This window comes from Glycine soja, chromosome 18 (genome assembly GCF_004193775.1).
Source record: "Glycine soja cultivar W05 chromosome 18, ASM419377v2, whole genome shotgun sequence".
Lineage (NCBI taxonomy): Eukaryota > Viridiplantae > Streptophyta > Magnoliopsida > Fabales > Fabaceae > Glycine > Glycine soja.
In genome coordinates, this window is record NC_041019.1 from 9,750,425 (window position 1) to 9,822,513 (window position 72,089).

Here is a 72,089-nt window from a genome sequence, read left to right on the forward strand (position 1 = left end):
ATGGCAGAACCAAGAGAGAACGAAGAGGCCGAGGAGGTTGCCGAGGTGAAGGGACTCTGTGGTGGGGTCGAAGCCACAGTAGGCCTTGAGGGGTGGTGGTTTCAAGAATGCGCTGTGGAGCGCGTCGCCGGTGATGGACTCGACCAAACCGCGCTCTTCGATGTTCGGTACGAAAGGGCTTGTGGCGGCATTGCTGGAAGCTGCGGTTGTGTTCGGGGCGGACCAACGAGGAGGCTGAAGTTGTTGGGGGGGGGGGGTTGTAAATTATCCACTGGTAGTGGGGGGTTCAGGTAGTCATCAATATCTATATAATAAAAGAGAAGGAAATTGAAAATACTGAAATACCCATGGCTGAGAGGTTGACAGCTGTCCAAAATTTTGGTTTTTTGGTCAAAATACCCATAGCTGAGAGCTTGACACCTATCCATTTTTTTGTTTTTTTTATCATTTTATAGCCCTCCAGCTTTGCTTTGGTTTTGTGCCACTTGTTGCTTTGTTTTATGCCACCTGCCTGCTGTGTTGCCTTTTTTCTGCCACGTTGAGATGTTTCCTCTCTCTTCATCTCTTTTCTTCTTTACACAAAGTCTGAGCATTTTCTGTTTTTGCTTCTCTTCTCATCTTCATTCTATTTGTTTTAGCCCAATTGCATTTCTCTCTCTATTTCTCCCGTAGAGTTGGTTGTCTCTTCCCTCCTTTCTTTCTCTTCCTTCCTTCCTTTCTTTCTTCTTCTATTTTCTTCTTTTCTCTTCCGATTCGAACACAACCAGCCGCAAGAAAGTCATTTTCTTTGTGTTGTGCATGTTGCATTTTCTGTTTTTAATATGATTCTCTTCTCATCTTCATTCTATTCTTTGGTCTGATTTTTTGTGGTTTGATTTTTGGGACAGACTACAGTAACAACGGTGGTGCTGAAGGTCAGGACGATGTTGAATAATAAAGGTGTCATTTTGAACTATTTTTCCCCTTTTTTGGGGTTGTTATTTGTCTCTATTTATTTTTTGTTACTGATTTTTCAACTGTGTTTTTTGTTCCTTTTTATTTTTCCGGGCTATCGACGAAGAAGCATTCAGCAGGCAAGTTGTTTCTACTTGGAAGGTTTTAATTTTGTTTGTTGTTATGCATGTTTTTTTTCTTAATAATAGTTATTTTTTCTTACTGATTGTATAACTCTGTTTTTGGTTTTTTTTTTATTTTCTCGGGCTATCGACGAAAAAGCATCATGCAGACAAGTTTTTTTCCTTTTGTTGTTATACATGTTTGTTTTGGTACTATTTGTCTCTATTTGCAATGTTTTAATTTTGTTTGTTGTTATGCATGTTTCCTTCTTAATAATAGTTACCGATTTTTCAACTGTGTTTTTGATTCTTTTTATTTTCCCGGGCTATCAACGAAGAAGCATTCAGCAGGCAAGTTGTTTCTATTTGGAAGGTTTTAATTTTGTTTGTTGTTATGCATGTTTTTTTCTTAATAATAGTTATTTTTTCTTACTGATTTTATAACTCTGTTTTTGGTTTCTTTTTATTTTCCAGGGCTATCAACAAAAAAGCATCATCCAGACAAGTTTTTTTCCCTTTTGTTGTTATGCATGTTTGTTTTGGTACTATTTGTCTCTATTTGCAATGTTTTAATTTTGTTTGTTGTTATGCATGTTTCCTTCTTAATAATAGTTATTTTTTCTTACTGATTTTTACAACTCTGTTTTTTGTTCCTTTTTATTTTCCCGGGCTATCGCGAAGAAGCATCCACCAGGCAACTTTTTTCCCTTTTGCTGTTATGCATGTTTGTTTCATTACTATTTGTTTCTATTTGCAAGGTTTTAATTTTGTTTGTTGTTATGCATGTTTTTATCTTAATAATAGTTATTTTTTCTTACTGATTTTTCAACTTTGTTTTCGCTCCCTTTCTCCAAATTTCTTAGATTTGGTTCTATCTAATTACCTTGAACCCATTGATTGCAGAAAAATATTCATAGGGGGTTTAGCGAGAGAAACGACTATTGGTGAGTGTTTTCTATTTGTATTGTGTTGGTTTGTTTTCTTTCTGGGTTTACCAATGAGCATTCGTGTAATCAACTATTTTTTTAAATAATTTTGTGTGGCGCAATTCATCAAGCACTTAGAAATCGTGGAGAAGACAGTTCAGGTTACTGTGCATTATTGTTTCAAAATGTTAAATTTTTCCAAAAAAATTTTCTCGGAGGCTTTTATTTTCAATTGTTAAAAATTAAGCCCATTGCAGTGTGTCCACATGTTGATAGGTTTGGCATTTGGAGAGGAGGGAACCACATGTATATTGGTTTAAGGTGGAGTTTCTTCTGCAGTGGCAATACATGAAGGGAATTTCCTGGCTTTGGAAACTTCCATTACCTAGAAATCGAAAATGCAAGAGTATTTTAAGATTTACCGCATCAAACTTTAGGTATCAATGACATTGGTTACCACTCTCTTCTAATATATTGTCTTTAAAACACAGGACAAAGAAAATGTTTCCAGGCCTTGAAGGTTTTCCCAATCATACTGAAAATGCTACTGATGTACAGGATAGGATGGATAGGCTATCAAAATTACTTGACGGCATAAGTTTTGTGCACAATGAAGCAGTTTTTATAGGATATTTATTAATAACCATAATAATTGATGATCCAATTTCATTGGAAACAAGATTGAATGTTGTTGTGAATCATTATTCGTTGTTTCAGGTTCCTATATCTATAAACTATAGACTGCTTGATGATCAAAGAGAGGGAGTGAGGTTTTGACATGGTTTTCTCAACAACGATCATGGAGGCATACTTGGAGATGACATGTGAGTTGCAAATTGTATCCGCCTTCTCTTTTTGGTCCTTCTTGGCTTGCGACATCTTTCAATCTTCTGCAATTTATATTTATTTTGGGTACTCCCCTAAAGCGTGCAGCAAGGGGCATGCATTTTAAGTTACATTCCTTTCCTTTAAATGCCATATCAAGCTACTCATAAATTGTTTTGCCATGTGCATTTTTGTTTTTTTGCCTTTGTTGATGCACTATTTGATTTTGTCTCTTTTCAGCATTTAATAATTAGGCTCTTTTTGTTCTCTTAGTCAAAAGTTGAGAAACAAAGTGAACAATTAGTTAACAAAGGAAAATAGGAATGCGATGCCTCATACATATGCATATCAGATTTTCTGCAACTTCAAAGGACATGACTTTTTTTGGGGTAAACAAGTTTGTGCATTCCATTGGTTCTCTTCTAAGGTTGAAAAGCCACAATTCATTCGTTTTCTTATGAGAATTTTCCTATTTATTGTAGAAAGAATAACCTAACATTGAGTCATGCCTAATTTAAGAGGAAAAAGTATATAATCTTATATTTAAGATTTTATATTAGAAAACCTTTTTTCTTTTGGTCCTTGAGATTCAACATTTTTACCCCTAAAGTTTCAATTTTTTGCGACAAGCAAAAAAAAAACTGCAAATAAATTCATGGGTACTTGAGATTCAACATTTTTACCCTTAAATCTCATTTTTTTTAAAGCAAGAGTAGTGTTGTTTTCATGTATGCGTTCTTACATGCATGTTAGTTTTTCATTTTGTTTGTGTTGGACGAGGTTTGACTTCTCTTCTGGTGCTGTTTTCATGCATCCTTTCTTACATGCATGTTAGCTTATCGTTTTTCTCTGTTCATGGTACTTTTACTGTTCTGTTTTTTAATGGTAGCTTTGTTGTTGTATTTTCTTTTATCTTTGTTCAGTGGGGCAAAAAAAATGAAGTTTAGGACAAACACCTGTCTTCTTTGTACTCTTTCTTAATTTTTGTTATTTTTTTGTTTTGATTAATTATTAATTATTATTATTATTATTATTACTATTATTATTATTATTATTATTATTATTTGTCTTTCTTCTCTGCGATTCCGCTTCTTTGCTATGGCTTTCTTCTGCATCATTTTTGTGTAACCCAACAATATTATTTTTATTGAATTAATGAGAAGATGTGGGGGTTCAATGTAATTTTGTTACGTGAAAAGTGTTGTTTACATGTTTTGTTGCTGAGAACGGTTTAATTGTAGAGAGGGAGCAACCATACCTCGAGAAGGTTTAGAAGGGTGCAAGCGAAACACAGAGCAATGAACAATATCAATGATTATGCAGAATCCCTCTTTCAGGTTCATGATGCCTTTTCTCTATTATTATTATTATTATTATTATTATTATTATTATTATTATTATTATTTGTCTTTCTTCTGTGTGATTTCGCTTCTTTACTGTGGCTTTCTTCTGCATCATTTTTGTCTCGAACGTTTGTGGTGGAACACATTTTTTAGTAACAAGATTACTGATATTGGTTGTGATATGTGTAATGTTCTTGAAAAAATGATCATTTTTGTCTTTAGGGCTCGAGTTTTATGGATAAGTTTTGTGAATATGAATAACTTTTTACTATTTTGTGTGTTGCTATTAACTTTGAGAATGTATATTAATTTTGAATGATTAGTATATTTACATGGTACAAGGATAAACTACTTGCTTCAATTTATTTATTATTTAGGGCCTTTTTCTTTTTTGAGAATGCTTCTATGTTTTTTCCACTTATACATTGTTTATTTTTTTGAGTTTCCCTCTATGTTTCTATGATTCCATTGTGATGAGTGGGGAATTGTTGCAGATGTGCTTAGAAAATGGTGCGGGGCCAGAAAGAGATGAGCTTGATTTTGAGTTTTTGGGGAACAAAACAGGAGAGCCTTATTTGATTCAGACTAATGTATACAAGAATGGAACTCGTGGGCGTAAGATGAGGCACATGCTTTGGTTTGACCCCGCAGAGGACTACCACACCTATTCCATTCAGCAAGAATTAGAATGAGATCATGTTAAAGAGGCATTTGCTTAGTTGATTCTAACTAATTAACTGCTATATAATTTTAATTTTTGGAGTTATTTGCTGCTAGCTAGGGGACTTATTAGGGAATAATTGAACATGAACATGTCATTTGAACCTTATGATCAGAATTGAAATATCTTGATTATTTTCTCAATAGAAGCATGATCTGAAATGTGATTGTTATTTTAACTTTATGGTTGAAACACATTTTGCTAGTATCTTATACTACACCTTTGAATAGTTATTCAATAGCCCAAAAGGAATTACAAATCTGTTATGGCAATGAAATTAACACTAAAATTTGATTATACTACAAATTATATATAATCCTATAGCGCTGATAAAAAAACTATATAATCTTATAGCAGAATTATTTACTTTGCGGGGTTACTTCTCTTTATTTCTATCTTTAAACATGAGTAACCAACCAGTTGATTGGAAATGGATAGAAATGCAACTATTTTCAATCAGGAGAGATGTAATCTGGATTCTATTATAGTTGCTATTAAATCCAGAGCTTGGAATTGGACATCAACTTTCGGGAAATGACTAGAAATTTCTTTGTATTTGTGGCGCTTGGATCCTACACATTACATCAAGTTTCTGTCATAAGATTATTCATAACTATACCTGAGGATACTCCACCCAAGGGGCCCAAACAAATTTACATATACACACAATATCATAAGGAATAAAATCAGTAATTGCTTATGGTAATTGTTAACAGACTAAACATAACAAAAATAGACTTGATAGATAAGTAATTCCTATTACATTAAAAGAATTGTACATGTCTTCTTTATTTTATTTATATAATCAAATACACAATATCATTAGAATCCAAAAATATACGTATAAGAAAATATCATTATTTCTATTTTTGTTAACTTTATAATAAAAAATTAGGTGTGGGACCTATGCTTTGCACGATTTTTACAAAATTTAAAGTGAGAAAAGAAAAACAAAAGGAAAAAGTGAAAAAAAAAACGTGTTGTTGCGGGACAATTTATATATATATATATATATATATATATATATATATATATATATATATATATTTGTCATTCTCTGAAAATTATTATTATTATTATTATTATTATTATTATTATTATTATGTGTTGTTGATTTAACTTTAGCAAGTGTGTTTATTTTTTATCTTATTAATTTTTCAACTTATTATATATCCTTTTTGATGTTTTATTTTTTAAATCACCTTTTTTCTTTTTCAGTTAATTAATAATATTTCTATTTTTATCTTGCTGATTGCTTCCTGCATTTTTATTTACATAATATATTTCTGATTTTCTGTGTATTTTAATTATTTCTCTTTATATCTATGGGTGAAAACAAATTATACTCTGAATTTCTTATTTATTGTACTTAAAAATATTCTACCAACTTTAATGCTGAGATTCACACTGGAGACAAATCACGTCGGTAGTGCAATGAAAATTAGAAATTTTCCTTACTTTCTCTTTTTCTATTTAATTAATTAATTAATTTATTTTGTTATTATTATTATTATTATTATTATTATTATTATTATTATGTGTTGCTGATTTAACTTTAGCAAGTGTGTTTATTTTTTATCTTATTAACTTTTCAACTTATTATATATCCTTTTTGATATTTTATTTTTTAAATCACCTTTTCCTTTTTTCATTTAATTAATAATGTTTCTATTTTTATCTTACTGATTGCTTCCTGCATTTTTATTTACATAATATATTTCTGATTTTCTGTGTATTTTAATTATTTCTCTTAATATTTATCGATGAAAACAAATTATACTCTGAATTTCTTATGTATTGTAATTGAAAATACTCTACCAACTTTAATGTTGAGATTCACACGGGAGACAAATCACGTCGGTAGTGCAATGAAAATTAGAAATTTTCCTTACTTTCTCTTTTTCTATTTAATTAATTAATTTATTTATTTTGTTATTATTATTATTATTATTATTATTATTATTATTATGTGTTGTTGATTTAACTTTAGCAAGTGTGTTTATTTTTTATCTTATTAACTTTTCAACTTATTATATATCCTTTTTGATGTTTTATTTTTTAAATCACCTTTTTCTTTTTCAGTTAATTAATAATGTTTCTATTTTTATCTTGTTGATTGCTTCCTGCATTTTTATTTACATAATATATTTTTGATTTTCTGTGTATTTTAATTATTTCTCTTTATATCTATGAGTGAAAACAAATTATACTCTGAATTTCTTATTTATTGTACTTAAAAATACTCTACCAACTTTAATGTTGAGATTCACACGGGAGACAAATCACGTCGGTAGTGCAATGAAAATTAGAAATTTTCCTTACTTTTTCTTTTTGTATTCAATTAATTATTTTATTTATTTTGTTATTATTATTATTATTATTATTATTATTATTATTATTATGTGTTATTGATTTAACTTTAGCAAGTGTGTTTTCAACTTATTATATATCCTTTTTGATGTTTTATTTTTTAAATCAGACATATACAATAGTGAGTAATTATATAAAAAATTATCTATTTGACACTTTAAAAATTAATAATGAGTAATTTTAAATTTGTGGCACTTTAAAAATTATTTATTTTTGATATGAGATATATTTTCATTCCAGCATTTTAATATATTTGTATTTAGAATTGTTTATTTGTATGTGTATAGTTTCTTTTCTAAATAACACTGATATTCGAGCACTATGAATTTATATATGAAATCCTCTTTTGACATGTGTCTTCCCATTGTGAATTTATATATGAATTTATGAATTTTTGGTGCTCACAATTATGCATTTTCTAATCATGTTCATTAGGATATTTATTGGTTACAAGTTATGCATTTTCTCATCATGTTTATTGGGACATTTATTAGTTCCAGCATTTTAATTATATTTTCTTTATTTCCTCTGAACAATCTTCCTTTTATCAACATTATAAATATATACCTATCTAATCTTCAATTATACTACTCTGATTGCAATTTTACTAACCAAGCGACTCGTGCGTACGCACCGGTTGCAGACTAGTTTATAATAATGTTGCACATTTTGTTTTTCTAGTGAATTTAAAGATATTTCATAAATAATTCAGTTCGATTTCAGTCACAACAATGATTTTGAGTTCAGAACAAAGAAATATTTTAGTTTAGTAGTCTTAAATGAGTCTAATTTAAATTTTAGAATATCATATACCAAACTAAAAAAATAGTTTGGTTTATTTGATTTCCGTGTTGAACTAAATCACAAACAAAGCTTGGTTTGCATGAAGTCTAAGCTTCAAATTCTGTTGTCAATAGAACAAACAATGTTGTTTGCTCACCTTTGGAATATTAAATTTAGCTAATCAAATGTTGATAGTTAAATTTAAATTTTTTACTTTAATTGATTCTTGTAATTTTTAATTCCCAAAAAATTTAAATTTGATTTTAAAATAAATATAGATTATTTTTAAGTTATCACAAATTACATTATCAAACATTATTTAATAGACACGTTACTGCTTAATTGACGACAAAGATCTAAAATAAAAATTTTAAAATATCAATAAAATGAAAAATTTATTAAGGATCAAATATAAAAGTGAAATATATATGGGTGATAAAAAATATATTTAGTTAAAAAAAAGCTTAAAATAATTTGCAGGGTCTTGAACAATTTAAAAAATAATAATTAAGTTCTTAAATAATATTTTTAATTAGCTTATTAAATCTGTATTTATTTTTTAATTAGGTATATGTCGTTTGACAATAAAGACCAAATTAAAAAATAAATAGAAATTTAAGGATTTAATTGAAAAAAATATAAAAACTAAACTAAGAATTATCAAATATTTAAGAGTTGTAAATTAATTTAACTTTAAAAAACTTATATTACAATTTAAACTGTTTAAATAGATTTTTTCATAATTATTTTTAAATTTATGATTTTTTTTAATTTCAGTAAATCAAAATTAATCGCTAATTTTAAAACTATTGATATAATATAATATTTTTATTATATTTTTGTATTTTATAAAATCTATCTATGTTCTTAGCATGCAGAACTGATGAGTTGAATAATCAAAGGCAAAAAGAAGAAGCAAAACCAAAGGCAGTAGTGTGTTCACCGTGGAACTGTTCTTCTCTCTCATAACATGCCCTCTGCCCAGGATCCATTTTACGTTGTCAAGGCCGAGATTCAAGATTCTGTAACTTTCTTTTTCTTATTTTTTGCTCTCTCAATTTACCTGGGGTTCACTCTCAGCCTAATTCGGATAAGAACTTCCATTTTTCCTTGAATAATTTGTGCTGTATATTCGAGTGATTGAATGTTATTATTTTTATTTTTTGATTTAATGGTCTTATAGTTGTTTTGATTTCATTTTCTTCTATCTTAGGTTATTAATCTGATTAGGCTTTTTCCTACGTAAATTTGGGAGTTTTGAAGGAAACCCAATTGCGATCTGTGGCTTTGTAGTGTATACACTGCACGATTTCTTGTGGGCGTATATGTGATTGGAGCTGAGAGCACTGAAAAAAAAATTACTATGTGTGGATTTGGGATTTTGATTAAAATTTAAAGTCGGATCTGTAACTGAAACAGGATATTATGCTAAACAGAAATGTGAATTGATGAATTGTTATGGTGTTAGGATTTGTGTTTTGATGGGATCAGTATTCAGTTGTTTTTTTAAAGTGGGAATGTGTTTATTTGATTGTCTGATTATTTGTTAATTTCTTGAAGATTGATAAGCTGCAATCTACTTTTCACCAATGGGAAAGCAAGTCCGGTGCTGCGGAACAAGGACATCTTACAAAGGAGGTTCTTGCTGGATGCGAAAGCATAGAGTGGCAGGTAGATCTATTGCATGCATATAAAGAATCAATGGCAGAATGGATGTTTTTTTTTTTATTATTGCATGAGCTTTTTCATTCTTCGAACATTTTCTTGCCATAAGTTGCATGAATTCAGAATTATTAGACTTTAGACATGCTTTTAGGTGGCTTTTGGTGCACCAATATCTTGTTAATGAATATGCATGTCCTTGGAAATGTTTCTAGATTTAATCTAATTATCATTTTTTGAATACTATAATCTTATAAGGTTAATATATTTGACTGTTAATGAATATTAAGTTTGTAAAAGTTTATTGTAATTAATTAATAAATTAATTTCATTTAAGTCTTCTTTTCCTTGGCCTTTATAAACAATAAATGCGGGAGAGAGAACAGATTGTATTGAGGTGGAGAGCATAATCCATGCCGGAGAGAACAAATTGTGTTCCAGAAACTTATTTTCAGAATGTATAAAAATATTAACTTCCAAAATTTAAATTCTGGAACTATGATTTTTTTTACTTAGTTCCAGAATTTAAATTCCGGTAGTCATTTTTTTAGTGTTCTGGAATTTAAATTCTAGAACAATGAAACTAAACCTGCCAATAAAGGGAATTATTGGGAAAAAATACAAAAAGATTAAGGGTATGAATAGAAAAAAAAGGGGTGCAAAAAGAAATCCCCTTAAATAGAGTTGGATGGGAAGATTTTGATTTTCACACATTTATGCTTGGTAAGGAGTGGAAAATGGATAAAAAGTCACGTTCAGCATTTTTTATGCTATACAAAAGTCCCATAATTGTGAGAGTGGAGCAAAAATTTTTTCAACTATTTTTTTTTTTTGTAGTACTAAGCTGGTTTAAAGGGATTTTTAATCCAAATTTTACCTGCTTTGTTTCAGCTCAGCAAAAATACTCTTAGTGACTTAGTCTATTATTCCTCATTAAAAAAACTGTTTTAAGTAAAAAAAACATGTTGTTTATGGTCTTTTCTTCTGCAACCTAACCTATATACAATTGCTGAAGTCTGATTTTTTGATAGAAAGGTGGATGAATTGGATAAGGCAATTGCTATAGCATCTAGAGATCCTTCTTGGTATGGGATAGATGAAGCTGAGGTCGAAAGCCGAAGGAGATGGACAAGTAACACTCGTTCTCAGGTATCCAAAAGTTTTAAGTAGGGAAGACAGTGATTTTTTTGAATCCAAACATACAGCTGCTGTTATTATCATTTCCTTATTAACATCATGTGTAAAAGATTCCTTTGTTGCATTATTAGGTTGGCACAATGAAGAAAGCAGTGGAATCTGGCAAGGGCTCAAGTACCACAAGCCATGCTAGTGTTAATGGGATGCGCCGAGAACTAATGAGGCTACCAAATTCTCATCAAACTGATAGCTCTAACCAGTATGCTGCCCGAGATAATGATGATTTCATACTATCAGAATCAGATAGACAAACACTTCTTATAAAGTACTTTCCCTCCTCTCTCTCTCTCTCTCATGCTTTTAGAGCTGGATTTTGCATGTCTTTTGTTCCACTATGGCAGAACACTATGTTTTTTAATTGACTTTCGCATATCTTTGTGAGATTATGCTCTAATCATAGCCATTTTTCTTCAATATTTGGTGGAAAAGAATATCTTGTTTGTTTGGTTGAGACCTCTTAAGTGGATTGAGTTATATTTGTCAGTCCTCCCACATGCTTTCTAAGACATGAGTGAATTGCTTTCTATTTGCATGAAACTTGTACAGAAGTATTTCTTTTTTTGGGCTACCCCTATGGAATAAACTGTGATGTTAAATTTAAGTGATTATTCTGTGTCTGTGTGATTGCATGCAAATTTTCTACTCTCATCAGTCATCATTGTGATTTTTCTTTTGTGAAGAAATTTTCTAATTATCATTTTTTATAACTAGAGTGATGTTTGGATCTACTCTTGGTATTTACTTAGACTAATTCATTACTGAAATGGTTGGTTTCTTTTTTCTTTCTTGTGGAACAAAAAAGAAAACAGAAACAAAGGAATAAAGGTTGATTTCTTTTTTCTTTCTTAACAAAGGCAAAATCATGAAATGCTCAAGAAATTAGAAAACCTTATTCCCATGGTTATCCTTTCAGGAAATACAATCTGCCTCTGGTTGCTATTTTTGTTTGATTTAATATTATATCTATTGTGGTGATAGGAGACAGGATGAGGAATTGGATGAGCTTAGTGAAAGTGTACGAAGAATCGGAGGTGTTGGACTTACAATACATGATGAACTCACTGCACAGGTAATGGTTTGAGAGGTTTTACCTCCATGATTCTTGCTATTTTGCTTCAAAACGTTGATGACTGGGTAGCACTTTGGTTTTTTATGTGTTTCCTTCAATTTTCTTGAATAACAGTATTTTTCATTTTCTGTTTTTTTATTTGCCTCTAACTCGATCAATTTTATTTGTCTGAAATTTGTGATTCTTACATTGTCAAAATCTTGATGCTTCAGGAAAAGATTCTAGATGAACTTGGTTCCGAGATGGACAGTACAACAAATCGTCTTGATTTTGTCCAAGTAAGTTTCTGCATCTATTTTTCATTTCTCCTTCAAATCTTCTAGTTTGATTTTATCTTTAGAAAATTTTATTATTTGAAAGACAAAAAATTTACCTCTAGGATTGCTGTTATTGATTAATAATATTTAAAGGAAAAAATAGTGTAATGATTGTGATACTAAATCTTGAAGAGGTTAAATGTTGCTCTTATGTTATGCTTGCAGAAAAAAGTGGCGATGGTTATGAAAAAGGCTAGTGCAAAGGGTCAGATCATGATGATATTGGGTTTGTTGGCCCTGTTCATCTTCCTCTTTATCTTAGTATTCTTCACCTAGTCATTGAGATGGGACCAGTCTCTGTGCTGTTTGTACATGAAAAGAGATCTAATATTTTTTTGTTCAGATTCAAGAGTAATAATAGACATGCATTTAACTATTCAGTTAAATGGAAGCCTTTTTGTGTTAATGTTTCTGGATGGTGGTAGAAAGTTCTGATTGTGATGAAAATGGGAAGCAATGTATTTCAGATTTATAGTAGGATTTTGATTCTTGACACGTTGGATTACGTGAATGATGCTAGTGATATTCGTTGCTTGAACCATTTTCTGCTGCATGTATTGTCTATTTATTGTTTGTCATTGCACATTCACTTGATGGGGGACACAAGATAGTCTTGCAGTGGAATTAATTAAATAGATTTTAAAAGAGTAAAATATCAATTTGATTTCTGAAATCAGCATCATTTATCAAGTTGGTCCTGACATTACAAAAAGTAAATTTAGTCCTTAATATTATCTATTTGTCAATCGATATTTAATTTGGTTCTTAGTGTTCGTGTGTGTCAAATATCTATAACGAAGTTTTTTGGTGTGGTATGTTAAGTGCTAATGCGGTACTTACATAGTACTAATCTACATACCAAAATGTGGTGCTTTTGTTGGCAAAAACATAAATGCTTAATGACATGGTTTAACTTTGATAGTCGCCTACTGTAAATAGGGGTCGTTGACGATGTCATTTATCAAATGAACTTCATTTTCACCATTAGAAAATTCTTTTAAAATTCATCAATGCCTATTTGTTGCAGATTAAATGTTGCTATAGACAAGTACACATGATCTTTGAATTTGATAAAGATGGTGCCGCATGTGGCAAAGATATGAATTCTTGAACACTAAAATTAAGTTGTTTACATTTTTGTGTGGTGCTTCATATTGTGGCTCCGTAGTGGAGGAGGAAAGAAATAGAAAATAAATTGTGTGGATTATATACCTTCTACATTCAACTTTAATTTTAAGAAATTTTTTCTATTTTCATTCTTTCAATCAAAGATACAGCATGAACTTATATCTAGTATACATCTTGGGTAGCAAGAATCCACTCATACAAAATTTAATGTAGTGGCGACAATTTACAATGATGATCAAAGTAGGTTATCCAATATACTATTAAGAAGAGTAAATTATATAGTTTTTTATTATGTGAAAAGGGAGAGAAAGAGACCAAGAATCATATTGGAAATAGTCGATGGTGATGTAATGTTAAATAATATATTTAAAAATTTAGTTTTTAATCAAATTGAATGGTGTGGCATAATCCATGTAATTAACCTACTCGGGAGATAAAATAAATGTTCTTGTAAAAATTATGAAAATGACTTAAGAAAATGTGTTTGATTTTGTTTTTTTATGGTAAAAAATATAATTTGGGTCTTTAATTTTCTAGTGGGATATGAGGTATTTCCATAAGTTTCGATCATTTTAGTCAGCTATAAAATTAATTTTCAATTCGAAGTTTAGCTTAATCTCATATTCACACTTAAAAACTTCTCGCATCTTTTTATAAAATGTATTCTATGGGAATTAAATTTAGATCCTTTTACACAAATTCAGCATGTACTGTTAATTGGGCTGCACCTATTAGGTTTGTTTGGTTTTGCTTTAAAAATGCATCTTATTCTAAGAAATTCCATCAAATATAAGTATTAAGGACAAATCTCATGATCTATTTAAAATGTTAACGTTCTTTTAGTTTCATATCTAAATTGAACTTCAACATTATTTTTTAAAACTTGTCATTAACTAAACAATTTTATATCATGATTTAAATTATTCATCATAAATCCTAAACATAATTATGCATTTAAAGATATTTATTTATTGTGAATTTTAATCACAACAAAACTTATATATTAAAAAATTATTTATTATAAATTTCAATTATATAAAATAAATTACAACAGTTAAATTAAAAATTTATATCAAAAGTTACTAAATAAAATTCCAACATTAATTAAAACACTTTAAAGTTTAAAGTATCCCATTCAAATTTATATTAACCATCATTGAGTGTGGATCCAACGGTTGTGATTATCTTGCTTTTCAAATTTGTATGATTGGATTGGATGGTTTGAGAAATTGAGATGTTCAACTTCCACTTGAACTTGCCGCTTCTTCAAGTTGAAGGCAACAAACACACACACACACAACAACAGTCACCGAAACGACACCGTTTTGACCGATGGTGAAGGGGTTGCACGGGCAGAACCTCCCTGCCGACGTGGCGCAGGTGGTTGATCAGCTGGAGCGCCACTGCTTCGCTCCCGATGGATCTCTCATCTCCAGGCCTCTCTTCAACGATCTCCAGCTTGTCTCTTTCTCTCTCTCACACACACCATTTTGATTCCAATGTGTTTGTGAAATTTTCCACCACAATTTTCAAATGGGTCCTCCGTTTTGTTTTAAAAATTTGAACTTTCTCTGACCCATCTTGGCAAATTCCCAAAAAATTGAATAAAAACGAGTTGGGTGTTGATTTCGTGTGTTGGTTTGCAGGCCAGAGAGGAAATGTGCAGGGAAAGACTGCGTTACCTGGAAGCCATGGTAAAGGCTTATATCTATACAATAATAAGTGTTTGTAGAAATATAATTTTTTTTTATGTCGTGTGCTATTTGGATTGAGAATTGTGATCTGGGAGTGAGTGCTTAGTTTTTGGTATTGCTGGAATGTGTTGGTTTAAGTTTTTTTTTTTTTTTCTGGACAAATGTTAATTGTTAGTTTGTTAGTTTATGTTAGCAGGAGGGATCGAACTCAGCATCTTTCCCTCCTTCCCCTCCTTTTTAACCATCCAACCAACCTTATGTGTCCTATGTGTAGGTTAAGTTAGTGTAATTGTTTGCTTATAACAACAACAATGACAAAAAAAAATACTATGTCCTACTAGGTGAGGTTTGTTACATGGATCATATGCTGTCATTTGGCTCAGTTAAAGACCAAAACTTCAGAAATATTGTTTACTATTTTTTTTTTTTTATCTGTGAGAATCAAAGACAGTGTCTGGGGATTTACAATAACTCACTCGCCCTGTTTAACCAACTGAGTTAAACCCCCTTGACATATTGTTTACTACTATAAGATTCCTCTTAACAACTTCCTCTGCTGTCTTTCTTGGTCTCCCTCTTCCACTTTTCATAGGATTAAAAATCATGTGATCTATTCTCCTTACTGGTGTTTTGAGTGACTTTCTTTGTACTTAGTGATTTGTATTTCTCATATTGGGGTATGGTTGCAGGCTATATATTCTGAGGCTATTGCAATGGTGGAAGAGTATCAGCAAGCCATTTCTGTGTCCAACCTCGGTGGAATCAGAGATACTGGCAATCTTTATCCACAGCTTGGGTTGAGGACCTCTCCTCAGGTTTTGAATTATTATTACTGGAAAGTGGAAAGTTAGTTTGATTAATGAACAGATATGACTGAAAATTCTGTTGATTTTGGTCTTAGAAAATTTGAGTCTGCACATTATGTGCTCATATGCTTTTTTCTTTGGCACATTGGTCTACGCTGATTTATACAAAACTTACATGTATACATAATGTCAGGTTTATCAGACTTTAGAGCATCAAATGGTTGTTGCTGAAGCAGCTCAACGATTGAGGCTACCTCTTATCTCCAAAGACGGGGAAGTTCATGATGAAGACATTGAAAAGCTAAGTGTAGTGTCTCGAAGCTCCCTTGACAGTACTGTTAGTGGGGCTAATTCTTCTAACTATAACACTCCGAACAGCTCTGTTAGTGGGGCTAATTCTGCTCTTGCTGCTTCAGATCCAGTGGAACTCGGAGTTGGTGGTGTTCCCAATCGTTTTTTGGGAATTACTCCTTCTTATTTGTGGCAAACTCAGCATCAAAAAGCACCATTATCCGTGGTATACTATGTGTAACAACATATGAAAGTCGGCTTCTAAGAATGCTTTTTCTGTGGTGGATTTTTGTTATGTGATTAACTGTTATGTTTTTTAATTATTGACACATTAACAATATCTTTAGGATATGACTGAATATCGCTTGGCTGTTTCACGGGAGGTAGAGGCTCGCTTGAAAATGAAATGTGAAAAATTATCAGAAGCCTTTGTATTGGATGACAATGGTAAGTGTGAACTGCTTATTACTTATATAATATGGCATTGTGATGGAGAATTGTTGATTTTCTTTGGTTACCATTTCGATGTTATGCGCTAGCTGATTTCTCATTTCCTTGTTTCTTGTTTCAGATTCTTCATCATCTGGAAGTCATAGTTCAAGTTCTCGGTTTCCAGAAAGGTTTATGTTCATTTGGGTAGCCTAATTCTTTTAAGTTTTTGGCAATATATTCACTTGTAAGTTATAACATAATAATCCTCGAGATTGTGTTTGTGTTGAAGTATGCAACCTAGACTTCTACATGAGAGGTTAAGGCCAAAAAGGCTAATACCCAGTTTCAATTTTTTGTCTCTACTCTCAGGAGATGAGGCATGTGAATTTTTGTACATATAGTAAACTACTAAAATTTAATGACCCTCAAAATCACGTCTATATTTTTTGTGAAAGTTCTTGGATGAGTCAGATCTGTATTTGTACAATTTTAGATCAATGTAATGATGAAAATGACAAATGTTACTGATATGACTAATAGGCTAAAAGTTTGCTTTTATTTTTGGTGATCTGAGTAACATGGGTCAAGGTTTATTTGATTTCTGGTTTCTTTAGATCCACAAGATGGAGGAAATTTTTACTTTCAAAAGTAATATCTTTTTATTTTGAATTCTAGGTGAGGTCCTATCTTATATTTTGCATTGCTTGTATCCTATGTTAAAAAAAAAATTGCACTTGGAAATATATCTGTAGACTAAAGTTACTTACTTTTCATACTGTTACTTTACCAGGGTGAAATTGCTGATTGAGGAGATTGAAAGGGAAGAAACAGCACTGCGGGATGACCTTTATTCTGCAGATAGAAAGTTTGCTGAATATTACAATGTATTTGACAAGCATTTAGTACAATAACCATCTTTCTTATGGACACAGACATTTTCTGAAACTCCCACACTGATAGTGTGTTTGGATAACACAATTGATTTCAGCCCTACAAAATCATGATATCATGAAAAAGTAGAAGCAACTATTTGTTGCTTCACCACTAATTGATTTTTTCTCACCGTGAAGCTATTCCAATTTCCAAACGCTGAATCTGTGTGTTGTGTGTGTGTGTGTGTGTGTGTGTGTGTCTGTGAGAGAGAGAGAGTTTGCATGTGTGATGTATCATGCATTACAAGTTGTATTTCTGTTTTGGTAACATGTTCACATGGTGGCATGTAGATACTGAATGTCGTGATGTTTAAATAGGTCTTGGAGCAGATACTTGCAGTGCTTATTAAACTTGTCAAAGATTTGAAGTTGGAGCATCAACATAAATATGTCAGTATTTATTATTTAATAATTTCCACTATGTTGATAGCTAAGGACATACCTTCACTTAGCCCATGTATTTGTAGGATGAGACGCAGAAGACTTGGCTCTGTAAAAGGTGTGAGACCATGAGTGCGAAATTGAGGTTTGTTTCTTATCTGCTATATACTTTCATTGTACTTCACTATAAATACACTGTAGAGGTTTTGAAATTTGAAATAATAAGAGATGAGATGATAAATTGAATAACTGAGAATAGAAAATCTCAAATGAACTTTGCTTTTCTTTTTTAATAGGTTGTGTTTTAAATTTCAAAATAGATGTTTTCTTGTACACATGTTGGATACAAAACATTGCTTCTACCTATGGGTTAAGATAATAGATAAAATTAAATTAAATTTTGTATTATATAACATCTAGACAATGTAAGACTGGCTTGAGCATAGTTTTGTTGTTGTGACACATTTTTAGCACCCAACCCCTACCTAGTTAGGAAGGTTTACAGCAGGAGACCTGAGGATTGGCCCTAGAAATCATGTAGGCAGCCACTGTTAGTTAGCCTTGTCAGCGGAGGGTAGGCCTTGTGATTTGATAGAGTAGTTAATTAGTTACGTTGTTATAAATAAAGGCGGAGGAGGTGGGGTGAGGCAATTAGTTGGTTAATGAGTGGTAGGGAGAGACCAGTTTCTAGAATCCCTGAGAGAGTGAGAGACAGTCTACATTCTACAATAGAATCATTGATCCAAATGGACCTTCGTTATATTTTATTGAGGACAAAGGGGGAAGTGCCAAAAGAATTGGGTGGTGTTGAGCCTAAACAGAGGGGGTTGAATCTGAAACTCAGGGCATAATTCTTGAAACTAATTTGTCCTAAATTAAGAAGGCAGGATTTATATTCTAAGTTTCTAACCCTAAGTTTCTTTTATTGTCAACTGTTTTCATTTATGATTTGCAACATTTTTGTACCTCCACTTGAAGCAGAGGGAAGCATGATTTGTTGTCCAAAACGGTAGTCAGATACTCAGATTATAAGTCTAGATATTAGCTGGTTTAACTCATACATAGTTACATGGCATTTATTTTCTGCTATATTCGCCACAACTTGTTAATTTTTCCAGGTTCTATTATAATTGTGATATTTTCCATTGCATGCCAGTGTTCTAGAACACGTTCTCTTGCTAGAAACTTACACTAAGGACTCTATACCTGCCCTTCATAAGATAAGGTATGAATGACAAAACCTTTGTAAGTCTGTAAGCACTTTCTTCTTTAGTGTTAATAAACCATTTTTCTGTTTTTAATTTTAGGAAATATCTTGTTGAGGCAACAGAAGAAGCTTCTATTGCATATAACAAAGCGGTACGTTCCTGTGTCCTCATGCATGTTTTAGTACTTAAGAAATTTAGTGGTCTTTGACTTTAGTTCTATGTTGTTTTTCTCCATGGTTTGAGTTCTTCACCAGAAAAAAAATGTTAATGTTATGAAACAAGAGGTAACTTTGTGAAATTAGCTGTTGGAAAACCACCTTAGTTGTGGTCACCCCAAGGTAAAGGGGTGTGCTAAAGTCCCACATTGTGGTGGGTAGCCGTGGGCAAAAGAGGAACATGTTGAAGTCTTACATTGACTAAAGATAGTACTGAGATAGAGTATATAAGTAGAGAACAATCCTCACCTTACAAGTCAGTTTTGTAGGATTGAGTTAGGCCAAAATCACTTTCTAACCCGGTATCAGAGCCTATCCTAGACCAATTGATTGGCCTCCTATGTTTGTCACGCTACAAGCGGATAGCCTTGAGCGTGAGGGGAAGTGTTGGAGCTGTGGGCAAAAGGGGGACATGTTGAAGTCCCACATTGACTAAAGATAGTGTCGAGATAGAGTATATAAGTAGGGACCAATCCTCACCTTACAAGTCGATTTTATAGGGTTGAGTTAAGCTCAAACCCACTTTCTTACATTAGCTCAGATTCGGAATATGCCATCCCTTTTGAGAGCATTGTGTCATTTCTTATGCATTGAAGATAATGGATTGATGCATAGTCATTTTCTTTTCTAGTGTTCCCCCACCTCAATAGATATGGATGATCATAGAACTTTTAATGAACTCATAATAGCACATTTCTTCAAATTCAAATCTTAAATATCTTATTGTTTTTTATTGACATATTCTCCAAGTCCCTACATTATTGTTACTGTTTTGATTGAATAATAAATATTTATCCAAATATACTCTTGATGGTTGTACTTGTGTAGTACTTGTGGAGAAATTTATCCAAATAGAGCTTAAATTTATGATTGTTCTCATTATGATGTCCTTTCCTCCATTACTTCAATCATTCATCATGTTTGTGTTAGTTATATTTTGACCCTTGTGCCAGGTTACCCGCTTGCGTGAGTACCAGGGTGTTGATCCTCACTTTGACAACATTGCAAGGCAGTACCATGACATTGTGCAGGTGACACCAGTTTTGCAAAAATATATTTACCTCTTTCGTACCAAATATTTTTATATAAAGATATCAACATCCGTTCTCAAATATTTCTATTCTGTTTGCCCTGAAACTTTCTTCATTTGGGATGACAAAAATGATGAAGGAATTTGAGGATATAAAAAATATACCAGTTTAATAAATGTGAAACTCTTTGAACTTCAAGGAAAAGGCACATATTTATCATTTCAATTTCCGACGTGTGTTTATCTTTTTCAAGTTTTATATGTTGATATTGTGCAGAAATTGGAGAACATGCAGTGGACAATCCACCAAGTTGAAATGGATTTGAAACGTTTGCCAGATAAACCCAACACATAGAAGTTTTATGCTTTGTCTCCTTATCTTGGTTTGAATTCTTTTTGTAAATGGTATTAAAGGCATCACCCTTCTCTTAACCTAACATTCATCATGTCCCTAATGACTGATAAAGACATGTAACCTTCAATCTGTGATCTTTTTTAAATATTTTGGACTACTTTGCATTACCATACCTGATAGAGGAGAAAAAGGAAACTTCAAAGTCAGCTATTTCTGCTAGTTTAAGATCTCAAATAGTATTGGGGTCTTTATTCTTTTGTATTCAATCAAAGTATTTTTGTATGCGTAGGTTCTAATACTCAGTTTCTGAATGACGCAAATACGGTGGATGAATGTACAAGTAAACATGCACTAAGAGAATCACTTTATTTTCTTTGTGTGTGAGAGAGAGAAAACTGTAGAATGAAATATCTGTCGCTTCCTTATTCATCATCAGTTTAGAGCTGTTGAAGTTTGTTCGTAGTTGTTGCATGTTTGTTTGTTGTAGTTATAGTTTGTGTTTGTCACCTTTGTCCTTCATTATTGTGTAAAGTGGTTTAGGTGAAAGCTGATTTAAGATGAGAAAGTGAGAGGAGTTTAAAAAGAGAGGTGGAGGAAACTGTGAGAATATAATAGAAGATGAAGACAAATTGAAGGAAACAAAATGAATTATTGAATTTTGAAGATGGAAACTGCGCTTGATGCTTCAAATTTTAAAATTAATTATTTAATAAATTACATGAGAAGCTTTTTGATTATTACCTTTGGCGATGTGTCATCGAAGATGCATGATGTGTGGTGGGATGCTTACTTCATGATTGAGGAGTTTTAGAAAGTTAGATTGACTAACTTCAGTAAATGGTCAAAAGATATTTTTTTTTATATTTATATTAATAATTTTGAGAGAAAGAGCAAAATATTAATTAACCATTTTTTAAAAAGTATTTTTAATTTCTATTAATTATATAATATTTATCTTATTCAATTAATTTAATTTGTGACTTAATACTATCTTACAAAGACATTCTGCCCAACTTATCAAAAAGAAATGTCTATATGAGAACAAAATGAATTAGAATGTGTCCCACGCTAGTGGTCCTCCCCCTTTATATAGAAAAAAGGGTTTTAAAATTGATCGGCGATTAAACTCTGAAGACAATGATTCAAGATTAAGTAGTTTAATTGTAATTGAAATAGTAATAATTTAATAAAATAATTAACTTTTAATGTAATATATTAAGAAATATTAAATAAAATATATAATATTTATAAATTTATAATATTAAGACAACCTTTTTAATAATTCATACCCGAAGTATTACTTAATCAATTAATAATGCAATTTTTATGAGTTTACTTGTGATATATTCTTATTATAAAATTTGTTTATATTGCATGTCCCTACTACTTTTTCAAATTAATCCTGCAGACACGTATAATTAGCAGAATATGTAAGCAATTCATATATAACATCTTTTTAGTTTATCAAGGATTTTTTTTTTTCACTTATCAAGGATTCTAATAATTGATATGTTTCTACAAATAATTGAAATTCAATTTCTTGGTCTGTATTCTCAATGTTTGGAAAATTAAAAAGTCATTCTGGTAGGCCCTGATCAATGAACCTACAAAACCCTTCAAATTATATTTGATTCAATCCAGGTAGTGCAGACATTACTTCATCTCCATCCCCAAGTATTTTCAATTTTCTTGTAAATTTTATTGAAAAGTATTTCACTGATTTATTGTCATTCTTCATCAAATCACATGAATCAATTTAGCAATACTAAAATTTTGTTCTTTAATACTGAATTACATGAAATTTTAACTAATCCGATGTATGAAATACCTATTATAAAAAGAGGAATAAATAAAATAGAATTTTATATTCAATTTCAAAGGAATGAATTTGTAACAAAATAAACAGATAGAATCTGAATTCTTATCTAAAAATGAAAATGAATTGAAAATTTTGATTTGAATTTCAAGATATTTTTTTATTTCCTGATTGAGATATCCTCTCTTTCATCCCCAAAAGAATAATGATTGAATCAAAAAAATTTTGAAACGTGAAGTACAATAAAGTACAATTCTATCAATTTTTTATTTTTAAAGGGCTATCTAGATTATTATTCGAAATTATGCATAATTTATGGTTGACTTGATTGAAATAATAAAGTAAAGTACTTAGACTCTATTTAAAAAAAAAACAATTGGTAATATATCTAGTGTCACCACTTCTATTATATATGTATATTTTACAGAAAACATCAAACAAGAAATCCAAAAAAGAAAGAAGTTATAACAAATATATATAATATTGTAATATTTGTTCTGTAAATCCAAATAATATTAAATAATTTTTACATTATATTTGGATTGGATGATTTAAGAAGAGAAATGAGAGAGTGAAATGAGAAAGAATGCATGACTAAATAATAAAGGAAAACAACTAATTCAAAGACATATCTTTGGAGAAGCTGATGGGGTTATAGATAGATTAGCTAAGTTAGTTAGCTTAGAAATTGTTGGTAGTGATAGAAATTTCAAACACATTTCCTATTCTCTTTTTTTTTTTGTTAGCATATTGTAGAATTGGATACTCGTATATTTTAATTGATGTATTACTTTTCCTATAAAGAAAACATTAATATAATTTTGTTAAAAAACAATGTACTATTCCATAACTTTTAATTGAATATTTTAACGATTTAATTATATTAACGCTATGTTTGCTACAAGTGAAAATAGAAGATGAAAGTGAGGGGTGTAACGCAAAGAAATAAGTAGGAAGTCAGACTGTCATACATTCAATATGAGTGAAATGAGCGAATCAGTTCTCGAAAAAAGGAGGGCCCACACATTTTAATTGCACTCTAAATATAACATGAAATACAATGAAAGCCAACATGAATCTTGTGATTTCATCTGTTTTTAAAATTACCCTTTTATCTCCTGACATGAAATTGATTGATGTATCCTAACCAATGCCAATGAAAACCTGTTTTGCAGCCACCTTAGAAAATCAAAAATCAATTATGCTGCATGTATATTTAATTACGCTAAGTATAATCAAATATTCTTTCTTCCATATAATTGAATATGCTACTCAAAGCATGATTGAATACCTTTTTTTTCTCCTCTATAACACAACACCTATGGCATCTTGCAAGGACATACTCAATTATGCATGCATTTTCACATAACTGATTATATACATTCCTTTATTTAGAATCGAAGACTAGCATATAATCGTAAAAGTAAAAAAAATAAAAAATTCTAAAAAGAATAAATACATAAATAAAATTGAAATTATAAAAGTACTTAAGTTTTATTTTTTATTTTATTATTTACTAAATCACCGTAATTCAAACTTTTTATTTATTTTCATGTTTTTTTATTTCTATCCAACAAATGCATTTTTCACTCTTATTATTCATTTTCATTGCTTTTTCATTCACATCAACCGAACACACAGGCACGGACTCCAAACACGTCTTATAGACGTAGAATTTTGCCCTAACCAGCCCGTTCAACAAACTATAGATGATGTCATTTTTCACGCTCTGGATTCTTCCGTATCTTTATCTTGCATTCCCCTTCACTCCGTGGGCCCCACTTTCCGCCCTGGAAATATTATTACCTGTTTGGATGCACTTTCCCTTATAATTCACCGAATCACCCACTCACACTTTCAAGTTGGCTCCACCATGCTCCGCGTTCAATGTACGCACACTTGCAGGTGTCTTATTCTTATCCGGAATAAGAACAGGATCCTCTTATCTTCTCAGTCAAAAGCACCTCCTGATTTTCCGCACGTCACCGCAAACCACTTAATCGCCTTCCACGTGTGCTCGCCAAGCCATCTCGGCCGTTCAAAAACTTGTGGCCCTCACACACTTGCACCGCCTCTCCCCACGCACTACTATATATATGAGTAAATCCTCTTTCACGTTCTTCAAACATATCATTCTTTGTTTGCTTCTCAAGTCTCTCGAAGCCTCTTTCTCTCTCTTCTAGGTTCGTTTCTCTCTCCTCCTCGTTCTTGTTTCTTCGGTGATTTTATGTGTGTGTTTGTGTATAACGGTGGTCGTGTGTTTTGAGTAGCTTGAAACACGTTTGACGAACGATGTTTTACTACGTTGTTGTGTCTTGTTTATTTTAAATCATAGTCTTGTAAGTTCGTAGATCGTGAATTTGCTTATGATTTATTTCTTAGATATAAAAAATTATGGGGTTTTGTTGGGGATTTTATCATGATAAAATAAAAGCTTTCTCTTTTCTTGAATGAAATTGGCTTTTTTTGTAACTTTTGTTCTGTTTTGTTATGATTTTTTGTTTAGCACCTTCCTATTGATTCCTGATTCCGGGAGTTTGATGATTGGCCTTCATTAGGTATTATAATTTGTGGATTTGATTATAAATATGATGAACTTAGATACCGTTTATATTCTTAGGTGCTTTTTTGGTACTGTTTTTTCAATCATAATTGGTGTTCACACACTGGTAATCTAGATAATTAGGGTTGCAAAATTAATTTTGATACCGAGTTGAAACTCTAATTCTGATCAGAGAACAATACTTGAAGAATTGTTTCTTAGTTTTGTTCATGTGTTTCAAGTTTGATGCATGATTCATTGGTTCCCCAATATGGTGGATGACTATAGCCAATTTATGAACTCTTGATTTCTTCTTGTATTGTAAAATTGACATGGAATTTTGGTGGTTTGTTCCTTTGCAGAAGCTATCTGTGTTTGGTGTTACTAAGTCTCCAACAAGCAAAGTACATGGTTGATTTGGAAATCCAGGTCCCCACCCCATTCGACCCGTTTGCCGAGGCGAGAGAATCGGATGCCCCCGGAGCAAAGGAGTATGTGCATATTCGAATTCAGCAGAGGAATGGGAAGAAGAGTCTGACCACAGTGCAAGGGCTGAAGAAGGAGTTCAGCTACGAGAAGATCCTCAAGGACCTCAAGAAGGAGTTCTGCTGCAACGGAACCGTGGTGCAGGACAAGGAGCTTGGCAAGATCATCCAACTCCAAGGCGACCAGCGTAAGAACGTCTCCCACTTCCTCGTTCAGGCTGGCCTTGTCAGGAAGGACCAGATCAAGATTCATGGTTTTTGACCAATTGGTCTTGTTTTTGTTAGTAGTAATTTCAAGTTGTTCTTGAGTTTGTGAGTTTTGAAAGTTTGGATTGTTTTTCTGTTTGATGAGTGGTGTTGGAATAAGTTTGGTTTGGTTTGGTTTGGTTTGGTTTTCCAATTTTTAATGATTGGATTTCATGGATGTTGTTAGTGAACTTGAATTGTTCCAAAGCAAGTTACAGTTAATAAATGATAATTCGGTTTTCAGAAGATGGTGGATTCTACAGTGTCTACAATGTTTTTTACTTTAGCTGATTTTGCTGCATAAGTTTCAAATTCAATTTCTCAATGGTTGGCATTGTGAGAGGCTAGAGTAGATAACCAATCAACCATCAAAACGGTAACTACAATAGAAAACAACTCACCGATCTTTTTTATGTTGTATCTGGGGTGAGTCCTGAAGTTTTGATTTTTCTGTTTGATGAATGGTGTTTGGAATTCGGTTTGGTTTGATGTTCCAATTTTTAATGATTGGGTTTCATAGATGTTGAATACTGTATTAGATATTCTTGTATATATTTTTATTTTTGTATGCACATACTTTTTATATAACAATTCACATTCTCATATGCATACCTTGAAAATACTTTGGAATTAAGATAAGGGGAATTTTAAATACTTCAAAAAAATGATAACTGGATTAGAGATGTGTTCGTTTTGGTTCTAAAGTTAACTTGAGGTAGAAGTTTATACTTTCTTTTTTGTATATATAGTAATTGTCTCTTGGCGTGAAAGTATAACAAAACCTTTTGAGTTATTTTTAAACCCACTGGTCATACTACAAAATTAGTTCGGTTATCTCGGCTAGTAGTTGACTAAAATATTTTATCACCTTCAAAATAAGTATTTTTTTTAACATTATACAATAGTAAACCGTCATGTATGCTAATATGATAGACTTTTATAATAATTATCCTACAAATTATATTAATAGATTTTGATTGGTTGATCATAATAACGACAATACGTACAAATTAAACTCATAAATTATTCCTTATTGGGTCCGCAAGTTGTTAACAATTTGTAGCAAATAAATATACTTTCGTGAGATTATCTAGTACAAATTCTTCCTGGCTCTTTTTATTTTAACTACGTCCTAATTAGGACTTCTGATTTATTTAGAAGGTATTTTTATAAATTTTGGAATTTTTGATTTTTTTAAGGTATTTCTATAAATTTTGGTTACTATGAGATTATTTTTTAGTTTGATAATTTTTAATTTGAAATTCAAGTCATATTTAAAACTTATAATTTCTTTTCAAGAATATATTGTAGGATCAATCTCGTGCAGCTTGACGCCAACCAAGTTAACGAGTAATCACATAGTCCTTACATGACTCATGTCTGATGAAATAGCACGTATTGCAATTTGCAACCCCCATTAGTGTTAGAGAAGAAAATGTTCTCTGTATTTCATCATATTTTTTCCAACTAACTCGATGAAGATCAATTAAATTTGTCAGTTTGGTTGTAGGTTAGGATATACTTCTACTAAAAAAAAGTAATTATTATTTTTGTTTACATAGTCAAAGAAAAATCGAACACTCTTGTTCAATTAGGCAATAGTGTGTCAAATTTTTCAGTTTGGGGCTCTTTTACAAAGTATTTCCCAATCTAGGACTGTTTTTAAACTTATTCCCTAAGGTGTTGTTTTTCACGTAGATGTCATGCATGGCGCTACCATCACTAGCGCCTTCGAAGGGACGTGGCACGTGGTGCTGGTGTCGCCATTCCCATCAACACCTCCCCTTTTGTTGACGTGGCTTTGGAAGCGCCAACAACAATGGCGAGTTGGGCATGGGCAGTTAAACGCAAAGCCCTAGGTTGCAGTGTTGGACAGGGGCAGCGTTGCAGAGTGATCAGGGACGTGCCATTGGTGGTTGCGATTTACAAGAGGGAGGCGCCATTCGTTTCTACGGCTTACGTAGGTGTAGTTTCCACGAGAATACATGAAAACGCCACCCGCATTGGAGTTTTAGGGTGTTTAAATACCCCATCTCCTTCTTCATTTTTTTAGCGCTTTCCCTTTCAACTTGATTTTTGCTTTCGTTTTCGTGGCTTTGGAAATTTCTGTGGTATGAAGTATTTATTTTTTTAAAAATTAAATTAGCTTTTATGTTTGATAGGCTTGTTAATGTGTGTTTAAATGTCAAAAATAAAAGAAAAATTGTGTAAGAATGTTTATTTGAAGAAAATATTTTCAGTCAAAATAAAATATTTTAAATATGAAATTTGTATTATTTTTTTTAATTAAATTAGGTTGGTGTTGATGATTTATTAGTATGTTAAAAATTGATGAACGTTTGAACAAAAAAAATTTGTAGATCATATTTATTTGAAGTAAGTATTTTGAGTACGATTTTTTTTTTAATATGAAGTTGTAGTATTTTTTTAATTAGATTAGGTTGGTTTGTTGGTGTGTTAAAAATTTATAAACGTTGAACTTGAAAGTGTTATTTGATGCTTTGTTTTTTCTCGTACTACAAATATTTTACTATATTTGTAGTAATTTTGTAATTACCTTTTTCCATTTTAAAGTTATTAATGTTAAGATTAATTATTTATACTACTAACTTCATTCATGAATTATTTTATTTTGTGTTAAAAATGACTATCTTGAAATTGTTCATTTTTTTAAGTGTGTCCCATGAAATTAATTTGAAGTTAATTAAATTTTTTTAAAAGAGAAATTGAATGTGAAGTTCCAATAAAGGGACCTTTTGTGATTACATTTTATTAGTTTGGATTTAAAGTTTAATAAAATCGTTCGTGTTATTTAAGTGTGTTGATGTGAAATTTATTAAGTTAATAATTTTGATTACATCTTGATTAGTTTAAAATTACTACATTGAAATCGTTAATTTTTTTAAAGTGTCTTAATGTGAAATTGATTTGAAGTTAATTTTTTTTAAAATAAAGTTTTATTTTGAAGTTCCAGTAATGACTTTTTGTGATACCCATTTTATAATTTATTTGACGTGTTAAAATATTGTTTTTGTAGGTACACGGTGAATTTGGTTATAACATATTACGATCTTCTTACCTCATGTTGTTTCATGAGATCCAATTTGTGACGAAAAACTCTAAGATCATCATTGCCAATATGTTGATTTCCACGTCGCAGCCACCTACAAAAATAATGAAATCATCATTGTCAACACGTTCCATCATTAATTATTTTCAATTCAAATCTAATTTTTTAAACGACAAACCTGTGTCCGAGTGATTTATTTTCTATTACGGGAGGCGTCCTCTTTGGAGCCAAAGTCGTGCATCGTTCCTATGCCCACATTTGGATTAAGATGCACATACCTCCGATTGATTTAACTTTGTAATTGATGGCGCTGCACATCTCTCTATATAAATACGCAAGCACAACAGGTCCCACGCATACGTGCTGCACTGTTCAAAGTCACGTAAAAATTATAGGTACCTTAAGGAAACTCTGCTACTGCTTTTGTTAACAAAGAGGACACCTCTTATGAATCGAATGACCATGCACGGGTAAACCTTTGTAATTGTTCAACGTTACCGTCATCAATATTTATGTGAGAAAAATGGTGAGCCAGCCAACTTAATTTTACCACACTGCCTTCAAGTTCGCCTTCCTGTGGTCTGACTCCTAATAATTCTTCACATATATCGGCCCAATCAAGATTTGTTGAACCAATTAATGGTGTCCCGTCAGTACGAAGACCTAATAAAACTGACACATCTTGAAGAGTAATGGTAGCCTCTCCGCATCTCAAGTGAAACGTGTGTGTTTCCGGCCTCCATCTTTCAATGAACACACTAATTAAGACCGCATTTATCTTTAGGTATCTCATCTTCATTATCCAATAAAACCCAGATTTTCAAAGCAGAGGAACAATTTTCTCTGGTATTTGTTCTTCACCTTGATACGTCGGGAGTGCTCGTCTGATGTGTAATTTTCAGTCTGGTTCCCCATTCTAAACATGTTTTGAAACATGCTTGGGTTGCATCCACAAAACGTCACCATCAATTGGACCAGACCTAGTTTGTATACTTGATGAGCATGACGATGAAGATGTCATTGATCCTGCAAAATAAAATATAATACAATAAAATGAATAATAAAATTTAAACCTACTCTCCAAATTAAATCACATCCAAACACAACTTTACATAAATAACAAATTATTTTTTTAATTTTAATAACAAAATATATTATACAAATAACCTAATTCATATATATTCTACAAATAAATTAAATTACATACAAATATAAATTTAAATATATAACATAATTTTTATATTTGTAACAAAATTAAAACAATATATATATATATATACACACAAAATTAATAACTTAAAATACTTACGAGTAAAATAATTTAGCATACAAAATTAATTATTTAAATTACGTTAAACTATTCTAATTTAAACATACTATATGAAACTAATAATAACTAAAACTAACGTAATATAAATAATTTAATTGTTACCTAATTTAAAATTTATAATTTACAATGCCTAAAACTATTCCTAATTTATCATATCAAATATTTAAACTAAATGTAATGTATCATATAAAAGATTTAAACTAAACCTAATCTAAAATTAATAAGTTACGGAACCTAAAACTATTTTTAATCTACTATATAAATTTTTTTAACTAAACATAATCTACCATATAAAAATTTAAACTATTCCTAATTTATCATATCAAATATTTAAAGTAAATGTAATGTACCATATAAAAAATTTAAACTAAACCTAATCTAAAATTAATAAGTTCGAAACCTAAAACTATTTTTAATCTTCTATATAATTTTTTTTAACTAAACATAATCTACCATTTAAAAATTTAAATTATTCATAATTTATCATATCAAATATTTAAACTAAATGTAATGTACCATATAAAAAATTTAAACTAAACCTAATCTAAAATTAATAAGTTACGGAACCTAAAACTATTTTTAATCTACTATATAAATTTTTTTAACTAAACCTAATCTACCATATAAAAATTTAAACTATTCCTAATCTACCATATAACATTAATAACTTACATTATCTAAAACTATTCCTAATCTACCATATAAAAAATTTAAACTAAATCTAATCTACTATATAAAATTAAGAACTCAAACTAATAATATTAACAAATCAACTAAATCTAATATATCCTATAGTACAAATAATAACATACTAACTAAAATTATAACATATACATATAACACAAATAATATTAATATTTCAAATTACTACTTAAAATTTATAACTACCACCTAAACATACATAAGATATAACATATAAAACAAAATCTAACCTAAACATACGTAACATATAACACCTAATCTAAACACACCTAAAATTTATTATCAATTAAAAAATACTTACCAAGAAATCCAAGTAACAACAATGAACCAAGGAAGCACTACGAACCAAACGAACCAAGCTTTCTGAATAAGAAGATGAGAGTGGAAGTATGAGGGGTGAGGAGTGACGGAGCATGGAGAGGAGAAGCAAATTTAAAGCAAATTTTTTTAAAGCAAATCGTTGGAGGGAATGGCACCTCCTTCATGCAACTCGCAATACCCAATGGCGCGTCCCTCACCCCTGACCTACTGCCCCTGCGTCGCTGCAACCCTGACCTGCTGCTCTCTGCAACGCTGCAACCCTAGGGCCTCGCATTTGACTGAGCCATGACCAACTCGCCATTAGTGCTGGCGTTTCCAACGCCACGTAGACAAAAGGCACAACGCTAGTGGGAATGGCGACACCAGCGCCACGTGGCACGTCCCTAGCGAAAGCGTCACTGGTGGTGGCGCCATACATGGAGGTTACGTCGAAAAGGAGCACCCCTCAGGAATATCTTTAGAAACAACCCCATTTGGGGAATAAGTTTTTAAAAGAACCCCAGTTTGGGGAATTTGCCCAATAGTGTAGTACCTGTTGATGTGAATAGAAGTTAATAGAAGTTAAGAAGTTAGTGGTAGTTTCTTGTAAATAGGAGTTATGTGAAGTAGTTATATGGAGTAGTTATGTGGAGTCATTTTAAATATATTGTAACTGCAGTAGTCTATATATTGTAACTTTGTAACTGCAGTAGTTGTATTTTTGAAGATTAAGAAAAAGAGCATTCTCTCTAAAACTTATATGTCATTGTTCTTTTTAACAATTGGTAACAGAGCTCCATTGTAGGGGCCTGATATTGAGTGCATGTGAGAAAAACAGTGAGTGTGTGAGGAAAACAGTGAGTGTGAGTCAAGAAAGAAACTACAATTTTTCTTTCTTTCGAGTAGAACAAGTTGAGAAGAATGGCAGAAGGTGGGAGTAGCAGTTTCGTGCAGCCTGCAATTCCAAGGTTTAATGGTCATTATGATCATTGGGCAATGTTGATGGATAATTTTCTCCGCTTCAAAGAATATTGGGATCTCATTGAGAATGAGATATTGATGGTGGCAGATGGAATAGAGCCTACAGAGGCACAATGCAAATTGATCGAGGAGCAGAAGTTGAAGGACTTAAAGGTAAAGAATTACCTTTTCCAGGCAATAGATCGTGAAGTCCTTGAAACAATCCTCAAGAGGGACACGGCAAAAAATATATGGGATTCAATGAAGCAAAAATTCCAAGGTTCAACCAGGGTCAAAAGGGCTCAACTGCAAGCTTTATGCAAAGATTTTGAGATTCTTCAAATGAAGGAAGGAGAAACAGTGAATGCATATTTTTCTCGTACTTTAACCATAGCCAACAAAATGAAGGCTCATGGTGAAAGTATGAGTGAAACAGTCATTACTGCAAAGATTTTGAGATCAATGATCTCAAAATTTGATTATGTGGTATGCTCAATTGAAGAATCCAACAACTTAGACGTGATGACTATTGATGAGTTGCAAAGTAGTCTTCTTGTTCATGAGCAGAGGATGAGAAGTCATGGAGAAGAAGAGCAGGTTCTGAAGATCTCCCATGAAGACAAAGCAAGTAGAGGTAGAGGTAGAGGTAATGGTTCATTCAGAGGAGGTCGAGGAAGGGGAAGACAATCATTCAATAAAGCTATTATTGAATGTTTCAAATGTCACAAGTTAGGACACTATCAATATGAATGTCCTGATTGGGAGAAAAATGCCAATTATGTTGAATTAGAGAAGGAAAAAGATGAAGAATTGTTATTAATGTCTTATGTTGAATTGGAGCAAGACAAAATGGAAGAAATGTGGTTCCTTGACTCCGGTTGCAGCAATCATATGACTGGAAACAAGGAGTGGTTCTCAGAACTGGATGAAAGCTTTAGCCAAACTGTAAAACTTGGCAATAATACCAGAATGGCTGTTGTGGGAAAAGGTATCATTCGTATGCAAGTGAATGGATTTACTCAGGCAATTTCTGGTGTCTATTATGTTCCTGAACTTAAGAATAATCTATTGAGCATAGGGCAACTTCAAGAAAAAGGCTTAACTATTTTGATTCAACATGGGAAGTGTAGGGTATATCATTCTGAGAAAGGATTAATTATGCAGTCAGATATGAGTGGAAATAGAATGTTTTCTGTGTTGGCTACCATGATACCAAAAGCTTCCTCGTGTTTCCAAATTGTATCAGAAAATGAATCTCATCTTTGGCATTGCCGCTTTGGTCACTTAGGCTATAACGGATTGAGGACACTTTTTGATAAGAAGATGGTAATTGGGTTGCCTTCAGTCAAGATTCCAAAGAAGATATGCATAGAATGTTTAACTGGAAAGCAACACAGAAACTCTATGCCTAAGAAGAGTTTATGGAGAGCATCAAACAAGTTACAACTTGTGCATGCAGACATATGCGGGCCTATTAAACCAGAATCAAATAGCAACAAGAGGTACATCCTAAGTTTTATTGATGATTTCACTCGTAAAACTTGGATTTATTTCTTACATGAAAAATCAGAAGCTTTTTCCATGTTTAGAAATTTTAAAGCTCATGTTGAAAAGGAGATTGGTGCATATATTGCTTCTTTGAGAACAGATAGAGGTGGTGAATTTACCTCAAATGAGTTTGTAGAATTTTGCAAAAATCAAGGCATTAGTAGACAATTGACTGCAGCCTATACTCCTCAACAAAACGGAGTTGCAGAGAGGAAAAATAGAACGATAATGAACATGGTGCGTTCTATGTTAGCGGAGAAGCAGGTTCCTAAAATGTTTTGGCCTGAAGTTGTAAAATGGAGTGTGCATATCCTCAATAGATGTCCTACTGTGGCTGTGCAGAACAAAACTCCAGAAGAGGCATGGAGCAATGTGAAGCCAATGGTTGATTATTTTCGAGTTTTTGGGTGTGTAGCTCATGCACATGTCCCAGACCAGAAGAGAAGCAAATTAGATGAAAAAAGCAAGAAGTGTGTTTTCTTGGGAGTAAGTGATGAATCAAAGGCATACAAATTATATGATCCAGTTTCCAAGAAAATCATCATTAGTAAGGATGTGATTTTTCAAGAAGATGAATGCTGGAATTGGGGCAAAAGCAATGAAGAATGAAGATCAGATGTTGTAAAGTGGAACGATGATGGTGATGAGAATAACATGGAAGAAGGAATAGAAAACAATGAAGAAGAAGGTAACATTGAAGGAGAAGGCAGTGATGTTGATACAAGAAACTCAAGTGAAACTGGTGTTTCTTCTAGTGAATCAACTGAAAATGATTCACCAATTTTGAATGAAGGGAGGGTAAGAGGACCACCATCTTGGGCAATAGACTATGTAACAGGTGAAGGTTTGTCAGATGAAGATGGTCTGAATGCTATGATAATGCTCACTGAAGATTACCCACTTACATTTGAACAAGCTGTCAAGAGTAAGAAGTGGAGGGATGCAATGATGGCAGAGATAGAGTCAATAGAAAAGAACAAGACTTGGGAGTTAACTATTCTACCGAAAGGGGTGAAGCCAATTGGAGTTAAGTGGGTTTTCAAAACCAAACTTAATGAGAAAGGAGAGGTAGACAAGTACAAAGCAAGGCTAGTGGCGAAGGGGTATGCACAACAATATGGAGTTAATTATACTGAAGTTTTTGCTCCAGTTGCTAGACTTGACACCATTCGATTAATACTTGCTTTGGCAGCACAAAACAATTGGGATGTTTTTCAATTAGATGTAAAGAGTGCATTTCTTCACGGTGAACTCAATGAAGAAATATTTGTGCAACAACCATTGGGATATGAGAAGAAAGGTGAAGAAGGCAAAGTTTACAAGCTAAGAAAGGCATTGTATGGCTTGAAGCAAGCACCAAGGGCGTGGTATAGCAAGATAGAGGCTTAATTTGTTCGAGAAGGCTTTGAAAGGTGTTTATGTGAACACACACTGTTCACAAAGTCGAAGGAAGTAGGTAAAATTTTAATAGTAAGTCTTTATGTTGATGATTTAATATATACTGGAAATGATAAAAGTATGTATGATGATTTTAAGAATTCCATGATGTTGGAATTTGACATGACTGATTTGGGGAGGATAAGATATTTTCTCGGGATTGAAGTAATACAAAGTTTAGATGGGATTTTTGTGTGTCAAAGAAAGTATGCTCATGAAATTCTAGGAAGGTTTGGAATGGATAAAAGCAATCCAGTGAAGAGTCCTATTGTTCCAGGCACGAAATTGTCAAAGGATGAAGCAGGAACCAAAGTTGATGAAACTTTGTTCAAACAGGTGGTTGGCAGTCTGATGTACTTGACTACAACTCGACCTGATTTGATGTATGGAGTGAGTCTTATTAGTAGATTCATGTCTTGCCCAACTGAATCTCATTGGCTTGCAGCAAAAAGAATATTAAGGTATTTGAAAGGTACAACTGAGCTTGGAATTTTCTACAAAAAGAATGGTTGCACAAATTTGGTGGCTTACACCGACAGTGATTTTGCTGGTGATTTGGATGATCGTAGGAGCACTTCTGGCTTTGCATTCTTACTTGGTTCTGGAGCAGTTTCATGGTCTTCTAAAAAATAGCCTATAGTGACATTGTCTACTACTGAGGCTGAGTACATAGCTGCTGCGTTTTGTGCCAGTCAATGTATTTGGTTGAGAAGAGTTTTAGAGAAACTTGGTCATAAGGAGGAAAATAGTACTTTGATTCAATGTGACAATAATTCTACTATACAGCTATCAAAGAATTCTGTTTTTCATGGCAGAAGCAAACATATTGATATAAGGTTTCATTTTCTTAGAGATTTGACCAGAGACAAAATTGTGGAGTTGAGTTACTGTAATTCTCAAGAACAAGTTGCAGACATAATGACAAAACCTCTCAAGTTAGAACAATTCTTGAAATTACGGAGTATGCTGGGAATGGTTGATGCGTCAGTTATAAACTAAATGTTTGTTTTTCTTTTTAGTTTAAGGGAGGGAATGTTGATGTGAATAGAAGTTAATAGAAGTTAAGAAGTTAGTAGTAGTTTCTTGTAAATAGGAGTTATGTGAAGTAGTTATATGGAGTAGTTATGTGGAGTCATTTTAAATATATTGTAACTGCAGTAGTCTATATATTGTAACTTTGTAACTGCAGTAGTTGTATTTTTGAAGATTAAGAAAAAGAGCATTTTCTCTAAAACTTATATGTCATTGTTCTTTTTAACAGTACCACATTGAAGTATCACCATTGGAATAGTGTGACGTGCCAGCCAAATTTCAAGAACCATTTCATTTTTATTTTTTATTTTTGTCCAGGAATCATTAATTTCTTCTTATTTAGGCAATGTTGCTAACCAAGTGAAATAGGCTCAACTGTATAGTTTGCGACAATAAACGTTTGGGGCTGATTTTTATCTCAACTTGCATTGACCAACCCATGTTTACTTCACCTATTACTATAGCTCGAGTCTGATGTTTTTATTTCTTTCTATTTCTTAAAATACATTTCATGAAAAACTTAGTTAAAATATTTTTATATTTTAATATATTATGCTTTTGTTGCAATAAAATTTAATATAAAGGAGATAATATTTTCAAGTTGAAATAAAAACAAAATATTAATGACATGCAGATGTAAAATATTCGTGGACTCATTTGGTAAACTTTATATATATATATATATATATATATATATATATATATATATATATATATATATATATATATATAATCATTTAGTAGACTTTGATTTTAGAGTTGTACAAATGAAGTGAAGAGTTGCTTAAATAGCATAACATATAAAACAAGAGTAGCGTGTGGAGTAAAACTTTTGCAAATTATAGATGGGGTGGATGAATTAAATTAGATTCGCATACGATGCAAGGTTTTCCACTGAAGGGATGTTTTTCAAGCCCGTTGACATTTTATTGCTTCTTTAGTTCTTTTTTAATTCAGTTCGGGAATTACAGTTTGAGAAGATCATGAACCAAATTCATGATGTTTTAGATGAGAAAGAAACGTGAAATTCATGGCTGTCGTAATTGAGCCATAGATTAAATTTGATACGTGATAGGATTATGCTGCTTTTAATCCATTATAAATCATTCTAGATATGATTTGTAAACTAATTATTACAAAATTCAACAATGGTATAATATGTTATTGGATGATAGTATAATAACAACATTCATATTAATGCATTTTAGTTACATTGATTCAACTATTTGACTTTGTTTCTTTTACTTCTTTTTTTCATATAATTTGTGCGAAAAATTAGACTCGAAAAATTTTCAACCCCACCCATGACTAGAACAAAAGAATTCGAGTGATTTGAATTTGATTTAGTCATGGAAAATAAATCTTATGAAGGCTGATAGACGTATTCTGCCATGCCCAACCTAGAATCATTTAAACCAAAACCCATTAAATAAAATGAAAATTCAAATTGAAAAGAGAGAGATACTGGTCCAAATTTTAAAACCTGAATTAAGAATAGAAATTTATAATTTAAAAGAACAATTCAGCTCAAACGTTCGATTATTTTTAAAATGACTTTGAAATATTCCGTAAAGGAAAAGATATCTTCAATTAAATAAATTAAGAAAAAAAGGACAAAACTATCTAAATTGACAATTTGACATGGATGTACATGAAAAAAATTGTTTTCTTTCTTGCTGAATCACTACGGATTGAATAGGTATTGGTTATATTGGCCTACTGTTGTCTTTTCCAGGTTTATTGTCACTTAGATGTACTATGCATTATGCAAGCACAATCTCACTTACAATGTTTCATACAATGAAAATGAGATGGCATTGACATTGCCAGAATCCAATCAACCAGTCTTGCTGTGGCATAATGTGGTTGTCATCAGCTAACGTGGTTGAACTAAACAAGGTTTGGTTTGACCACCAAACCACTCTCCCTGTAGCATGTAAACCTTAAACAAATTTCAAGTGCAAAAACAAACTTGTATAATCTTATTGAGATATCACCTTTTTCTATGTGATTTTATATTTTAGTGTCCAAAACAAATTCAAAGAGGACTCAGAAATAGATTCTCAGTGAAAAGCTAAAAAGGAAACCAAAAATGAAACAAGAAAGTTGACTAACAGTCATGTGGAGCATAGTAACTCACATTCTAAACAGAAGCTTTACATGCCTATGAGTGGTACAAACTTTTTGGAAGTACTTCTCAGAGGTATAAACCTTTTCCCTAGGGGGGTCTTGGATGCCAGACCCTCAGACTGGTTAGATGGTGTGATTTAGAATAACTTGCCTTGTTGTTGGTTTCCACTCTTCATCATCGCAGAGAATTCTTCATAGTTGATTCTACCATCCTGTGAAACCACAACATTGAGTATTTAACTATGGAACTAGAATAGAAACTTGTAGCAAATCACATAATACAAAATCGGCTTACATGATCTGTGTCCACTTCAGATATAATTGTATCAACTTCAGATATGATTTCCTTGATTGTGGCATCATCACCCATACCATATTCTTTCATGGCTGTTTCTAGTTCATCTCTTGTAATAAACCTGTAATGAAATCAAAGAAAACCAGAGAAGATATGTCATTGCTCCTGACTTCCCTATCCAAGTAATGCTATTTATCAATTGATGATTTTTTAAGTGCATGTTTGGTTTTATGTCGAGTTTTTGAGAATCACATTGAAAAACTAGTTAACTTGATTTTAGATAAATGTTCACAGGCTTGCTTGCACGTTGAGGAATTAATTTTAGGTCCATAATTGATTTTTGAGTTGAAACAATTTTAAGTATAATCAATTTTGAAAAATCAATTTCATTTAAAAAATCAATTTGCCGATGTTACCAAACCACACGCTTAATGATGTTACTCACCAGTGTTTTTTTATTATAAAAAACTCAAACAATATGCATGACACTAAGCATGACATTGACAAGGAACTTAAGACATCGAACTCAATAGTTTAACGATTCATATGAATGCAATAATGCAAAGTCGAATGCAATTGGAGGAAAAGACACAAGAAATCATGATGATGAAGGACTTACCCACTGTTGTCTTTATCAAAATATTGGAAGGCCTTGAAAAGTTGGTCATCTCTTTCTAATTTGTGTCTATGCATTGTAGCAGTGATGAATTCTATGTAGTCAATTGAGCCATTTCCATCTACATCAGCCTATAATTTTGAGCCGAGAATTATGAGTTTGGAAAACCTTATGCTTTGTTTGGGTGAAATAGAGAGAAAAGAAAGAAGAATGATAGAAATAGAGGAATAATAGAATAACAGAGATAAATTGTTTGGATAAATAGAAATAGGAAGCAAGCGGAAAAATTTATCTGTTTATTTGGATGGGTTAAAAAGAGAGTGGAAGGATGTAAATGAATTATATAAAAAAATTAATTTTAATATACTTGTTTTTTCTTAACATTATTTCTTATTTTTTTTTAAATTATACTATTTTAAAAAAAAATTAAACCATAAAAATGGAAGAGAGAGATCATTTTCCTCCCATTTCATTCCTTTTTTGGGGGGGTGTTTTATAGTGCATCTCACAGAAATAATTCCCCCCCTCCTTCCTAGTTCCTAGTTCCTAGTTCCTATTTCCCCTCTCAAACAAACTGAAAATTTAATATTTCTACTTATCTCCCTCCTTATTTCCTCCCAATCCATTTTATTTCTCCCCAAACAAAATATATATAGAGGACAAAAGAACAGCTTACAGCTTCCATAAGCTGCTTCACTTCAGCCTCTGTAAGCTTTGAGCCAAGTCTATGCAATCCTGCCTTTAGTTCTTCATAGGTGATTGCACCACTCTTGTCAGTGTCCATGTTTGTAAACATTGCCTTCAAACCTTGGATCTCTTCTGCAGACATATTCTCAGCAATGACCTAAAAGAATGCTCAAAATCCAGTCAGTTTTTTGGATTGCAAGACCTAGATAAGCCTTCACTATAAAGTTACATAGATTGGTCTAATTCAGTCATAACAAGAACACTAGAATGAAATTTTCCACATCTCAATGTTGTAACTACCTTAATAGACATTTTAAAGAAGTCATGGTTTAAAATTAACCTTCGATAATTTTTAGAAATCCATAGACAGAGGTACCGAATATTCTATCTAGGGAAACAAGCATTAAAGAGCACTTTGGTATCTCTTCATGCAGATTGTGGATGGACCTACCTTCAAGGCAAGTTTCTTTAGCTTGTTCATTGCTCTAAATTGCTTCATTCTGGAAAGGACTGCACTGTCTATTGGCCTGTCTGAAGCATTTCCATCTTTAATCCATGGGTGCTCTAATCATTCATACAATATAAAAATCAGTTACAAGAGAGAATAAAATCCATGAACCAAGAAAATTCATAAGGATGCTCAACCCAGGTGATAAGTCGGATACAGTTGCAAAGAGAAGCATATGCTGATTACATCTTAACATTGTTATTATGTTCCCACAAGCATACGCACACATATTATCATTCATCAAACAAATACCCAATAAATAATTTACATCCTTCAAGATAACAGAAGGACTTGTACATTTGTGATAAACTGAGAATACAGTTTTGTAATGTAATATATCTTGTCCGACAAATCTCCAGTCTTAACAACTAGTATGTTCACTTGCAGGGTATGTTGTCATAGCTGTATAGATATAGAATAGTATACAGATATGAAAGTAGCCTTTGAAATCTACAAGCTATTGAGTTCAGTTTTTTCATGCATTACAATTAGCCATAATTATTTGTACTTATTACAATAGCTCATAAACTCTAATAATTTATCTTCTCAATCTTACACTACCAGTACAACATGAAATTGACCATGTTAGCATTTAGATACTATAGGGGTTCGGGACACAGTTTAATAAACTTTAAGTATTGAATAAGATTAAGGAGAAAACACATGAAAAGTTATATACCAAGAACTTGAGCAGAGGTAATGCGTTTCTTTGGATCCTGTATAAGCATCTTACGAACAAGATCCTTGGCATTGTTTGAAATGTTAGGCCATGGTTGACTTTCAAAATCAATGTGACCTTCCAATATGGCATCAAATATTCCCTTCTCAGTCTCTACAGAACATATTTGAAAAAACAAGTTAGACATGTCTAACAAGTAAAAGGGAATAGAAAACAAAAAGAAAATGTATGTTTTAAGTTTTTAGTATAAGTTGATAATTCCTCCATTCTATTAGAAGATCAAAGTCTCCGTGTTTACCGGCCCAAAATGGAGGGACTCCACTCAGTAAGATATACAATATGACTCCTGCACTCCATATATCTATTTCCTTCCCACATCTGCGCCGCAGAACTTCAGGAGCAACATAGTAAGCACTGCCAACTATATCCCGATATAACTTTCCTGGAAAGAATTAATCAGAGAAATTTAAGTACACATTCCAAAAGGAAGATGATCTTGCTTTTATTTTATTTCGATGAATCATCTGATTGAATGATAAGTAGTTTCCATAGATATTAAAGTGCACATATTATTGCCCATGAATGATGTGATTACAAATGTGTGTGCCTTTATGCATGTATGAAGCCCTTCAAAGCTAATGACGGAAGTAAAATTTATTAACAAGCAATAACTTTTTTTCCTAAAGTTTGACATAACATCTCAAATTGAGGAATGAATAAAACTTTCAGACATTAACATTTCATCACTACTCAGAGTTCAGGACTTTCATGAAACACAAGAACTCAAGAAGTGTAATGAGCGAAGTAAATGAAATTGCTAGATTCTTGACCGCTGATCAAACATGTTAGCTCACTGCTTTTGAAGGCTGAATAATTAGGATGAACAGTGTAAGTGATTTTCTGTCTGTCAAACTTTATATTTCTTTATATGGGTTTGGAGGCTAGCAAAAGATATTCATGGGATTACAACAAACAAACAAAGAGTCACAAGGAGTTTTCAGAAACACAAATTAAGTGAAATATGAAATGAAAATCTCTGTCTGCAAATACAAAGTCTGCATGCTTGTAAATTTTGGGTATAAACAAAGTTATCTGATGGATCATGGACCAAACTGGATATCAAAGACACCACAAACAAGCATAGTGATGAAATGCTATAAACCAAATGCATAACTACATACAAATGGAGAAAAAAGAACAGCGATACGAAGCTTTAGTTAAATTAAACGATGGAAGTTAATTCCAACCTACATCTTTTAAGAAAATTGTTCTGTAAAGCAAATGCTATGGTTCTCAAACTTTCTAGCCCAGGTTTTGACAAAACAGGGCTGCCAACAACAACGACAATAAAGATTCTTTGTACTAAGGCTCCCTCACCTACCCCCCTACCTATTAGTTGTTGTATGTAAAACACTGGAACCAATACAGCTAAAATTCTGATTTGAAAATTTCATGAATTTGCGAAAACACTTCTAAAAAGCATATTCCAAAGATAAAGTTTGAGATAGAAACGTTTAAAACTTCACTAAAACTTAGCAGCATATTCATTAATATTTCAATCCTAAAAAATAAAACTAGCATATTTCCAACAAAGACTCCATCTATTGGTTAAACTGGAATCCCACAACATTAAGATGCAGGAGGAATTAGAACTAATGGCCATTGAATGAATCAAATTTTACCTTCTTCAATGAAGACCGACAGGCCAAAATCAGTTGCCTTGAGAAGTGCACTTTCATCCCTACTAGACAACAAGAAATTCTCTGGCTTCAGATCCCTATGCATCACACCCATGAAATGGCAGATATGAACAACATTTACAATTTGTCTGCATATTGAAGCAGCTGCCCTCTCACTGTAATGCCCCTTGGCAATAATCCTATCAAAAAGTTCCCCACCTGCACACAGCTCCATCACAACATGAACTGAGTTCCTATCCTCATAAGCCCCTTTGAACTCAACAATGTTGGGTTGACCACTCAAATGCTGCATAATCTGAATCTCCCTCTTTATGTCCTCCTTATCAGATTTCTTCACAAGTTTCCTCTTGGAAATGGACTTGCAGGCATACTGCAACCCAGTTGAATTCTCAGTGCAAAGATATGTCACCCCAAATTGCCCTCTACCCAATTCCTTCCCGAGTGTGTAGAACTGCTTCACATCCTCAAACTGCTTCCCAAGAATTGTGTCTTGCCTAACACTAACAACAGGTTTAGGACTAAGGGCCGGACCAGAAGGCTTCCATGGCATATTCTGAGGCACTGTCTGAGCAGTGGATGCAGCATGCTTTTCAGGTAAATGATAAGGTTGATTTGCAGGTGCTCTTGATTGGTTGACTAAAGGTTCATGAGTCTTCTGGTTGTGCACTCCACCAGTTCCACCATGTCTGTAACCATTGTGTTGTGGCTCTGAATCTTTACTTACACAACAACCCATGTCTCCAGATTCTCAAAAATCCAAGTATTGTGACAAAGAAACAAGAAAAAGAGCTGAATCTTTTTTTCGGTATCAGATATTCTCCACTAATTCAAACTGATTCAGTCTAAACATCAAACAGGTTGAACCCAGACGAGAATTCAAGGAAACTATAACGTCTTAAACCTTGGATCAGAAACCTGCAAGTAAATCATTCTGAAATTTTAAAAAATAATAATAATAACAAAACTTGCTAGGAACAAAATTAACCCTTACATGAGAATTATGGAAGAATATATCATATATGCAGAGGGAGTGAAAAGAGAGATACAAGACAAGTTTGATACTTTGATGAAGAAATGTACAAGGAATTATAAAAGTGGAGCCTTGAAAGAGGGTGAAAGAGAAAGAATGTATTAAAAAAATGGGATAAATGCTAGTTGTACATAAGGTGGAGTTCATTCACATAGTTTATATGCAAAGATGATTGTGGAAGATTAATGTTGGTAAATATAAAAGAAAAATAAACTGAATGATGACGTTTGAGATGATACCTATACCTATTTTGGAGAAACTTTATTGGTAAGATATATTAATGGAAAATAAATGTGACAAAAATTTTAGTGGAAATAAACAACAAAAAAGGTATATAATTGGTCAACTGTTTCATATATGTTAATGACCGAAAAGTTGGAAGTCTTTGGTTTCACAAGGAAGCCGCTGGTCACAAGAGAGATAGAGAAATTTCCTAGGCAGCTGCTAATGAGTGAATGAAAGACAGCATCATATTCAAATATTACCAACAGGGTTCAAGTATCTCTCATTGAATCAAAGATTAATTTTATTAAAAAAAATCAAATATATATTCTCTCAATAAATAAATTATTTTTTACATGTAAATATAATAACATCTTATGTTACTAGATCAACTTTATAAGTTTAGAAGTGATTAATCTTTGGTAATATGATGAATTAATATTTGAATTAATGTGAGAGATATTCATATTTAATGTTTGACTAATCTCAATTAGGATTGCTTCCAAAAGAATATATATATATATATATATATATATATATATATATATCAAACTAAAAAAAATAGAGATGCATCAATGACACACTATTCTCTTGCTTAACCCATGCAGCTAATTAATGCATAAAATACATTTAAACAAGAAAAACAATCAGAAAAAGTAGTAATAAGATTGTCATATTTTTCCAAGTTAGATCAGATCTTCACCCCCACTCATAATTAAGTTTGAGCAAAGAGAAAAACATGAACAATTTTAATAAAGAAATGATGAGCATTTAGATTTTAGCCTTTTCCATAAGCAAGGTTTTAATTTTGGGATCATTTGATTTTCATACTAAATTTTTGTACATATTGTATAAATCAAATAGTTATTTTTGTCATGGATGATTTTTTTATTAGTAGAAATCAAAGATAAGAGAGTTTACTGTTGCTTATGTACGCTACTTTTATTATCTGAGTTAGATCCCTTCCCCCTTATATCTATTGAATGATACCCTTTTCATTCTAAAATATATGATGTTTTAAAAAAAATATTTTAAAATATATTTCATTTTACAAAAATCAATGTTATATTAAATATATTTTACAAATACTATTCTTAATAAATATTTAATGAAAGTAACATATAAAAAGAGTAAATAAGTCATTAATTGAAAAGATAAAGAATATATTAAAAAGTTATTTAATATTTTTTAAAAAAATTTAATAAATTAATTACATTTCTTAATACTTATGAAAAACTTTAAACCGTCGTATATTCTGGAACTGAAGAATAAATATAATGCCTATTAATTTAGGCTTAGCCCAACGGGAACAAACAGTCAGGCATTTAAAATTTGAGAAAATTTCTTTTCTATATATGATAAATTTGAGAAAAAGAAATTATCCAATGCCAGAGGGAATGGATCATGGATAAGGCATATATACCCTACATATTAATTATCACGCAAAATGTATTCAGCATAATATCAGTTAAACTTTCTCAATTTCAAAAAGTCGTGAGCAATTTTTTCCTACTTACCCAGTTTATAAAAGAAAATTATAAAATATCAATAAATAATTTTATTTGAGAATTCTGAGTACTCGTCGTAACTTGAACAAGTCAATTGTTTATGAGTGTAATTGATTCACTCAGAAACAAATCAAGATTTGCTTGATCATCGCCATGTCAGGGCACAGGGAAAAACATGTGACGGAGTGGTCAAAACAAAAATTGTTAAGATGAAGTTAAATTTGGATCATCAAACCGAAATGTGAAGTGTGCGTTCAGAGAGCCATAGGAATAGGATAAAAAATGTGGGACCCAAAGAGAAAGCGTGTACACGAGCACCTCGTTTGTTCAACAAGTGTTGTCTGTGCTCTTTAACATCAACAAACAACAATGGGCATTTACGCGCTTTTCGTTGGAATTTCATTCTTTTGTATTGAACTATACGCCGGCCATTTTTTTGTTATTTTTCTCCTTAAATTTTGTGTTCAAATACTAGAAATAAACAATCACATTTTCTTTTGGGAAAACTGTACGTGCACCCGAGGCTTACATAGCATGTAAATAATTATAATTTGTTATTCAAAATAATACTTATTAATATAGAGGAGATATTACCTTGTGTTTTTGTTCTTCATAATTTTTAGATGATTTTATCTTCATTCTTAATAATATTAAAATAACAACAAATAATAATAATTACATAGATTAAAACTAATCCATTAATCAAAATTAAGTAACCAATCTTCAATTTTATTAGAGAATTTTACCTTTAAACCATTTCTTTAATTTTAAAATTTTCTTTTAATTTACATTAACTTTCCACTATTTTATTATTGATTTTTTTTAATTCTATCATTTTTTATTAGTTGTATTTAACTTCTATTTTTTTTATTATTTAAAGAATGTAGAGAGGCACGAAGTGTCTCTCTTTCCTTAATAATAATAATGGTTGTGAAGTCGAGAGAATAAACATCAAAGAAAGATCTAGTCTATCTTATTCGTCTGAGTCCGTTCAAGGGAGATATACACCGAAGAGATTTTACAACAATAGGTCATGAGTAATCACATAAGTGAATTGGACACTATACTTCAACCAAAAACCTTAAGACTTAGGTTTAGGGATTTTTTCGTCACTTATATGTGAGACTTCACCTTACATTTGTACTTCAACAATCTCTTCCTTATGTGTGAGTCTCTTCCACATGAGAGTTTCCCTTTGAACAAAAGTCATTTTCAATCCATGAGTATCCAATGGTGGTCCTTAGAGTTTGAGTGTGGTTGCGCTAACTTGTCTAGCCATTGTTGTCAACATGCTCTAGTACTTTGCACTATCGTGCTCCACCGTTCCACGGTCATGACACATGCTATTTGACTTCTATGCATTGACTCATTCGCCGAGAAGACTTTTGATTTAAGGGATCTCCATATCCATGGATCCACCGTCAACTCCATTTTACTCGCCCGAGCTAATCATCATTTTGAATCATCAGCTCTAATACCAATTATACAATTTGAGGGGATAAACACTTCAGAAAATTTCACAAATGGTTAAGAGCAAACAACACAATTGAATTTGACACTACATTTAATCCAAAATCTCAAGACTCAAGTTTATGGGTCTTTTTCTTAATAATATGGTACTCAATTTACTTGGTAGGTGAGTCCATGCATGGAGGCCAGGTAAGAATGAGAAGGTTGAGTACTATATAAGTGAGGAGAAAACCCATAAACATGAGTTTTGAGGTTTTGGATTGAGATGTTGTGTTAAATTCACTTATATGATTGTTTATGGTCCATTGGTGTAAAATATCACTGATGATTACCCTCATCGGACTGACTCAGACTAGTAAGATAGATTGGCGGTGGATCCATGAAGATGTGAATCCCTTCTATTGAAAGTCTTTTTGGCGGGTGAGTCCATGCATAACTGTCAGGTAGTGTGTCCCGTGGCCATGAAAAGGTGGTGTGTGACAATAAATCTCTTTAATGTTTATCCTCTTAGTTTCAATATTATTATTATTATAAAAAAAAATAATTGTGATAATAATAATTGTTATTTCTCAAAAAGTGAAAGGAATTTTTTTTCACTTTTTACTGTATAATAATGCGGTGACTGATTGATGCAATTTTGTTTGATACTTTTTTATATATAAATTAAAGTAAGTTTCAAATTTGTTTGTGAAGAACTAATGATACAAACTAGGGACGATCAAAGTTAGACCTAAATGACAGGAGGGATCAACTATAAAAATTAAAGTTCATTTATAAACTAGTCTATAACCTGTGCCTACGCACGGGTTGTTCACAATTTGTTTAGCATGCATGCTTATTTATTTTGCAAGGCAGAAGAAAAATGAGAGGCAGTGTGAAACTTAAAATAGATTTAATATTGATGATAAGTTTGATGTTCAAAGTCGTTAGCTATGCATACCCACGGATAAGAGAATTGAATATTTATAATAATATTGTGGTTAAACCTCGTCAGCTATGCATAGCCTTGGATAGATATGTTTTTGGTTTTATTCTTCGTAGTGAATGAAGTGGTTGTCAATGTCTATAGCTTAATGTAAAGGGGTTTGTAATTATAATTATTTTGAAAGGTTTGCAGCATAGGTGTGTTTATACATATGACTATGATAATTGGTAATGTGTGTTTTCTTGTTGTTTTTATTATTATTATCATTATAATTTTTATTATATTTATTATTATTATTATTATTATTATTATTATTTGGGTAACTTGAAATCATTTGCAGTTTGAAGCCCAGAAAATATTTTTTGGATTCTTTCCTTCATATCAAATTACCTCTCAAAAAGGTGGTTTACTATAAATTAAAATAACCTTAGTTACTATAAATTACCTTTTAGAAAGGAAAGTGTCTCCATGTAAAGCAACTTTCAGATAATTCATTTTTTTTTTAGTGCACTTTTGTTTCCCTTGAAGTAAATATCTGTCAGTAATTGATTACTATAAAATATAAAACTTTATTATTATTTGTTGTCTGCACTTCTATTATTGACACCAAAATACCAGTTTTGTAAAACTTGACCACTGTTATGCTTGTCAAAATATTGTAATGTTTTGCAAAGATGGTTATCATGTTCAAACCTGTGCCTATGCATTGTAGCCGGAATGAATTCAAGACAGTCAATTGACTCATTTCCGTCAACATCAGTCTCAGGAAAAAATATACATGTCTTGCAAATGAAAACAATTAGGACCGAAGCAAACATGCATGACAGCAAAAAAAAAATACAGATAGGAAATATCGACGTTAATTGTTGTCATCATAACATAAAAAGGGACATTCAACTAGAACCTAAATAATAATAATGATGGTGATAATCATAATAATAATAATAATGATCTATATAATATAATAATATAATATAATAAAGTCCTATAAATGAAAAGCCTTATTAAATCCTTCAAATGTCCATGCTTGAGAGTTTGACATGTGGCATTTTTTAAGGTTTTTTTGGTAATTTTGTTCTTGCTTACTTTGTTGACACATGGCAGATTTGTTGACACGTGGCAGCCAGAGAGCGAGATTTTTCCTCTCGCCTCATCTCAAAGGTTTCCGAAGTCTGTCCGTGTTGCATTTTCTGTTTTTTATATGGTCCTCTTGTCATATTCATCCTATTTGTTTGCAATTTTGGTTAGGGTTCTTTTTTTTGTCTTGGTCTGCTTTTCTATGGTTTGATTTTTCGGATAGGCGAGGGTTCCAGAAGCTTGTGTGTATGCACAGGTTATTTGTTAAGCGATTCCATGAGTTATTTTGAATTTCCAATATAGTTATAAAATGCAATTCAATGTTGAAGCATAAAAAACTGGATATTAATAACTAAATAATGGTGAAAACAACAAAATTAGCGAAGCTAAAAGGCTGAATATTTAAAACTAAATGATTGTTCAACATGTAAATTAACAAACCATCATTTTAAAACCCAGAAAATACAAATTAAAATTCAGTCACTATCGTTGTCGCCCCAATTTTTTTGTCTTCTAATAACAATTTCCCAAATTTTGTCATGAGGACTGTGGTAGAATGAGAGTTCGTTTTCATGACTAAAATCAACTTCTGCGAGAAATTGGTACCATGGTTGGACGACGTACTTGTCACCAATGCCAACATCAAGCGTGACGACAGTCGATTGCAATGGAGGGTCGAACCTCCTTAAAATCATCATATGGAGACCGCGGGAAGGAAGATGTATTGTTGCAATAGGTGGAAGTCTCTACACATAAAAGTAAATTGAAATTAATGTTTGGAAAGAATTTGGATAATAACATAAATGTAGTTAATGTCAGTTACCAGGGGCACCAAGCAGGCCTTGGGTGAGTTCAACAATCAAGACATGCATTCTAGATGTTAGTAGGGGTCTGCCGCATGATTGTTGGTCCAATGTAGGAGTGAAGTGGAGGTTGAATATTCATTTTTGTTCACAGGCCCAAAAATTGATGGTGGTGGACTTGTAGATCCCTAAGTCTTTTCTGAAGGTTTTCAGGCCATCAGCAAAGAAGAATTTCCCTCGGTGTTGTCTAATTCATATTTCGTACATCGCTCCGTCATAGCTAAAGTAGGCAAAGTCCGGGTAGTCTGGTGCCCACTGTTCATGGTAGAAGGCTAGTATTAGTATATAATCCTGCCAAAAAATGTGTTAAAGTTAGGTGTTATATATTGGATGAGAAGAATGAGTCAAAGAAACAATGTGAATAAAAGAGTTTTTTAATATCACTCTATTGTTGTGGAAGGCGGCAATAAATTGTAGGATGAAGGGTCGCTTCATAATTGGATTACTTATCTGCAATAACGCATGCATGATAATTTTAGGCGTAGAAGTGTTTGAAGAAAAATAAGATTTGGTGTGAAGAGAAGCAGTTTATTGAAAACAAAAGCTAAGTAAATGAAAGGTATTTAGGTGGCTTACCCTACTTGACGTTGTTGACGATGTCATGTTCATTTTAAGGATGGCGTGAAGCTGATGGTTCTTTGCAGAAAAACTGAAACGAAATTTGCAAGATAAGCTCTCCTTTAGTGTGTTGCAAGAAGCTGAAGTAGCATATTGCAGGCATTAAATTGTTGCATTTTCCCGAAGTTGTAACTAACAACAGATTGAGTTGCTTGACAATTGTGCAGTCTTAATTGGTGCTTCTGAAGAGTTAATGTTGCAGGGGAGTTTGAATGATTGCCAAGGTACATAATTGTGCAAGCAACTGAAGGGTTATTTGTGCACGTGGAATGTTTTAACTCTTTTTATAAGTTGCACTGCGGAATATCAAACTAATAATAAAATGTAGTGAATTATTATATCATGAATGCTTTTAATGCTGGAGTTGTTGTGTATCAACTGGATTTGACAATTGGGCCAGGAACATGATCAAACAATGCAGAGTAAGGTTTGTGACTTGACTTCTAATTTAATGAAGTTGGCCTTATATTGAGTATTTTTTTTAAAATGCATAATAGAGGATAAGATAATTTTAAATTTTGCATAGGAAGAAATGTAATTGGAGTTTGAACTCATGCATGATCATTGGATAAAAATCATATGATATTTGAAGTCAATTTTTTTAAAACTAATTTTAAGTTTTGCCAGAGATGGATGTAGAGCATATATATATATAGATTAGATCAGATATTATCACCAAGCAGGATTATGGCAATTCTATCTAGAATCTAATGTGTTACTCCTACAGTTGCAATGAAGCAGGGTCTAGGCTGAGAAGCAGGATAGACTTTGTAGTGACTATTTGGCCAAACAATGGGCTCAATAAGTTTTTTGTCAATAACCATGACCATTGAATAGGAAAAAAAATTCAAAAAGGAAAAAAAGATACAGAGAAGCATAAAAAATCAGAATCGATAATACTAATGGACATGGCTTGGTATATTCAAGGCCAGTGTCATGCAGGCGTGAATGATTGGCATTATAGCAGTAGCTGAAGATGTTAATTTGAATAAATTGAAATGCATGCTGGATTGTTGTGGTTAATTCATATTGATAGAAAGGCAAACCGAAAATTCAGAAGTTATTGATTGAAAGCTTAATGTTTTTGTAAAAAGCATATGTTAAATAGAAGTAAATTTGTATAAAGCATGGAACAAAATTTAATAACATATGAAAGGAAATGCATATCTGATATACCATATCTGATATTTTTCGATTAGAGAAAATACATATTTGATTTAAAAAAATTTGAATTAACTAAAGCTTAACAATTTAAAGTATTGCCAGTGTTAGACATGTATAAAGTTTATGTGACTTAATTAAGCAGACACCATTCTAAAGGTTGAAATATTGGCAGTAGTATTGGTTATTTATCGGTTAATTTGTAATTGCATTAATAATATGATAATGAATAAAGCAGTAGTCCAATTTGTATATTTAAAACATATTAAAACAGATGAAATTCATAAGTAGTCTGTTAATGTGTTTAACAAACCTTCATAATTTGTATCTACTCCTTAGTATTGATTTTGTATCTGTATACTTTGTTAATTTATTGAAACAATTAGATTTTTGAATTGATCCAGCTGATTTAATTGTGGTCATTCTGGTTTTATGGTATCATGTGGTATTGCTCCAATAGGTGGTCTTATTTCTTTTATAGGTAATTGAAAATGTAGTTTAAGTTGTACAATATCAGTACAGAAAATAATGTTGGAAAAAAAACATTTGAGTCGACCCTACAAACACATGAAAGATTTCACTGCTAAGAGGCTACCATATTCAACAAAAGGTCCATTGTTTAAAGGAAAACGTGTATTAATTAATTTGTCTGATTGAATTGTGTTAGTTATTTTGAATTTTGGTTATGATGAGATAAATTGTAGTTCAGTAATAATGGTTTTGTAATTGGTTTTTGAACTGATTGTAAATATAATTGAAATTGCACAATAGTAAGACACAATGTGTTTGAACAGCAAAAAGTTAACTTTTGTTTCCAGATTAGAATGCATAACATATGTCTATGCCGACAAAATGTTAGACAGGGACAGTATAGGAAATGAAATTGAATGTTTGAACAATTCCACAACTTGTAGATGTTTGAACAGATCCACCCTACTTTTAATAATATTTCACATTCAGCAGATGTCATCCGCTTTGTTGGTGTTAATGGAAGACCCGGAAGTGGATCACGATCTGTTGTCACAGACATAGATTGCTGCATAAATTTAAAATTAGAATTAGTGCAACTTTTCAATGAGATTCTCGCAATACATATTAGATTTGGAAAACACTATCACAATGTCAACTTACAGATTCAACTTGGGAAGAATCATTGGATTCAAGCATAGGAATATGGATCTTGGAATATGCCTGCATGAGATATAAGTTGTGAGTAACAGATATCATAATAACGGCTTCTACATACTTTACAAAACATCACCTCAGCATCAAGCAACATGTCCATCACAACACTGATCAAATGTAAGTCATTTGAGCATCTAAGAACAACAACATTCTTGAAATTTGGTTGAACCTTGACTTTAAGTGCAAGGAAATAACCCAGCAACTTATCAAGTGCTTAAGGAGAAACATTTAAATCAACATCAACATCCTTGCGCAAAGAAAAAAGATTTAATAATTAATATCTGTAGTCAGATTGGATAACAAACTAATAAAATATTATTAAAAGATTAAAAATTAAGTGTTTTCCTCGTTGTGGTTGACCATCACTTCAAGTCTATACCTGAAAATGTATATAAGAGTGTAAGAAAGAGTGATAAATGAAAGGCACACCAATTGAGCAGGAGTGCAATAACCGCAGCCCAGGTTGATCATTACATTTGCCACATGCGCATGTGAGTGCGACTGTCTCAACATCAGTTTTTTTCTGGCATTGAATGCAACCTGGATAACACAATGAATGGGTATCCATAAGAATTTTATCAATGGTTTCAATAGTAACACAAACTATTTCCTGGCCAAAAACATAGGGATCATATTTCGGGCCAACTGGTGGAGGAATTCAATAAATAACAGCACTTTGATTAGAGTTAATAGAGTTTAATTGCCAACAGTTTTGATTGGATTTTCCATTGCATTAAACAAATAAGAAACATAAATAACAGGCTTACCTCAGAAATGTAGTTAATGTCAGAAATGGTCTTGGACTCAGCTTTTGAAAGAAATGCATCCTTTGACGATAATTGACTTGAAAGAATTGCTAACTGATGATGGATAGGATCCTACACCAGTCAGAAACAGAATCATCAGCTGGATGTGATAAACAGAAAAACCAAAAAACTCTATATGACGGTATACCCTGACCTTCCTTAATCCTGATAGCAAGTTTAAGAGTTTCTTTTAATCCATCAATGGTCTTGATCTTGTCAGGAATGCGTTCCATTAGTGTGAACAAAAACTTTAACAACAACACAACATTGAAACCACAAAACAGCTACATAATATGACAACAACAACAAACACCATGTTAATTATGAAAAAAACAAATGATAATTTATATTAGAAAACAAAAAATAAGATGACTGAGGTACAAACAACAGTTTAGCTTACTTGATTCTAACTTTTTTTGGCCCTGACTAAATCACAACCAACACCAACACCGAAAAGGAAGAACAATATATAGTATCCATCAGGCACCAAACATTTCAGCCAAGCTGAATAACATTAGACAAATTAGGAATGAAAAAAAACAGTCAATAACCAAACATGCATAAATATGAAGTAAAATTTAAGTGTGGGAATAACACCTTACCTATTTTTGATTTTCTTGACCCTGCTTAAATGACAACCAACACATACACCAAATAACATTAGACAATCCAGGGAGGGAAAAAAATAGTTAACAACCAAACATGCACAAATATTAGAAAACATCCCAAATCCTAGGAATGGTCACACCTTACCTATTTTGCAATTTTCTTGACCCTGCTTACCTATTTTGCGATTTTCTTGACCCTGCTTAAATGACAACCAACACATACACCAAATAACATTAGGCAAGCCAGGGAGGCAAAATAATAGTTAACAACCAAACATGTATAGATGTTACAAAACATTCCAGGAATGGCCATAACTTGTCTATTTTGCGATTTTCTTGGCCCTGTTTAAATGGCAACCAACACATACACGAAATAACATTAGGCAAGGCAGGGAGGGAGAAAAATAGTTAACAACCAAACATGCATAGATATAAGAAAACAATAGTTAACAACCAAAAATGCGTAGATATTACAAAACATAACACACATGGTCATTATAGCTTACTGTGAACAACAAATACACCAGACATACACCAAATAACATTAGGCAAGACAGGGATGGAAAAAAATAGTTAACAACCAAAAATGCGTAGATATTACAAAACATAACACGCATGGTCATTATAGCTTACTGTGAACGACAAATGAACAACACCACCAAAAAGCATCCATAAGCAACCAAACATGCAGAAAATCAAACAATATTCCGGGTTTCCAAAATGAAACAACATTTGTTGTGAAACAAAGTAACCATGCATGAAACAAAAACTCCTCTGCGGCTGAAGAAATCAACAGAAAGAAACAAAAACTGAAAAACTCTAAGTAAAATGCATAAAAATAATAACGAAACACAAATGGGAAATGTAAGAAGCAAGAAAACTTTAAGTATTTAAGCATGAAGGAAACAAAAGCAAAACCTCATATGGCAAACCCTCAACCGGAAACAAAAACAAAACCTCACGCAGGAACAAAAAAGAAAGAAAGCAAACAAAGGAAGGAAACCGGTGAGGAAATCACACAATAGCACCATGTTGATGAGAAAGCAGGTCTGAAGTTGGTGAGAAAATGACCACATGAGGCTTTAGAAGAAGACAGGTGGAGCAACCAACAGAGGTGCTGATGAGAAAGTAGGTCTAAAGTTGGTGAGAAAATGACCACATCAAGCTTTAGAAGAAGACAGGTGGAGCAACCAATAGAGGCACAAAATCTCACACGGAAATGCCTAAAAAACAAATAAATGGGACAGGTGTCAGTAAATGGAACATGGGCACAATAGTCATTTCCAAGGGCTTCTCATTTATAAGAATTTATATGGATGCGTAAGTTTCAATTTTATATTAATATTTATAATTATGTGTGTAACGTCTTTTTTTTCTTGAAATATAGTTTTAAAATTGTTTATATAATAAATATTTTTAAGTTGACAAAATATTTTAATATACTTTTTTTAAACGAAGGAACACGTATATATATTGTACTTGATTAAAAAGTATACATATAATTAAATGCTCATGAATAATAAAAGGTACTATCAAAATGTGCAAGAAAAAAAATAAACATTTTGAAAGTTGTGATTTTTCTTCTGTCCTTATGTAACGCATAAAGCTATAATTTAGCACAAAGTATAAGGAAAGAACTTGTACAAAATTAAATGATGAAAAGAATTGGAAGAAATAATAAACATCAGTCTCAGTCAACCTTAAGGTTTAAACATAAGTGTACTGAAATTATTACAACTGTAACAAGAAATAAATAATCATCCCCCCCCTTCCCTCCCCCCCCCCCCCCCCCCCCAAAAAAAACATCACACAATATTACAATCTTGCACTAAGGTCTCTAACACTTGGGTCGTATGAGTTAGAAGTTGACCAATAGTGTTGTTAGGTCTCCCACCCATGATTCCCTAGAGTCCTTGTGTTAGTTTTTCATAGAATCATATAGCCTTGCGCGTGCAACTACTCCTATTAGTTTCAAACATACACATCACAAAACAATCAATTCACACAATCCCTACTTGGAATACCAAGTCACACAAACAAGCATTCATCTCATTGTATCCTAGCTTTCACAAGAATACAAGAGCACACAACACAAACAATGGACAAGTCGATAGGACAAACGACTCTGATATCACTATTATAACAACTCAATTTCTTTTACTTGAAATATAGCTTTAAAATTGTTTATATAATAAATATTGCAGAATACGTGTCATTAATTTTTTTAGTTTCTATTTTAAAGTTGACAAAACATCTCAATATTTTTTTTCTTTTGGAAAAAAAAGAAACACATATATTTATATATTTACTACACTTGATTAAAACGTATACATATAATTAAATGTTCAGGAATAAAAGATACTTTCAAAATGTTTATTTCTTTGCATTTTGATGGTATCTTTTCTTCAAGAACATTTAATTATATAAATGTGTTTTAATCAAGTACAATAAATATATAGATATACGTGTTTTTTCTTTTTTCAAAAGAAAAAATATTAAGATGTTTTGTCAACTAAAAAATAGAAACTAAAAATTTAATGACCCGTATTTTACAATATTTACTATATAAATGATTTTAAATTTATATTTCAAGTAAAAACAATTGAGTGTTACAATGTGTTTTTCTATACTATTTGAAAATATAATAGAAGATATCTTTATATTCATCCATCGCATGTGTATATAAAAATATGTATAAAAAACTATTATTATATATTCTATTTATACATTAATTTATATTTATATTTATTCATTGAATATGTATTTATAATAGTACAAACACATTTATGAGAATTGTTCTTCAAAAATAATTGTTTTTTTACATCAAAGAACTCTTAAATATTTATATTTAAATTTAATGTGTATAATTTTTTTATAAATGATACTTATATTTTTTTACATCAAAATATTCATGTTTTAAAAAAATAAAAGTATAAAAATTACATTTATTAAATTATTATATATTTTATTTATGTTGTGTTAATTTATATTAATATTCATGTAACATATAACATATTAGGACAAATCTATTGGGATCTGGGATGATAGTGTGTGTTACTCAATCCTCTCTCGCGTGTGGTTTGGGTGAATTGGCCTCTTTACTGGCTTAATTAGACAAAAGTTCTTGCTTTGTCAGACTCTTTTTGCGTCTATGAAATGCTTATACCTTAGAGACTATAGAAGAACATAGCTTTCAAGTGGCAAATTGCCCCCTTTGGGGCACTTTTACAAACAATTTCCCGAAATGGGGTTGTTTTGTAAGTAATTCCAGCATGGGTCTATTTTACACATAAAGCGCATGCATGCACAAAGCAAACCGCCAGTGGAACTGGCGAGTTTGTTGTCAGTGATGGACTCGCCATCTCCATTGGCGATTTCGCCATGCATGGGGAACCGCCAGTCAAACTGGCGAGTTCGAAGCAGGAAGGTGCAGAGGCTAGGGCTAGGTTGCAGTTGGGGTTGGCAGGCTTCACAGGGGGAGGGTGCAGGGGCAGTCTGCACGCAGGGAAGCACCATTCGCGCTGGCGGGTTGCAGGAGGAACTCGCCATTACCATTGGCGAGTTGCCTGTTGAAAAAAAATTACCCTTATAAAGCACGACCACAGGGAGATGCTCCCTTACTCCTTCTTGTGCATTCCTTTCTTCTCTTTTGATCTCTCCATTGCATTCCTTTCTTCTCTTTTGATCCCTCTTAGCAGTGCATTCCTTCTCTTCCTACTATGGGCTTTGTGTTCTTGGTAAGTATTTTCTTAACTAGTAACTTTAAATTTTTTTTGTGTTATATATATGTTAAGTTAATTTTAATTGATATATTAATATTATTTAGGTGAGGTTTTTGACCCTCGTTGCCCTACATTGTTTGGTTGCTCTTCCTAGTACGTGCATATATGTTAAATTAATTTCAGTTGACATATTAATATTATTTAGGTTAGGTTTTGTAAGTTGTAAGTTATTAGTTGTGTTATATACATATGTTAGGTTAGTTTTAGTTGATTTGTAAATATTATTTTAGAATATTAGTTAGGTTAGTATACATATGTTAAGTTAGTATTAGTTGTGCTTTCAGTTAGTTTTTTATAATATTATTTGGTTTAGATTTTGTAAATTAGTATGGTATTATTTGTTTTACATATGTGTAGATTTTGGTTAGTATACATATGTTACGTTTGTTTAGCTTAGGTGGTAATTTTAAATTTTATGTAGTACCTTAAAATATTAAAATTATTTGTGTTATATATATGTTATAATTTTAGTTGGTATCTAATTATTTGTGTTATACGGTACGTTAGTTTTAGTTGATTTGTTAATATAATTTTGTTGAGGTTTTTCAAATTTGTATGTTATTATTTGTGTTATATATATATGTTTACGATAATTTTAGTTGGTATGTTATTATTATTTGGTTTAGATTTTTTAGGTTTGTATGGTATTATTTATGTTATATATATGGTATGTTAGGTTTAGTTAGAATGTTAATATTATTTAGTTTACTTATTTTAATTTTTTATTGGAATATATGATACGTTGTTAATTTTATATATATATATATATATATATATATATATATATATTGTTTAAATTTGTGTTTCCATAGTAATTTTTTGATTTATTTTAATTTATTTGTATAATATATGTTATTTAATTTAAATTTTATTAATTGGAAAAAAATTGGTAATTTATTTAAATTTATGTATGTATTTTAATTTTTAATTTTGTTATTTGTATAGTATTTTAGTTAGTATTTTAAGTTTTGCATGTATTTTAATTTATTAGGATAGTATATTTAAATTTTATTATTTGTATCATATATTTTGTTGTTCAAATTTATGTATTTTGTTATTTATTCAGATTTTAATTAATTTGTTGTAAGTGTACTTAATTTTTTTAATGTTAAATTTTTGTTGTCAATTTTGTTGTATTATATTTTATTTTACAGTATCAATGACATCTTTATCGTCATGTTCATCAAGTATACAAATTAAGTCTGGTCCAATAGATGAAGACGTTTTATGGATGCAACCTAAACATGTTTCAGAACATGTTTGGAATGGGAAAGCAGACATAAAATTACACATCAGACGAGTTGTCCCCATTTATCAAGGTCAAGAAGAAATACCATCGGCAATCTAGTTTTTATTGGATAATGAAGATGGGTTACCTAAAAATAAATTCATCATTAATTACTGTCTTGATTGAAAGATGGAGGCTCGAAACACATACGTTTCACATGAGATGCGAAGAGTGTACGATTACTCTTCAAGATGTCTCTGTATTATTAGGTCTGCGTGTTGATGGAGCACCATTAATTGGTCAAACTAATCTTGATTGGGCTGAATTATGTGAAAAATTGTTGGGAGTCAGACCACGGAAATGTGAACTTCAAGGCAGTGTGGTTAAATTAAGTTGGTTGGCTCACCATTTTTCACAAATAAATAACCATGACGGTAACATAGTACAACTACAAAGGTTTACCCGTGCATGGATCCTTAGATTCATAGGAGGTGTTCTATTTGTTGACAAAAGCAGCAGCAAAGTATCCCTAAGGTACCTACAATTTTTACGTGACTTTGAACAGTGCAGCACGTATGCATGGGGACCTGCCGTGCTTGCTTTTTTATATAGAGAGATGTGCAGCGCCACCGATTACAAAATAAAATCGATCGAAGGTATGTGCATCTTAATCTAAATGTGGGCATGGGAACGATGCACGACTTTGGCTCCAAAGAGGACTCCTTCTGTAATAGAAAATAGATCACTTGGACACAGGTTAGTTGTTTAAAAAATAAGATTTCATTTGAAAATAATTAATAATGTAACGCGTCGCCACTGATGATTTCATATTTTTTTGTAGGTGGCTGCGACGTGGAAATCAACATATTGGCAATGATGATCTGATAGTTTTTCGTCACAAATTGGATATCATGAAACGACATGAGGTAAGAAGATCGTAATGTATTCGTTAAATAATAAATAAAATGTCATGCTTAAGGGAAAATTAACAATTGTATTATTGTATGCAGTTTCTGTAGGAGCCTTACACAACAACTGTTATGTCAGCGTTACCTCCAATTTGTTTGGTTGGTAGTGTAGCATGGTGTGCGGTGGTGCCATTCATTTGTTTCCATGTTGTTGAGTGGCACCAACCCGATAGAGTGTTACGACAATTTGGAATGCAACAACCTATTCCCGAGTGTCCTTTGCAACCACTGAATATCCATGGCTTAACACTGAAAGGCAAACAAGATGAAAATTGGTTCCAGTTATTGGCCCCAATGATCAGTCAATGGAACAATCGAGCTGAGTTTAGGGTCGACGTTTATCCTCGATAGGAGTGCCTATTGAGTTTTAACTCCGACTACATGGTTTGGTATAGGTGAAAAACAAAGATGTTTGACGACCCAAAGAATGCAAACACAACTACATTGGTATTTATTTCTTTTTTAATATTTAACTTCAATTTATTTTTTAAATCATCGGCATTAATTTCCTGACCCTAATAATTGCAGGCTGAAGTTGCGGAGACATTACAGTATATGGTGTCACCACAAGGGAGGAACACATGGACAATTGATGATCTCGTGCATTATGTGGAGAAGATAACGATTTTATCCGAAGAGCAAGAGAAGATCACTGAGCCTGTGACACATGGTCCAGCATCAGAGCGTCGATTTCCACCATAAGAGTTTTACATGCTTCAGTCAAGTGTTGAAACTCGGGGTTTTGGCAGACGAAGGGAGGTTGTTGAAGCAGAAGAATTTTCCCAACAAATGGAGCAGCGTGGACATGAAATGTATTACACACCACCAACATTTTCACAGTATCCTTCACAGATGTATCAGTATCCTTTCGAAGGTCATGACACTGATATGTCTACAAGCGAACATTTGTTTGGTGGTGTTGCGGAAACACATCCTCATTTTTCATGGCCGACTATGATCCCTTCACAGCAACATGATGCCCCAATGACAACACCTAATACCCCATTAGCTCCGCAATGGAATGTACCCAGAGCAATACCTGATATGGGTGACTAATTAGGTGTTGATTTGTGTCACGTGTCACCATAATGAATGATTTTGATGTCTCTGTTTAAATTTGTTGTTGTATGTTTGTAATTTGAATTTGACACTTAATTTATCGTATCTCATTTATTAAGCCTTACTAATGGATACAGTTTATGTCGCGCATCAAACTAGAATAATAAATAAAGTTTTAAAAAAAACTAAAGTAGACAAACGAAAATAAGTAATGGTACTAACTAACGATGAACACCAATTTCAACTTCTAAATGTAATTTTATTTCATTACATGCATCAGTCTGGACTTTTTCCACCTACCTATTTGCTCAAATTATAAGGTTCATCATCAGAAGCTGCATAGATTTCAAGGGTTAGCGTTTACAATTTAGGGGTTACGTGTTTAGGGTTTAAGGGATAGGGTTTAGGGTTTAATGTAATGATTAGGGTTAGGGTTTAGTGTAAAGGTTAGGGTTTAGGGTTATGGGTTGGGTTTAGTGTAAGGGTTTAGGGTTTTGGTTTTGGGTTTAGGGGTTAGTGCAAGGGTTTAGGGTTTAGGGTTTAGAGTTTATGGTCTACTGTAAAGGTTAGGGTTTAGGGTTTATGATTTAGTGTAAGGGTTAGGGGTAGGATTTAGGGTTTAGGGTTTAGTGTAAGGGTTTGGGGTTTATGGTTTATGATTTAGGGTTTAGTGTGAGGGTTAAGGGTATGGTTTAGGGTTTGGGGTTTAGGGGTTAGTGTGAGGGGTAGGGTTTAGGGTTTGGGGTTTAGGGGCTAGTGTAAGGGTTTAGGGTTTAGGGATTATGTAAGGGTTTAGGGTTCAGAGGTTAATGTAAGGGTTTAGGGTTTATGGTTCATGGTTTATGATTTAGGGTTTAGGGGTTATTATTTAGTGTTTAGGGTTAGGGTTTAGTGTTTTCTGTGTAGGGCTTAGGGTTGAACTACAGAAGCTATTAGGAGACTGGTACATTCCAAAATAAGTAATGTTAAAGAAATAACTAAACTACACAAACCAAAATAAGTAATATTTCTAACTAATGATTTCATTGAAGACCACAAAGTAAATACATTCAAGACAACTTAAACCAATACAAGTCACTCGTGTAGCATACATAAATCAATTAAATGAACAACTCCCACGCTCAAATTGCATTGGGCATCGACGCCTATTGTGCCCTTCTGCTCCACATCTACTACATTTTCGTCGGTGCTCAGATGGTTCGAGCCAATCCATCTCATTCCTTATCCTTGTTGATTTTGGCCGACCTTTCGCACGAATTGTAGTTGGGTAAGGGATAAGTGTCCATGCATCATCAGAAGGAGGAATAGCCGCTTCATTCCCAAGAAGCCACCATTTTGCGGAGTAAGCTTATAAGATGTGCTCATTTGTGTAAACAACATCTATATATTGGTAGTAGTTCATGCTCACGTAACCATAAGCTGTAATAATGTGTGAACATGGATAGTGAAGCGCAGAATACCTTCCGCATTGACAATGATGACCATTCAAGTTAATTGCCCACTTTTGTCTGCCACGTTGCGTTATAGGGTTGAAGGTTTCCTCTACTTCAAACCTTGTGGAGTGTATATCATACACGCGAACGATGTGCGAACAAGATTGTTCTTGATTTTTATAAGTTCTTTAACAAGCTTAGAACAATATACTTGTCCTTCATTTAACTGTCTTTGGGCTTGGCGGCCACGATCAACAAAGTACTTTCGACACCTACTGTATGTTGATTTGACTAACGCTGTTATGGGTATGTTGCAACAATCCTTCAAAACCTTATTGATACATTCTGAGAGGTTGGTTGTCATGTGGTCATATCGACGTCCTTCTCTATCATAAGCCATCGTCCATTTTTCCTTTGAAATGCGATCAATCCATGTTGCTGTTGCTGGACTCAGTTGACGAAATTTTTCTAAATTTTGATAAAAAAAAAAATGTGCTTGCAAGGAGTGTAGCCTGCATAAAATTAGTTAGGAACAACAATTTTAAGTATATATGAAACTTAAATTAACGTGACCATCATAAATGAAATCTTACCCAATTTCTTCAGTATTTCTTTTTGTTTGGCATTATTGAGTTTGCGATTGAAATTGCTTGCTATGTGTCAGACGCAGTAAACATGATAACCGTGGGGAGGTTGCCTACCAAGTGCTTCGTTAGCCACAGCAGACTTTATACTCGCGTGACGATCAGATATGAGACAAATATCATTTTTATCTGTGACGTGTTCACGCAAGTGTGCCAAAAATCACGACCACGCTGTTAACGTCTCACCTTCAACCACGGCGAACACTAAAGGAAGGACACCACCATTTCCATCTTGTGATGTGGCCATTAACAGGGTCCCTCGATATTTTCCGTACAAATGTGTGCCGTCAACTTGTATGATTGGCTTACAATATTTGAAAGCCTCTTTACATTGACCAAAAGTCCAAAACACTCTATAAAACTGACGGTGTTCGTGACTAACCGTATTCCCAATAATAAAATCGTCATGTAGTATTTGAAAATATGATCCAGGAGAATGATTTTGTATGTGTGTTAGCCACGACGATAATTTCGCATATGACTGTTCCCAATCGCCATATTCTATTGCAATGGCTTTTTGTTTCGCCAACCAAGCTTTCTTGTACGACACCTTGTAGGCAAATTCACTGTTAATCCTCTCTTGAATCAAAGAAACTTTTATTGATGGATCTTCTCTGATCATGTCTGTCAATACAATATCAAAATTTAAATGACAATTAACACAACAGTAGCATAATATTAACATAAAATACGTACCTACTACGTAAGTGGCAATTAAATCTGAATCAAGCTTCTCGTGATCTTGTGTCATGGTCGTATTGAGACATGTGTGTGGTCCACCCCATTGTGTGACTTTCCATGAATCAATTTTTTTAGATAAAATTGCCCTCATATAGAAAGGGCAAGGACACTCTGCGCTTTTATTCAGGCAGCAAACGACATACTTGTTTGATTTGCTTTCAACAACTTTGAAACTTTGATGCACCTTCATAACATATTGTTTGACTGCATTCTTGACCGCATCTTTACTATCAAAATCCATGCCAACATATAATTCTTGGCCAACATTAAAACTCGATGGCATCTCCAAACCACAAATGTCCTCCTCATCAGGATGACTCCAGCTGATATTATTATAATGCAAAGCATCATTCCAAAATGGATTTTGAATTCCTTGTACACCTAATAGTCCAAAAAAAAAAAAATCAAATCATACTTATTTAGCATTAAATACAATTTTCATCAAATGATAAATGTATTCACCTACTTTTTTTAGAGGAAATTATACCTTTTGTTGGGTGAACAATTCTTACTAGTTGAATCATGTCGGTGACTTCATCGTCTGTATCAGATATATTGTTAATACTATCACCTTCGTCTAAAGACTCTTCCACGTATGAGTTAGACACAAGATAATCATCATCATCATCATCATCACCATGTAAATTGCTCACATTTCTTGGTGGTTGCGCCTCATTATTAGATAAATTATTTCCACATGATGTAAGAGAATTTGCAGAATGAAACATAGAACCACCAGCCACATCCTTTTCTATGTACAATTCCAGAACTGACATTTGATCTTGTTGTTGAAAACTTTCGAGAATGGTTTCAACATCTTCGTCATCACAAATTTGTAACGCAACATATTTTCCAGACACTAAAAATCTACAACTGATAGCACAAATAATTTCATTATTTTCTAACTTTACCTTATCTCCAATTTTTTTCTTCAAAGCATTGAAACTAATTTCACGTTTAATCTGAATCGCTTTTTTACTGCCTTCAAATATTACACCATCATTCTCTTCATATACCCTTCCATTGAAATATAACACTGTTATAACCGAATTCATGATGTACCCACAAAAACAATATTTTAAATAATTAATCATAATAAATTCAAAATAATATACCCTTCCAGTTTAGGCTAACTCGCCAATGACAGTGGCGACTTCCCTTTAGCCTGCCAAAGCACCTACCAACTGAAAAAGTTGAGCCTACACCTCATGTGCCTCCTATGCTGGAACTCACCAGTTTGACTGGCAGTTCCCCATGTTTGGCGAAATCGCCAATGGGGATGGCGAGTCCATCACGGACAGCAAACTCGTCAGTTTCACTGGCAGTTTGCTTTGTGCATGAATGCGCTTTACGTGTAAAACAGACCCATGTCGAAATTACTTACAAAATAACCCCATTTCAAAAAATTGTTTGTAAAAGTGTCCCAAAGGAGGAAATTTGCCCTTTCAAGTCATGATGAACTTTTTTGACTCCACTAAGGTTCTAAAGCAACTTTGTATATTATCCTTTTGTGAAGACGGCATTTTTGTATGGTGTCTGTTTTTTTGGAGGGTTAATTGAATGTTTGAAAATGAATTAGCAAAAGTGGTTGTTGTACGTTTTTTTTTTCACACAAGTGATTGTTGTGTTGTACTTACTTAATTACAATCAGGCAAAAACTTTATACCAAAAAAAAAAATCAGGCAAAAAGTAACGTGGCCTAACCAGGAATGTTAATAAATACATGAATTTATTTGTTATTTTAATTATTTATTCCAAAACCCAGATGAGCATGTTTGTTAATTAATTAGGAGTGGAAATCTGACTAAATTGTCTACCTGCATTCCCGTTGACCTTAGTGTTGTTTGAAAATCTTCTACATTTCTTTATATTATTTCATTATGTTATTTATAGCCATACACACTTGCACATGCTATGCTTGATGATATAACATGCATTTCCATTTTGGTAAGTTGTAGAAAGTCTCCATATCACAGTTTTACAGTTATCAACATAAACAAATGTTCAATCAGCTAGCTTAATTTATACCTATAATTCCCTAACTTTCATTATGTACACCCAAATTAAGTAGCTAGATAGGTTTTTAGGATAATATAATTTTTCAACTTATTAATTTAGTCCAAGTGCATTTCATCTACCATGTGATATGATGCATGCTATTATGCATATTACTATATTATATCCCTTGTTAGTGCCGTGGTTACATATGTTCTTAAAATAATAGCAACATTAATGATTTTTGTTCAGAAGGGATGATCCAAAACAATCAATTAATGCCCTTGCCAATGCAACTACTTTATTTGTAGCTGCTAATAATTCACCAGCGCTCCCCTAAATCACTTTCTGCTGATCAACTACTACTACTACATGCTAAAACATGTACACCAAAGTGGTCTAATCTTATGCATAGATAAAGGGTCTATCTCATATATATTAATGATGAATCTTGACTATACCTAACTTGATGCTCCCACATAGTGTAACACCATAACCCACGAACCGGACCTCATAGTGTGGGAAGTGGTGCATTCATATATACTAGTCAAGCATGAATATATGCCATATTCAATTAATTAATGTGTCCATGTCGTCATTGGGACTTATTGTGCATATATAAGAATAGATTCATACAGTGAGATCCAATTACCAACAAACAAATTAGCAGAAATGAGATAGTGAAACTGTTCTAATAGTTCCAATGGTTGGTATGACTTACATTAACATATGCAGAATTTAATATATTTAGGGTATCTTTGATTTACTAAAAAGGTAAAATAGACAGAATATTATTAGACAAATAACTGAATCACATGACAATTTTTTATATTATATGTTGTTTGATGGTCGATGCATAATATAAATAATTGTGTTGTATTTTATTTGATGTATTTATGTATGAATAAAATAATATAATTAAATTTTACTATAAAATCCTACGTGCATTAATAGCACTTTGACGGGAGACACCTCCATAGAGGAGGGGCGACTCCTGACACCACCAGGTGTGAGGCCACCACAAGATCACGACAATGATAACGGTGACATGATGGTGCGACGTGGTCTCGTCATAGTTGACCAAAAAAAAAACACAACGACAAGGAAAAATATGATGATAGGAACATTTGAATAACTATATCATAAAATTAAAAACAACACCCAACTGGACCATCCGTGACAGGATACGCCCCAATATACACAATTAGCTCTGAAAGCCCAGTAGTAAATTTCACAAGACAAAGCTTGCTAACATACTGAATAGTTGGATGAAGATGTAAGAAAGGTGAGAAGGGGAAGACCTCCTAAACTTATTAGCTTCGTTTATCTTCCTATCCAGCCTCAAGTTTACGGGCATCATTAGCATTCTAATATTGTTCGCTTTAAACTTTAATACTCATGTGAGTTTCACAATTTTAGCATTAAAAGACGTCTTAACTGATAGATTAAAAGAATAAAAATATTCGTAATTATCTTTGGTCTCGATTTCTATAATCTGAAACTTTTTTATTCATCAAAATAATAACTACTTAATAAGGCTAAGGGACTAGAGGGTGTTGCAGCCCATATGCATGTGTGACCTCCTCCTTCTAGCACCAATGTTCCTACCCCAAATTCACTAATTCATTGCATTATTAAGGTTAGGATGACAAAACGGGTAGTTTAGCTTGTTGTAGTCCACCTTGCTATCCTATGGATCAGCCCACTAAAAATGGGTCAAAACGAGCTAATATGCTTTAAATATATGAGCATTGACCTGAAAAAAAATGAATAAAGGGAAATTAAATATATATATATATATATATATATATATATATATATATAAAATCATTCGTTCTTATCTATAGTAAATTTTTGTTAACTATATTAAGTATATAATATGTAATATAAAATAAGAAAGATGAAGTTGTTTCAAGAATAACTTTAAAAAAATTGTTCTCCATCATATACTTTTTTTCATGTGAAAGGTGTGTTACTTGTTAGAATAATTAGATAAAAAAATAAATCAAGATGAATAACTATTTCAAAGTTACTCATGGAGTAACTTCATGAATATTCCTCCTCATATAAAATTAAACCATTATACACAATTTGTGAGTGCATGCATTAAGTATATTAGATACACAATTAATATATAGGTTTACATATATTTTTGGTAACTCAAATTTATATCACTTCTATTTTTGGTCCACCAAATTTAAATTTACATATTTTAGTGCCACAATTTTAAAAATGATATTTTTAGTTCCTTTATACAAAATAAATAATCTCAAACACCCCAAAATCAATATTTTTTTTATGGAGAGAAATTAAAAAGACTGTTTTTTAAAATTGAAAGAAAAAAATTTAATTTGAAGAAACATAAATAAAAGTGACTCAAATTTAAGAGCCCAAAAATATATTTAAATCTAATATATAATAGGATTTAATCTTTTGGTCCCTAATCTTTGTTTTAATTAATTTTTAGTGTTTATTATCAAGTAACATTGATCTTAACTGATATTATGGTAGACACATGTCAATTGGTCTAAACAAATGATGGATGAAAAATATAGTTTACCAACATACAAAAAATATAAATGGTTGCTCAAAAGACTCTTTGATGATGTGAAATCTTAAACATGAATTATAAATAAAAAAAATAAAATGTTATCTTAGCTTGATGAGCTAGTTTGTCTTGCCATTAACTCATTTAAAGAGGGGCTACAATGGGACACGTTAGTGGGTTGGATTCTTTATACCCAGCCCACAAAACAATTATGAGTTAAATAGGTTGGCCTTACATATTTAGTCCATTTTGTCATCTTTAGTTAAGTCACCACAACATCAATGCAAAATACACAAAAATCTTAAATCTAACTCCCAAGAAATGATAGGTTAATTAAACTAGTCGACCTCACAAGTCTAACCCATTTTGTCACCCTTAGTTAAGATTATCACATGCTACTTGTTTGAGATCCCACATGAATTGGCTAGAGAAATGACCAAAATGATGTAAGTTATCAGGCAATCTTCATCTCTTGAGTTTGCTTTTGGAGTAGAGTTAGGTACTCCAAATTCAAATTCTAAAATGATATTACTTAGAGCCTATTATAATAATTTGGATTACTAGTTATCGAGTTGTTATCAAACCACTTATAAATGTTTAGTTTTATAAACTTTACACTTGAAATGTTCAATCTTCGGAAGGGATGTGCTAGAAATCCCATATTGACTAGAGATATAATCAAAATAGTGTAAGTGAGAGACAACCCTTACTTCTTGAGATAACTTATGAAATTGAATTAAGTTCAAACTCAAATTATAAAAATATAGTCTGTTTTGACATTATGTGCACCTCATGGTTTTGTCCTTAAAATGTGCTTTAGTGGGTTAAAGAAATAAGGTATTTATAAAGTATATTGTTGGTCTTGATTTCTATGCAATGTGGAACTTTTTAGTGTATCAAATTAGTTTAAAATTTTGGAATGGAGAAAACTAATATCTATCCTCATTTAATTATATTTCGCCTAAAATTGAGAGATATAAATGATACAAGAGTTTTTTTTTTTTTAAGAATTTAATTGTTATATATATAATTAGTGTAATTTTTTTCACAAACAACCAATAAGAATCAATTTTAGTGTATGTTTTAAGATAATTATTATAAAAATCAATAAACTTATTAAAATAGTGATATTATATTATATAATAAAGAAATTACACTGTTAACATGTACAAGTTGATTTTTTATATTACTTAGACTAAACTGTTATTAACGTAATTAAATTTGTATATTCTAAAACATATATAGTAATGAAGCCAATTTTAGGATGGACCACCTTGATAGATGGTTTATTAGGAATCATAATTCTTGACCATTAAATCAATTTTAGTATTGTAGATCATCTCATCCCAAACCCCCACTCTTCTTAGTAATCGTCGTTCGTCGTAGCCTTGGTGCTTGCAATCATAAAAGGATGGAGCTTTTTAAGCGTCCCAAAATACACCACACAATGCTATGTTCTTGTTATTATTATTACTTTTTGGAAAAAAAAAAAAAAAACAAAGTTTATCGAGCCAACTTGGGGACCGATCTACAAATCATGTATCTCTCTTTGAAGCAAACCAACGAAAAAATGTTTTTTATTGGATTTAATTCATTGTATCTCATTGAATCGAACGACCTTCATAGTTTTTTTAAAAGTACGAGTTCAGAAGAAGGATGGGATTTTCTGTAGCGGTGGGTTCCTGTATCTTGCTACAAAGATGGATGGGTCACTTGGTTATATTGTGGTTAGTGGAGAAGAAAAGAGGGGAAAAAAATGAAATGTCGCCGTTGAAAATTTCTTCCGGCTGCGGTTCATGGTGGCAAGGCCAGCCTGAGTGCCATGACACTGGGTTCATAACTAAAAGGGATCTAAAATTTTTAAAAAAAAAATTATAACTTTGTAATATTTTTTATAGTATTCTATATTGTTTTTATAAATAAATCAAAGTTATTATTTATTTCAGACCTCCTTTTTTATTCAAATTAAAATGTCTCATGCTATTAAAAAGTGTCACTCTTTTAATAAATTTTCCTAATGTTTTAGGATTATAGATTCATATTGATTGAATTTTCAATTCTGTGATATATCAACATATTGAAGAAACATAATAAAAATTAAAATTATAATAAAAATAAAACTAAAATTAATATGAAATGATATTTTTATCAATTTCATATTAAAGCTTACATATTGAGGACATTAATCATATTGACCTAATCATTACATTGTCAATGAAGAAGAAGTTGTTCTCTTACTCTATGTGTCATCAAAGAAGAAGATAGAGGTGGCAAATAAAAAATATCGTCATTAGAAGTAATTTTTTGCGACAGCAAATGGTGCTTGCTGGTGGGAGGTGAGGAATTTGGTGTGAGATGACTTACAATACTAAGATTAATCTAATGATCATAAATTATGACTTACACTATCAAGGTGGTCCACCTTAATAACTAATGACCTAGTAATAATTTGTAGTATTTTACTTTTTCTCTTCTCCTACCAAACATAGTCGTCTTTCCTACATCTCCTTTAAAATTCTTTCCCTTCTTCAAAACACTGCATATATATGAGAACGTGCCCTCTTCATCCATCATGTTTTCATCGTTGGCTCCAATTGTTAAAGGAGATATTGGAGCTGTCAGATAGTAACACTTTGTAACAAATGTGAAGAAAAAGACTATAATTAGTCTTCAGGTTCTTCTCTCGAATCAAATTTCTGATAGTATTCACTTTCATTGCCATAATTGATTGATATTTTCTGTCTGTCATTGTGCAATCAATGATAAAAGCTTTTTTTGTTTTTTTAAGCTATGATTCAGTCTCACATTTAAGTTTGCCTATCTAAGAGTGAACCCACATATAGAGGTGTAGATATTATTACAAGGGAATGTATTATTAAGAGCTCAGTGTATGTTTGGTAAACATTTGTTTTTAGAAATAATTACATTAAAATATACTTTTGTCTCTTATATAGGATTGGATTTTTATTTTAATTCCTAATAAATTTTTGGCCCATAATAAAAAATTATTTTATTTTTCTGTCCTCAAAGTGTTATCTAAATTACTTTTTTAAGTGCTATTTAAATAAATTTGGAATTAAAAAAGAAAAATTTATTAGAACCAATAAAATTTATTGGGACCAAAACAAAAATTCAATTGTTTATTAAAGAGAAAATATATATTTAAGTCAAATAATTTTTTTTAAAAAAAAATCCTTTTATGAAATTGGTAAAAATAATTATATTTTTATAATAAATTTTTTATGACGTTCTAATCAAAACCCATAATATCCCATAATATTTTGGTTAGTAATTCCTTATAAAGTAATTCCTCTAACTTATTTTATTTTTTTAGTTTTTAATTTGTCTTCTAAGTTTATTGTATAATCCATTTTTTAATTTGTAACGATGTTATT

At 32.0% G+C, this 72,089-nt stretch overlaps 5 protein-coding genes and 1 long non-coding RNA gene across 10 annotated transcripts; 5 read left to right on the forward strand and 1 right to left on the reverse strand.

Annotated features, from left to right (window-relative positions):
• Positions 1-1,800: 1,800 nt before the first annotated feature.
• Positions 1,801-5,015, forward strand: LOC114394606. 2 transcript variants are annotated; one of them, XR_003662804.1, is made up of 5 exons: positions 1,801-1,999; positions 2,258-2,418; positions 2,699-2,805; positions 4,048-4,143; positions 4,644-5,015. It is a non-coding gene; the product is annotated as an uncharacterized LOC114394606 (long non-coding RNA). The 2 variants fall into 2 exon arrangements; XR_003662803.1 differs by having other exon boundaries at positions 1,801-2,418.
• A 3,883-nt stretch (positions 5,016-8,898) lies between these two features.
• LOC114395154 (syntaxin-61-like) lies at positions 8,899-12,808 on the forward strand. The gene is made up of 7 exons (XM_028356861.1): positions 8,899-9,047; positions 9,584-9,694; positions 10,721-10,834; positions 10,954-11,147; positions 11,861-11,951; positions 12,164-12,229; positions 12,434-12,808. Exons 1-7 carry the CDS (start codon positions 8,994-8,996, stop codon positions 12,542-12,544), a joined length of 741 nt encoding a protein of 246 aa, XP_028212662.1. The 5' UTR covers positions 8,899-8,993; the 3' UTR covers positions 12,545-12,808.
• Positions 12,809-14,617: 1,809 nt separating this feature from the next.
• LOC114394427 (AUGMIN subunit 4-like) lies at positions 14,618-21,202 on the forward strand. 2 transcript variants are annotated; one of them, XR_003662772.1, is made up of 14 exons: positions 14,618-14,857; positions 15,043-15,090; positions 15,780-15,905; positions 16,090-16,413; positions 16,535-16,634; positions 16,759-16,807; positions 17,410-17,503; positions 17,870-17,941; positions 18,019-18,077; positions 19,089-19,157; positions 19,240-19,291; positions 20,309-20,386; positions 20,663-20,790; positions 21,030-21,202. XR_003662772.1 is itself a non-coding variant. In XM_028356000.1 (13 exons), exons 1-13 carry the CDS (start codon positions 14,729-14,731, stop codon positions 20,738-20,740), a joined length of 1,278 nt encoding a protein of 425 aa, XP_028211801.1. In that variant the 5' UTR covers positions 14,618-14,728; the 3' UTR covers positions 20,741-21,198. The 2 variants fall into 2 exon arrangements, 1 of the variants encoding a protein (XP_028211801.1); XM_028356000.1 differs by having other exon boundaries at positions 20,663-21,198.
• A 3,421-nt stretch (positions 21,203-24,623) lies between these two features.
• On the forward strand, positions 24,624-26,075 carry LOC114396598 (protein translation factor SUI1 homolog 2-like). Its single transcript, XM_028358662.1, has 2 exons — positions 24,624-24,739; positions 25,461-26,075. Exon 2 carries the CDS (start codon positions 25,507-25,509, stop codon positions 25,843-25,845), a length of 339 nt encoding a protein of 112 aa, XP_028214463.1. The 5' UTR covers positions 24,624-24,739; positions 25,461-25,506; the 3' UTR covers positions 25,846-26,075.
• Positions 26,076-35,257: 9,182 nt separating this feature from the next.
• LOC114396894 (uncharacterized mitochondrial protein AtMg00810-like) lies at positions 35,258-35,809 on the forward strand. The gene has a single exon (XM_028359065.1). It carries the CDS (start codon positions 35,258-35,260, stop codon positions 35,807-35,809), a length of 552 nt encoding a protein of 183 aa, XP_028214866.1.
• Positions 35,810-37,899: 2,090 nt separating this feature from the next.
• LOC114396364 (calcium-dependent protein kinase 2-like) lies at positions 37,900-43,997 on the reverse strand. Of its 3 annotated transcripts, none has more exons than XM_028358295.1 (9): positions 43,815-43,997; positions 42,806-43,724; positions 41,422-41,565; positions 41,124-41,276; positions 40,388-40,500; positions 39,926-40,093; positions 39,253-39,380; positions 38,634-38,754; positions 37,900-38,550 (listed from the first exon to the last, which is right to left on the reverse strand). In XM_028358295.1, exons 2-9 carry the CDS (start codon positions 43,557-43,559, stop codon positions 38,476-38,478), a joined length of 1,656 nt encoding a protein of 551 aa, XP_028214096.1. In that variant the 5' UTR covers positions 43,560-43,724; positions 43,815-43,997; the 3' UTR covers positions 37,900-38,475. The 3 variants fall into 3 exon arrangements, with proteins under 3 accessions (XP_028214096.1, XP_028214094.1, XP_028214095.1); XM_028358293.1 differs by having other exon boundaries at positions 42,806-43,738; XM_028358294.1 differs by having other exon boundaries at positions 42,806-43,754.
• Positions 43,998-72,089: the final 28,092 nt, after the last annotated feature.

Coding starts and splice junctions, on each gene's coding strand:
- LOC114394427 (XM_028356000.1), top strand. CDS start 14,729: ATGGTGAAGGGGTTGCACGGGCAGAACCTCCCTGCCGACGTGGCGCAG. Junction 15,091..15,779: donor TGCGTTACCTGGAAGCCATG/GTAAAGGCTTAT, acceptor GTATGGTTGCAG/GCTATATATTCTGAGGCTAT. Junction 20,387..20,662: donor AGTACCATGACATTGTGCAG/GTGACACCAGTT, acceptor GATATTGTGCAG/AAATTGGAGAACATGCAGTG.
- LOC114396364 (XM_028358295.1), bottom strand. CDS start 43,559: ATGGGTTGTTGTGTAAGTAAAGATTCAGAGCCACAACACAATGGTTAC. Junction 40,501..41,123: donor TACCTCTGCTCAAGTTCTTG/GTATATAACTTT, acceptor ATGAATGATTAG/AGCACCCATGGATTAAAGAT. Junction 39,381..39,925: donor TGAAGCAGCTTATGGAAGCT/GTAAGCTGTTCT, acceptor TCAAAATTATAG/GCTGATGTAGATGGAAATGG.
- LOC114396598 (XM_028358662.1), top strand. CDS start 25,507: ATGGTTGATTTGGAAATCCAGGTCCCCACCCCATTCGACCCGTTTGCC.
- LOC114395154 (XM_028356861.1), top strand. CDS start 8,994: ATGCCCTCTGCCCAGGATCCATTTTACGTTGTCAAGGCCGAGATTCAA. Junction 9,695..10,720: donor GCGAAAGCATAGAGTGGCAG/GTAGATCTATTG, acceptor TTTGATAGAAAG/GTGGATGAATTGGATAAGGC. Junction 11,148..11,860: donor AGACAAACACTTCTTATAAA/GTACTTTCCCTC, acceptor TTGTGGTGATAG/GAGACAGGATGAGGAATTGG.
- LOC114396894 (XM_028359065.1), top strand. CDS start 35,258: ATGTATGATGATTTTAAGAATTCCATGATGTTGGAATTTGACATGACT.